At 33.6% G+C, this 72,089-nt stretch overlaps 4 protein-coding genes and 1 non-coding gene across 7 annotated transcripts; 3 read left to right on the forward strand and 2 right to left on the reverse strand.

The window, feature by feature from the left end:
* The first annotated feature begins 9,154 nt into the window (after positions 1-9,154).
* On the forward strand, positions 9,155-10,375 carry LOC115717479 (uncharacterized). Its single transcript, XM_030646465.1, has one exon. The coding sequence runs from the start codon at positions 9,155-9,157 to the stop codon at positions 10,373-10,375; it is 1,221 nt and encodes a 406-aa protein (XP_030502325.1).
* A 12,990-nt stretch (positions 10,376-23,365) lies between these two features.
* On the reverse strand, positions 23,366-25,113 carry LOC115717345 (GDSL esterase/lipase At4g10955). The gene is made up of 2 exons (XM_030646315.2): positions 24,720-25,113; positions 23,366-24,619 (listed from the first exon to the last, which is right to left on the reverse strand). Exons 1-2 carry the CDS (start codon positions 24,788-24,790, stop codon positions 23,641-23,643), a joined length of 1,050 nt encoding a protein of 349 aa, XP_030502175.1. The 5' UTR covers positions 24,791-25,113; the 3' UTR covers positions 23,366-23,640.
* Positions 25,114-34,987: 9,874 nt separating this feature from the next.
* On the reverse strand, positions 34,988-35,060 carry TRNAA-CGC (transfer RNA alanine (anticodon CGC)). The gene has a single exon. It is a non-coding gene; the product is annotated as a tRNA-Ala (tRNA).
* Positions 35,061-35,390: 330 nt separating this feature from the next.
* LOC115717092 (wax ester synthase/diacylglycerol acyltransferase 5) lies at positions 35,391-40,882 on the forward strand. Of its 3 annotated transcripts, XM_030646030.2 has the most exons (7): positions 35,391-35,734; positions 38,517-39,116; positions 39,211-39,277; positions 39,618-39,727; positions 39,820-40,029; positions 40,286-40,423; positions 40,563-40,882. In XM_030646030.2, exons 1-7 carry the CDS (start codon positions 35,537-35,539, stop codon positions 40,728-40,730), a joined length of 1,491 nt encoding a protein of 496 aa, XP_030501890.2. In that variant the 5' UTR covers positions 35,391-35,536; the 3' UTR covers positions 40,731-40,882. The 3 variants fall into 3 exon arrangements, with proteins under 3 accessions (XP_030501890.2, XP_060971281.1, XP_030501891.2); XM_061115298.1 differs by lacking the exon at positions 40,563-40,882 and having other exon boundaries at positions 35,395-35,734; positions 40,296-40,422; XM_030646031.2 differs by lacking the exons at positions 40,286-40,423; positions 40,563-40,882 and adding an exon at positions 40,118-40,272 and having other exon boundaries at positions 35,396-35,734.
* Positions 40,883-46,417: 5,535 nt separating this feature from the next.
* On the forward strand, positions 46,418-49,458 carry LOC115716844 (protein BOBBER 1). Its single transcript, XM_030645750.2, has 6 exons — positions 46,418-46,967; positions 48,058-48,230; positions 48,333-48,381; positions 48,748-48,914; positions 49,081-49,164; positions 49,258-49,458. The coding sequence occupies exons 1-6, from the start codon at positions 46,583-46,585 to the stop codon at positions 49,294-49,296; spliced, it is 897 nt and encodes a 298-aa protein (XP_030501610.1). The 5' UTR covers positions 46,418-46,582; the 3' UTR covers positions 49,297-49,458.
* Positions 49,459-72,089: the final 22,631 nt, after the last annotated feature.

Consider the following 72,089-nt stretch of genomic DNA (forward strand, 5'->3'; position numbering starts at 1 on the left):
ACTACCCTTGGTTACCATTAACCTTTGAATTTTTTTTAATTAAAGGCAAATTGGTAATTTATTGAAAATTTAGTTTGTCCTTTTATGGGCATTATGAGCTTATTTTTCTTAGTTTAATTGATAAGGGTTAAATTATATATTTTAGCAAGTAAGTAATAAACTAGAACTTTCTCTACCTAGGGCCAGCAAGATTTGAGAGCTTTTGTTGGTTTAATTCAAGGATTTCAGCAGGGATTTAGAATCTCAAACACAAGGTATAATTTTCTAGTACTCTTTTGTTGTTTCTTTGGTCTTAAAGTGAATTGTGGTTGTATATTTGTGGATTTGGTTGTTGTGGTAATTGGGGTTGTTAGATTTTGTATTCTGGAGCTAGGTTGAAGTTAGTTGTGTTGATTTTAAGCTGGTTTGGTTGAGTGGAATGGATTTTGTGCAAGAGTGGTATTTGGGAACTCAACTTAGGGCTTTAATGGTGTTTTTAAATTTTGAGTTAATTTATGAGTTATGTTACTTGAATTGGGTTTATTGTAGTATATACAGGTGTTATTGAAAGTATTGAGAAGTTTGGGCTTGAATTGAGTTGCAGGGAACATTTTTGACGTTTTCGGTGTGTTGAACTGGTCGACCGGTTCAGGGGAACCTGTAACAACCAGTCAACCGGTTGGTCCTTAAGGAACCGGACTTCCGGTTGGGAACTGGTCTACCAATTGGGCCATTTTTTTCAAAACCTTAGTTTTCCCCATTTTTGTGTTATTTAGGGTATTGCCATGTTATTCATTGATAGGAATATCTCTAGTTTTGATTTTTAGTCTCCGAAAAGTGTTTTAGCGTGTCTCTCACCTGAGTTACAAATGTTGTGATTTAGAGCTCTGTGAAATCTCGAGTTGCAATTCCACTCAGGCTAACCGGCACACCTGAGCACAAAAATGAGGTAAGATAGCATAAAGTACATATATGTGAATGAAGGTATGTTATTATCTGTGCACACTACTAGCACTGCTAAATGTTTAGTTAAGGGTGTTAGTACAGTGTAGGATTTTAGGGTAGTTACAACATTACCAACATGAGTACCAAGGAGTACGTCATGCATGTGGTACAACACTCAGTAACTCTCGAAAGTACAGTAATGGTCCTACAAACACAAGTACGGAGTCGGTACTCTAGTGCATATGGTACAGTGGTCGTACTTTCATTAAGAACGTTCTTAACCATTTGATGAGCTCAGTTGTTGGGCTCAGGACGGCTTAAGCATAAAGCCTGTATAGCATTGCTTATATATATGTTATGTATATCTTACTGAGTCTGTCGACTCATCAGTTTGCTACCTTGTGTAAGCTGGAGGAGTAGTGAGTTGGAGCTTGGCAATGATTGTACATATCGTGGCAGTGCAACCTAGAGGGTTTCAGTCTTATAACATTTTGAGCTGTCTTTTGTAGCTGCCTTGTATTTTATATGAAAAAAAAATTATTACGAGACTTTATATTAGTAAATGTACTTTCAACTGTGTTTTACGTTCGGGATCCCAACCTATAAAACTATTTAAATATAACATAATAAGATTCATTTCGGTTTAGCAAGTTTTTCGAATACGGGCGTTATATTTAGATATAAAATTAAAATTCTAAAAAAAATAAGTCGGGTCGGATCAGATCCGATTAGAATAAGTCGGGTCGAGTTAGATCTGATCCGATTTGGGTATGTGATCTAGCGGGGCGAGACGGGAGCAGGGGAGGACAGATCATTACATAGTCTAAATTAGGTCGGATCATAATCAAATCAGTTTCAACCTGATTCCTTTACACTCCTAAAACATTCCTTATATGTTTATTTGTTTTAGTTATATTACCTGACCAAAACACTAAATAATTATGTTAAAACACATATTGTGTGCCATAAATGTCACTAAAACTTTAATTCAAATTAAAATTTTATATAGAATAATTAGTATTTTTGTTTATTTAATTTTTTACACTACTAAGTTGTACCCCTTTCATGATATTTTATTCAATTTTATCGTGAAATGAGTGACACGATAGATGGTAGTTAATAAATAAATACAAATTAAATATGTTTCACTATTTTTACTTTAATAATTAAAAAACTAAAAATATAAATATAAATTGTTATAAAAATGTAAAAATTGTTTATTCTATTATTCATTAATGTATAGATGTAAAAGTTACTGTAATTGATGGAAGGATCATGTTACTATAAAATTTATATTTCGAATCGTATTATTAATGAGTTGCATACTATAAAAGCACAAATTGGTAGTGTAAAAAATTTAGATGGAAAAAATGTTAATTATTCTTGTATATATACAGTAAATCTCCATATAAAAATAGCTTTAGAAACTACATAGCGGTATTGAAAAAAAAATTAAAAATGTTAACAATAATAAGAACTTAAAAAAAATCAAAATTTTTGGGTTGTTGATAAGAAAGGGGGTGTGAGTTGGTATCGGTGTAAATTCCTCACCGTAGACACGGTTTTACACGAGAATCAATCCTAGATGCTGAAAAAGGAAGTAAATTTTGGGTAAGCAAGCTTTATAATTATTTTCTAGTTCCTTAGGCTAAGATTGATAATTGTAAAATAATTTGGTGTCTCTTATTCATACTAAAATATAGATTTATTCTTTGACAAACCTCCCATAGTAACTTGTTAACATAAGATCATCTGATGACACGAAGTACTTCTACACTCTACCCAACGTGTGATATTAGAGATGACCTTCATACTCTTTTTTTCTTTGAGTGCCCTTTCTCAAAGCAACTCCTGAATGTTATTCAGTTTTGGCTTGATGATGCCATTTGGCCAGAGTCTTTCTCGTATTAGTTGCTGTAGTTGAATACAAAACGAGCTCGTAGCTTGCTTCATAGTCTTATTGTGACTGCCGTTTCATTTGGTGGAACCAGAATACTTGTATTTTTGAGCAAGAAGTGTTTATGATCTCTTATGTGGATAATTTAATTAGAGCAGCGTTAAAAGCTAGATTATTACTTGTTGACATGAGGGAATTCTCTAAGAGGGATCAATAAGTTTTTTATTTTGTTTGTAATATGTAAGTGAGTCTATTTGTTATTGACTTGTGGATGTTGGTTTATATAGCGGCCTAAATTTTGAGTAATCATGAACTCATGTTCATGTTATTAATTTCCTTGATTCACTCGTTAAAGTTTCTTAGAGAAGATGATTCTTACAATTTTTTTTTAGAATCTAATAATGTGTATGGCTGGGAAAACGATCTACAATTATGGAATCATAATTTTCCTAACAGATCGAATGCTGGTTCCGTTTAAGTGTTAATTCTGTGACTAAAAAGTTATGCACAAAATTAGATTGGATCTAAATTATACTTTCACTAGTAAATTAACGGTACTAAAGGATAAAGAAGTAATTAGAAGGGTAAAATGGTATTTTGATCAAGACTAATTACGAACTGACACAAGGAGGGCTAATCTCTGGAATCGGTTATATCAATGGACACTATAGTAGATTTCAGTTTATATAATTCTATAATTACTAAGAGTTCAATTCTATATTTGTAGTGGACTAATCATGAAATTAATGAACATGATTATTTGGTTGATAAGACTCAATAAATAATCTGGTTTATTGGAGCTTAGAATTATAAGTCCATGGTCTCCGAATCGCCACCTTAAAATACTGTCAAGGAAAGAGATAAAGAATTGTATAATGTCGTTAAAAAAATATACTTTGAATTGGTAAAATAGTAATTATTTATTTTTGATAATAAATAAATAATTTTTCAAATGAATTAAACAGAGAAAAGACAAAAGTTTAAGACAAAACTTGTCAAGACAAAAATTATTGAGATAAAAATTATCAAGACAAAAGACATCATCATTGTCTTAATTGAGACAAGGTAGGCGCCTATTATAGGGTGTCCCTATTAGTTTTGTCTTTTGGAGTTAATTAATTCAGTTAGATGAATATTTGAATTTAAAAATTTGTTAAAGGTATTTTTTCAAGTTCAAAGTTAGGTGAGATATTCTCTCAAGTGGTTAAAAGATTCCCTCATCTGAAATATCAGTAACTAAATTCAGTTATAGATATTTGTTTAAATAATTAAATATGATTTAATTAATATAAATTGAACTACTATAAATAGAAGCATGTTTTGAAAAATCAGATGAAGCTTTTCACATTGTAATTATCAAAATTCACTGGGAGAAAAGGAAACTATTTTTCTCTCTCAAATAGTTCTTGCTCATGTGTTGAGAATTTATCAAGAATAAATTATATACTTTATAATAACTCACATTATTTCTTGTGTATGGTGGATCAATTTGGAAGACTACAGTTTGAGCTTATAATCAACCAAAAGGATTCAACTTACGATAAGTTTAGAGGATACCATGATAGTCATCAAGAGGTATATATTCCTTTCATGTAATTTATGTTTTGATTAATATTTATATATATGGAGATCCATTGGGGCTATGGTACAATGATAATCAGATATACAAATCTTTCACTGCGTACCTAAGTTAGTACCGTAAAACCAACACCTGGTGCACCAGCATGCACTAAGCCCATATATGTCTCATCAAATCTGTTGTTACAGTGAGTAGTAGAGTGATCATACTTGCCACAAACTTGGCAAGTTGATCTAGGGCCACCAAATCTTCCTCCTCTGCCTCTATTGTTGTGCCTTTCTCAATTGTTGTTGTTATGGCCTCCTCTTCTTCTATTACTACCACTATATCCTAAGTGATTGTTCCCACCTGAGTAGCCAGATTTCCACGAGTGTGGGGTTTGTTTGCATTTGGTGAGAAGGGAGTGTTTTGACATTTTTTTGGTGCCTGAGATGACACTCAGTCATTCTATCTTATTGTCAAAGCTCAATAAGATGTCCTGCAATATTGGTCCAGTAGTGGAGGGCATGGCCTCTATTTAAAGCACAATGAGAATGTAATCTAAATCTAAACCAGATAACACATTAGTAATAACCAAAGACTCAGGATATGGATCATCTGCTAAGTCCAAGACATCAGCCCATTGTCTTTTCTATTTCATGTAATCAACCATGCTGAGAGAACCTTTCTTGGTCATTTGAATTTTCGCTCTATACTCATCCATTTTTCCCTTGGATTGAGCTCCATCCAGGGCTTCAAGTGCTTGCCAAAATGATACTGAAGAATCACACCCAATGACTTCAGTTGTTATCCCTTCTGTCATAGACCCATAGATACATCCCATGAGTAGTTGTTCGTAGACAATCCACTGCTCAAACTCTGGATTCACCTAAAGACCAGATCTAGTTTTCCATCATCACCTAGAGGAGTTGGAATGAACTCATTTGGTCTTTTTTTTTTTTGTTCCTTAAGGTATCCATCAAGACAATGGCCTCTAACAATAGCAGACACCATTATTTTCCAAAGAGAAAAGTCATTCCTATCTAACTTGAGGGCAAAGGGTTGGTTATTGTGCTTCCAAATTGTAGGAAAACCACCCTAGAGGCTTAGTTTTCTAAAATTATTGAAGACTCGTTAGCACCATTTGCTACCAACTAGAACTAAAAAAAATTGGGGTGTTTTTGTTATTGATTGATTGCCAATTGACATCTTGCCAGAACTAGCTCTACCAAATTAAAAAAATGCAGAGAAGGCTTTTGCAAAAATATTCAACTCAATGAGCATTAATTCTTCCATTCCTTTATATAACCTAAATATACAATACAATATAGAACAATAAATGAGAATATTTTGCAAAACACAAAATTAAGAAAATTGATACACAATGATGAGTATTTTGACTTTTACTACTACGATTAGTCTTATCTCTGTCATATGATTTTGAGTATTTTGGTCATGTCTCTATGACATGGTTTTAAGTATTTTATTCTTGTCTGTGTGACATAATTTTATTTTGATTCGTGGTTGGTTTTTATTTGTTCTTCGATTGCTCGCCATCAAATTGTTGTAAATAATAAGTTCTCTGTGATTGAAGGAGTTGTTAGTAGTAGTACAGTTACATGCTCAAGCTACGAGGTTGAATGAACTTGTTGGAATAATTTCTATTTTTGTATCTTCTGAGCGGTAGATGAAACTGAATATAAGTGTTCTTAAAGTTAACAATAATACTATAATATTTTTAATATAATTTTTTTTTTTTAATTTCTTTGTCAAACGATATGAGAATTAGACAGCATTATTTGATTCATTTTTCTAATACTAATCTTAATTATGTCTCTAATAAACAGATGTCTCAATTAAATTACATATTATTATTTTAATTGATTGCTATTATGATTTATTAAAAAAAAATCTCTAAAGATAAAACATATAATATGATTTATAAAAATCTATTATATTGTTTTATATAGGACAGGGTTAGGCCCATTTCAAGAGGCAAGGACTTGATATTTTAGTGTACCCGTTGAACTCATATACATATACATGTAGGATGAATTTGACTATTTTTGTTTCTGTCAATAATGCATGGATCTGAGTTTGCATAATTATATATACACATATATGATAGTGATGATGGGCCTCACTCAGATTTAGATTAGATGAATTCATTTGTTCTTTTTTTTTAATATATGTGATGAATTTATTTGTGGTGGCATGTCATGTTCATGTTTGATGTTTCATAAAATTCACAACACAGAATCCAAAGCTAACAAAGTTGTATTATTTTGTTTATGCAATTACATTATTAAATTTTATTCTCTGGGGGGTTTTTCTCTCTCACTCCCCCACCTTTTGAACACCCTATATGGCTATATACATATAATATTTACCATTAATTGATGCTAAATTTGAGTGGTAATAAAGAATGACATAGTTTATTGATTATGGTTATTAATCTCTATCCCTATATGTAATGTAGTCACTATAACTTTCTATAAAAGAAATTTGATGTAACATGCATATATTAGAGTAAAAATAAGTTTGTCAAAATTGGTAGGATGAGCCTATTTTTGGGTATATCCGAAATCACCCTTCTGATTCAAAAAAACTGTTCCACTTGCTCGGTCTCTCTCTTTCCCTCTCGCTCGTTCTCTCTTTCCCGTTTGCGACTCCCCACCAAACGGCACCACGTCGAGCCACCAAGCACCGAGCTCAGACCTTACTCACCTAAATGGAGAGCCACCGTGGAGATCTCCGAGACCCACAACATTTGACGAAGGAGATTCACAACATTTGACGAATCATGCACCGACCTTCACTATCTCCACCACCGTCAGCAAAACAGAGACCCAAAATCAACCCTTAGAATCAGACAACCCGAGGTGTACAAAAAAATGTCGAAAGTAATCTCAATTGAAAAATATATTGTGTATTGTGGTATGTTAGGGGGGAGGGAGTTATGTTAAGTCCGATGGGGTATGATAGATGGACAATATATGTCTGATGGTTGTAATGTTGAATATGTAATTTGAAGATGAGTACCCGATAATGGGACGATGAGGGGTCTGATAGTCTGTAATTTTTTTAGCTTTTGATTTATAATTGGTGGACAATATGGGTACGATAGTTTGACGATGGGGGGTCCTCAATGTCTTCTCTAGTAAATATTTTTTCTTTGAATTTACCGTAGCTTGTCGAAAAAAATAATGGATCGCTAAATCTTCCAACATCACTGGTTCCTCTAGCATCACTGGTACCGTCTGGATGACTAGTACTAGTACCAGGCGTTTGAAAATCTTCTCTACAGGGTCTTCTTCTAAGTGTTGTTTGCTTGGGTATTTGGTACGATAGTGGAGCCAGGTTCAAAGCTATATCAGGGACGTATGTCTCTTGGTTTTCTCTTACATCATCATTGCCATCAAAATAAGCTTCAGGGTTAGGACCATCACCAAACTCATCATGCAAGGGTATTTGTGCTACATGGTTAATTATCGGCATGATAGTGTTTGATTCAGGTAACACATCAGTTAGCAACAACTTCAGATTTGTTTTCGAAACATAAGTCTTAACCTCTCTACAAATATCCTTAACAATACTTGATGGAGGACTAAGATCGATACAAACAATCTTCTTCACCAAATGCACAAAAAGGGGAACAAATTTATCTAGCTTCTTTGAAAGCATTGATAAATATAAACTTAGACGCATATCATTATTTATAATTTCAAGATGATATATTAATCATTTCATGTACTTGTAATTAACTTCTAATTTCAAGTCATATTGCACTTTGTCAATCTCCAGCTCTAAGTAGAAAAGTTCAACCCATTGTGAGTAACTTATGTTCTTATTAATCTTGACTATCAAATTTTTTGTTCCATTAAAAATACAATTTCTACTCTGACACTCCAAATACCATTATACATCAAGACCGCAAACACAGTTAACCTTATCATACGAAAGGAAAAAAATAGGAAAAAACTCAAAAAGAACTATCTAAATAAATATTAAATTTACAGAAATAATGAAAACTATCGGTCATATATCGGCCCACCATCAATCACTGTTGTGCACGAGGCTCAGATGAGTAAAAATAGTACATATTAGACTACTATCAAGCAACATTGTACTCATAGGACTTGTAAGTTTTATGAAACAACTATTGGCGGTTATCGGAGCACTATCAGGCTATATCGTCCAACTAACTATGCTCCATCATATCGAGATGATATCCCGCCACTATCAAAATTTTATCCTAACCTTCAAACCATACAAACAATACCCAAAAAAATTCAGAAAATGTAAATTTCTACCTGAACTCAATTTCCAGCAAAAAATATTAACAAACCACATATCGAACATCTAAACAACATTCTTAATCATCAAAATAAGAAAAATAACAACAAAAATCAAAGAAAAACACTAACCCATTATTTTCTTGAAAATAGACCTTGGCTCCCTTCAATTATGTACAATGTCAACCGATTTGTTTTCTTCAGTCAAATAAATGTCTTTGTTACAAGATTTTAGTGTTAAAGTCTTGTACAATTGATAATTTTTTTAGAGAAAAAGAAAAAAAAAATTAGTTTCGGACATGAGAATAAGTAAAAGAAAAGAAAAGAGAAAGAGAAGGGAAAATGGACGTGATAATTTTTTTCTGTTTTGTTTATTCTCCTCTTGGATTGGATGAGTCTTGACATCTGTCATGGTTTGTTTGTTTTCTCTCTGTTTCATTGGTATTTTCTAAAAAGTGTTTTCTTGTCGTTTTGAAACTGATGGCTTCATCGAGTAATCCTTCTCATATTATGGAAGAATTAGTTATCGAAGAAGAGTTAGAGGAAGGGCTTGTGCTACAGGATCTTGGTGAAGGGGGAGAGGATGAGTTCGTGTATGACTGGAGACTGTGTCTGGTGGGCCGTTTCATCTCAACTGGTGCAATTGATTTCCCATCTATGCAGCAAACACTGGCGGCATTATGGAAACCAGGAAAGGGAGTTTACATTAAGGAGCTTGATGTTAATCGATTCCTATTTCAATTTTACCACGAAATAGACATCAAACGTGTTGTGGCTGGTAGTCCTTGGTATTTCAATAGGAAGGCTTTGATCATCTCTCGTATGAAAGAAGAGTCGAATCCACGATGTTTAACTCTAAACACTCTGGATGTATGGGTCCAATTACATGATCTAAAGACTGGTTTTATGACTTCAACAGTGCTAAAGGCTGTTGGCAATTATGTGGGAGTGTTTGTGGAAGCTTGTCCTAAGAATTTTTTGGGTGTATGGCGTGATTACATGAGGATTAGGGTCACCATTGATCTTGCTAAGCCTCTGAAAAGGCGTATGCGTATTCGTAAAACTGGGGAAGAGTGGATATGGATCACTTTCAAGTATGAAAATATACCCACCTTTTGTTTTATCTGTGGTATATTGGGTCATTCGGAACGATTTTGCCCCAAACTGTTCGAGACACCGAAGCATGAGATTACAAAGCCTTATGGAGATTGGATGAAGGCTCCTTTTCGGAGATCGACTAAACTAATCGGGGAGCAGTGGCTGAGAAACAGTGGTCACGGTGATACGGCAAGGAGGACTGGTGGAGGAGAGAATCATGGTGGATTTCATGGAATTGAAGGCGCATCAATCACCACTGATTTCCAGGGTGCTAATGATTTCTCCACAAATCATGGCAAAGGTATCTTAATTTCTGATTCAGTTGACCCACATTTTGCTCATTCTAATCCTATAGCTGGTACAATAATGACTGATATGGTAAATAAGGCTCCAGTAATAAAAAAAGGGCCTATTTTGGTGGAGAATAAGAAGCGTAGGACTATAGATGAAATGGATCAGGTTAATGGTTTGGGCTCTAATACTGAGTTGGGCCCAGAAACTGATGATGATAATGATCAAGTTAGTATGGAACAAGATAATATCAGTAGCCCAAAAAACTTGAATGGGGCGGGTCTCGGTGCACGGGCCCGCCAAGGATTATGAGCATTTTGAGCTGGAATTGCCGTGGGCTTGGGACCCCATGGACTGTTCAATTCCTTAAGGATATTGTTATCCAGAAGAGACCCAATTTTATTTTTCTTTGTGAAACGTTGTGCAAAAAAGCAAAAGTGGAACGGTTTAAACATGCCATAGGCTTTGAAGGAATGATTACTGCAGAAGTTCAAGGTCGAAGCGGTGGTATTGCTTTTCTTTGGAGATTTCAGGAAGAGGCGTTTCTTCAATCTTATGATCATAATCATATTGATATGGTCATAAAGGTTCAAGGTTGGCCTGAATTCCGTCTCACTGGTATATATGGTGAACCTGATCGCACTAGAAGACATTTAACTTGGTAGCTGATAAATGATCTCTCTCTTCGTTCTTCATTACTATGGTGCCTCATTGGGGATATGAACAATGTTCTCAGTCAAACAGATAAAAAAGGGGGTCGTCCTTATCCTAATTGGTTGTTACAAGGTTTTCAAGATGTCCTATCAAGTTGTAATTTGATTGATATGGATATGGAGGGGTATCCGTATACATGGGAGCGTGGTAAGGGGACTGCCAATTGTATTGAAATACGGCTAGATCGTGCACTAGTCTCTCCTACTTGGATGGACAATTTTCAAGATGCTAAACTTGTAAACTATGAGATTTCCACATCTGATCATTCTCCATTGTTTCTAGACCCGATTATGCGAACTGTTGCTGCTACAAGAAGGAAGTTCAAGTTCGAAAATGCTTGGCTCCGTGAACCTATGTGTCGTACGATCGTGGAAGCTGCTTGGTCTTCTACTAATGATCAACCGTTGACTTCGAAAATTACTCATTGCTCTACTGTTTTGGCTGAATGGGGTAAGGACATCACTGGCAACTTTCAGCAGCGTATAGCAGCCAGTAAAAAGAAGTTAAAAAGCTTGAAAAGAAGAAGGGATGAATGCTCTATTCAAATGTATCAAGAAGAAAAGAAGCACTTGTTTGAAACTTTTACTCAGAAGGAGGTTTTTTGGCGTCAAAGGTCAAAACAACTATGGCTAAAAGAAGGGGATCAGAATTCAAAATACTTTCATGCTGTAGCAAAAACCAGGCGGCGCAACAACCATATCCGTTCTATTCAGAATGAATTCGGCCAAGTAATTGATTGGGAGAGTGGAATTCAAGAGGTTATGATTTCTTACTTTCAAAATCTTTTTACTCCTTCTATCACACAATGGGATGATGTTGTTGATTGTATTCCAAGAACTATATCTCAGTTGCAGAATGAACAAATGCTTGCTCCAATTGACGACGAGGAGGTGAAAGATGCACTCTTCCAGATGCACCCTGACAAATCTCCGGGGCCAGATGGAATGAGTCCTGGTTTTTACCAAAAATTCTGGGGCATTGTTGGTAAGGACGTTGTGAAATTGGTGATTGATTTTTTTGCTACTGGTGATTTCGAAGCAAACCTTCCCAATACAAATATTGTTCTTGTACCGAAGAAGAAGAACCCAAAATCCATGCTCGATCTTCGTCCTATATCGTTGTGTAATGTGCTTTACAAAATTGTCTCCAAAGTATTGGCTAATAGGTTGAAAAAAGTTCTGTATTGTGTAATATCGGAGAACCAAAGTGCTTTTATTCCTGGCCGATTGATTACTGATAACATTATGGTCTCTTTTGAGATTATGCACTACATGAAGCGCAAAAGTTCGGGTAAGAATGGAGTTATGGCCATGAAGCTTGATATGAGTAAGGCTTATGACAGAGTTGAGTGGGGTTATTTACAAGCTATACTTCAAAGGATGGGATTTGATGATCATATGGTTAAGTTATTCATGGCATGTGTTTCTACTGCTAAATACCAAGTCAGCCATGCGGGTAAAGAGTTTGGGAACATCACTCCAGGTCGTGGCCTACGCCAAGGCGATCCGTTATCCTCCTACTTGTTTATAATCTGTACCGAAGGCCTTTCTGCTCTTATCAGACATTACGAACAGAGACATCTCATTCGTGGCATTAAAGTGGCTCGTAGCGCACCGATTGTTTCCCACATTTTCTTCGCTGATGATAGTTATATTTTCTGTAGAGCTAATGAAGAGGAGTCCTACAATGTTTTGCAATTGTTGAACACTTTTGAAAGAGCTTCGGGCCAGAAAATAAATTACGACAAGTCTTCTATATTCTTTAGTCGTAATACTGAGGTGGGTATTAGAGATGCTATATGTGGCGATTTGGGGATTCATGAGGCTGATGATAACACAACTTACTTGGGTCTTCCGAATATCATTGGGCGTAAGAAAACTGCTATCCTTGGATACTTGAAAGATCGTGTTCAGAAACGGGTGCAAAGTTGGGAAGGAAAACTATTATCCAAAGCTGGTAAGGAGGTGCTATTGAAGACGGTTGCACAAGCTCTACCGAACTATGCAATGAGTGTTTTTTTGCTACCAGCCGAAACAAGCAAGGAAATGAAGCGTATCATGTGCAAGTTCTGGTGGCAGTCCAACACTAAAAAAGATAAGAGTATTCATTGGATGAGTTGGGAGAGAATGTGTAAGCCCAAATCTCATGGAGGACTTGGGTTTCGTAGCCTTTATGACTTCAATGTGGCTCTTTTGGGAAAACAAGCTTGGCGGTTATTATCGTATCCTAATTCTCTTGTGAGTCAAATATACAAGGCTAGGTACTTCCCTAATTGCTCTTTCTTGGCTGCTGAGATAGGAGGGAATCCAAGTTTTATTTGGCGGAGTATGATGGAAGCTCTTCCTTTGATTAAAAAGGGTGCTGCTCTAAGGGTGGGGTCTGGATCTACAATTGATATTCTGCAAGATCCTTGGCTGCCTGATGAAGAGGACCCGTTTGTGCATACTGTCAGTGAATCGTTGAAGGGGAAATTTGTTTCCCAACTGATGCAAGTGGGTAATAGGCAGTGGGATTTGGAGATTTTGCAAGACATCTTCATTGATAGGGACATTAATTTAATTGTTACTATTCCCCTTCATATTGAAGATACAGATGCTTGGTATTGGAGGAATGAAAAGCTTGGCCATTACTCGGTCATGAGTGCTTACAAAGTGCTGCAGGATATCCAAGGTCAAACGGGTACAACAGCCAACTCTGGTTTTTGGAGGAAATTGTGGAATTTGAAAGTCCCTCCGAAGGTGAAAAACTTCTTATGGCAAGCCTCCACAGATTGCTTACCCACTAAAACCCAGTTGAGAATAAAACATGTCCCCATTGATGATAAATGTCCTTTTTGTCTAGCTGATCGTGAAACCATAAACCATGTCTTGGTGTTATGTCCATTTTCACAAGCATGTTGGGCAGGCTTAAATGTTGGGGATCCGGGGTCTATGCAAGGCTCTTTTGCCGATTGGCTTCTTCAAATGTTTGAAAAATGGAGTGGCCATGACAGGTATTTGATTAGTATGCTTTGTTGGTCGCTTTGGAAAAGTCGAAATAGCTTGGTTTGGAATCAAAAAAGTGTAGAAGTTGCAGATGTTTTAGTGTTAACTAGGACTACTCTTAATCAATGGAACTATGCTCAAGATAGACAATTTGATCCTTCTTTTGGGTTGATGAACTCTGAAGATGGCAATGAGCATTGGCAAGTACCTAAGGAAAACATGATTAAGATTAACACAGACGCTGCGATCTTTGAATCAACTACTCGCTACAGCTACTCATGTGTAGCTCGAAATCATGCTGGTCGAATGGTGGAGGCTCGGGCATCTTGTCGCCAGGGTGCTGTCAAGCCTGAAATTGCAGAAGCAGTGGGTATTCTTGAAGCCCTGAGTTGGATAAAGCAGCAGGGCTGGAGGGATGTTGAAGTCGAATCCGATTGCCTAGTTGCTATACAGTCCATTCGTAGCTCTTCCACCATGAATTCTTACTTTGGTAGAGTTGTTTCTAAGTGCAAGGATTTGTTAATTGAGTTGAAGCATAAGTTTATTTCTAAAAAAGTTTGTTAAACGGTCTGCAAACAATGGAGCTCACTTTCTAGCGAGATCTACTTGTTTTATAGCTGATCGTATTTTACGCGAGAGTAATGCTCCCGCGGAGTTCATTTCTGTATTGATGAACGATTTGAATTAATGAAATTTTTTCTCATTTTGTCAAAAAAAAAAACCTACCTTTTAGATGTTTGTCCAACTTTAATTTAGGTTATTATTTTAACTAAATGTGTGTATATAAAAAAAATCAAATTTCCCTTTTATAATTGTTTTGAAAATAATTAGAGTAGTTTGACAAATTTATTTGTTTTAAATTTAGTGTAGCAATAATTTAAAATATATTAATAATACTATATATGGTAGCAATATTTAGGTTTGCTTAGTCTACTTTTAGAAATAAAGTTACTAGTATAATGCAACTTTATTTCTAAAAGTAGACTAAATTAAAAATATAATAATAATAAAAAGAATAGAACATGACAATGCCAATATATTTTATGGCAAACACCAAACTCATCAGCATTGCATTGTGATGCTCTTACAAAGATACACATATAACATATTTCTTTGGGAATTTTACAAAAATACTGCTTTTGGACCAAAACTTTACATTTATACTGGGACACGGCAAAAACAACATTTATACTGCCCCAGCCCAATTTCATTACTTTTGTACTGCCCAAGCCCAACATCATTTCATTTCTACTGTGAACAGTAAAACACACGGGAAACAACCTTGTTCGTGTGTGGGGAGACGCCGGAGACGGAAATCACCAAGAAAAAACTATTAAATCCGGCAAGAATAAACAAAAGCAGTAAAATCGACGTCAATAAATAATCATGGCAAAACAACAGTAAAACAACACTAAAACAATCAAACAAAACAAAAGAAAAAAATGATTAAAAAAACAAACAATCTGCTGCATAACCTCAACACCAGATGCAAAATCAACTATATTTGCAAGTCTATACCTAGAAAATTATAAAAAAAAAACTACTAAAACAACACTGAAACAACACAAAAACAAACGAAGCAAATATAACTACTTAGAAAAATATAAAAGAAACACACACCTCAAAACTCTCTTGTGAGTGAGCTCGTCAAATATATTTATAGGAGAACCAAAAGAAAAAAACCACAAAAATAGCCAAAGAGAACGAAGAAGAAATGTATTTATAGCCTACATCTTCCACACTCACAGACATAACCATCACAACAACACGAGAACACCCAGAAAATACCTATTAATTCCAGCGAGATGGAGCAATGGCAGTGAAATCGGCATCAAATAAATAAATCATGAAAAACAATACTAAAACAAATAAAACAATAAAAGAAAAAAATGATAAAAAAATTAACTATGTTGTGCACATCCCCAATACTAAATGCACTATATTTGCAAGAAAGTTCTAGAAAATTAGAACAAAAAAAAACCCACACTAACTCTTATATTTTAAAAAAAAACGTAACTAAGAACTTCAAAAATTAAAAAAAAAAAAAAAAAAAAAAAAAAAAAAGAAGAAGAAGAAAAGAAAAGAAGATGAAGAAGAAGAACCGAACATGAAAAAAATAAAAATCATGAAAAACAACAAGAAACAATACTAAAACAATACTAAAACAAATAAAACAATAAAAGAAAAAAATGATCAAAAATTAACTATGTTGTGCACATCCTCAATACTAAATGCACTATATTTGCAAGAAAGATCTGGAAAATTAGAACAAAAAAAAACCACACTAACTCTTATATTTTAAAAAAAAAACGTAACTAAGAACTTCAAAAAATAAAAAAAAAAAGAAAAAAAAAAAGAAGAAGAAAAGAAAAGAAGATGAAGAAGAAGAACTGAACATGAAAAAAAAATAAAAAAGTTATATGTTGATGGAGAGAAATAGAGAGAACTTGAGGAAGTAGAGAGTGAAAAAAATGAAGAAGATGATGAATAGTAAGAGAGAATAATGGAGAAGAGAGATTAGAGTGAAAGAAATAAGTTTGAAATATTTTAGGTGACATATTTTTATCATCAATTTCAATTAAAAAAATAATAAAAAAAAATATATGTCACTAAAGTGACAACACAAGTCACATAACACCTTTACACCTTTAAAATATAATATAATTTTAATTAAAAGAAAATTAAAAAAAAAATAAAAAAACCCCAACACGTTTTTTAAGATTATAATATATATATATATTTGATGTAAAAAGTTTGCAACTGTCAAAAAAAAAAAATTTGTTTTAAAAAAAAAACGTTTAATGTTGTTTAAAAGGCGGAACTGCCAAAAAAAAAAAAAAAAAAAACCATTATAAATGTTGTTTTTGCCGTAGAACAGTATAAATGTAATAAAATGGGAAAAATTAGTAGTGGGTGTAAATTTCCCTATTTCTTTTTAGTTTATTGGTTACACATAAAAATTCTAGAAAATGATTGAAAAGTTGTCCTAAAATAATGTGGTGCTATTTACTACGGACTAATTATAAAGAGTCACAAAAACATGATCATTTGTGTTGTAATTAAGAGTTTTACAATTTTAATGTTTTGGTGGGACGAAATAATAATATTCATATTTTCAATTTCTTACATAACTATGAATTGAATAAGTTAAAAGGTAGAAGTTATACTAAATAAAAGTCTTTATTGAATTCTTGTTTTTTTTATTCTCATATACATATTTTTTTTTTACTCGGTGGTGTTGAAAAAACTAGTAGAAACAGCTTATCAAAGTTAAAGAATCGATTCCTCCATTTCTCTATGATGTACTAAACTCTAATTATATTCAATGAAAGTTCATTGTCAAAAAAAAAAGTTAAAGAATCGATGTGGTTCATGCAACACCACAATATTTAAAACTTGTGATTCACAATATAATCTTGGTCAATTCCATATATGCATCAAAGACAAAATTTACTGCAACTATAGTATTATATAAGCTTTTAATATGATAGCAGTATTAATGTTTTAAGTTGTGAAAATTAAGAATTATGAATAAAGAACTCGATGGATTGAGTACTGCAAGTTAAGAAAAAAAAAAGAAAGAAAAAAATCATACTCATTATTGCTTTCCTTTGATCTTTCTTAGTAACATCTTATGAACTAACCCCATTATGTTAGTTTGAATTTCCTCATATATTAATTGGCTGAGAAAGTACATTTTGACCTCTTGAAATCACATATGAAGCTAGAATAATTAAAGAATTGATCTGCAGCATATCACTAAGCAGTACTTCAATTCACTCTTTGATAAAATTCAACTCTGAAATTAGCTTTGTTGCTAGATCCCAACCTCTGCCCGCCCCGAATCAAGATCAAGAATCGTTAAATCTTCGTGTACATTCTCTTCGTCGGATCAAATCATAGTTGAATGTGTTTAAGCTCTGAATTGAAATTCCCTAAACCAGCTGCAGTCCTTAATGTTGGTACTGCCATTTGCATGAGTACAGTTGAACAAAGAACAGAGTACTAAACAGAGAGAAAGCAAGAGAGAAAGTGAATCTTTATTTCTGTATGTAAAGAGAGTACATGTACAGGTATTTATACACAGCTAGATACACCAGCTGACTAACCACCTTAACAGAATACTGACACCTAACTAACTTCCTAACCGTTTTCAGTAACGGTCTCAACATCCCCCCTCAAACTGAGCTGGGAGGTTCCCAGAGACAGTTTGTTACACAGGAAGTTAAACTTAGGGAAGGTTAAAGCTTTTGTAAAAATGTCAGCTGGTTGTTCTTCAGTTGGAATATAACAGACAGTAAGTTTGTTTTGAGTGACCAGTTCTCGAACATAGTGAACATCGACCTCAATATGTTTTGTCCGAGAGTGAAATACAGGATTGGAGGCAAGTTGTTGTGCTCCTTGGTTGTCACACCAGATAACTGGTTTGCCAACTGGTTTAATGCCTATTTCATCCAAGACAGAGAGAATCCACACAACTTCAGTAGCAGTGGTTGAAAGGGATCTATATTCGGACTCAGTGCTCGACCGAGCCACTGACTTTTGTTTTCGAGAGCCCCATGAGATTAAGTTCCCACCAAGTTTGACACAGAAGCCCGTAGTGGATTTGCGGTCATCAATGTTGCAGGCCCAATCTGCATCAGAAAAGGCTTCCAGGTTGAGTCTAGGGGCAGCTTTGAATACCAATCCCATGTCAAGAGTCCCTTTGATATATCGAAGAAGTCTCTTACACGCATTCCAGTGAGCAGTGGTCGGTTGCTGCATGAATTGGCTCAGTTTATTTACTGAGAATGCAATGTCAGGACGTGTCATAGTTAAGTACTGAAGAGAGCCAAGTGTACTTCGATACAATGTGGGATCATGAAAGGGTTCACTGTCAGCAGTAAAGAGCTTGTATCCTGGGGAAGATGGGGTAATACAAGGCTTGGAGGTATCCATGTTTGTTTTGTGCAAAATGTCCATTGCATATTGAGTCTGAGAGAGAAATAGGGAGTCACCTGATCTTGCTGCTTGAAACCCGAGAAAGTAACTGACTGAACCAAGGGTTTTGAGAGCAAAAGATGCTTGTAAATCATGAATGATTTTGTTGACAGCTTGAGGATTGGCACCAGTAATAAGTATGTCATCGACATAAACCAAAAGGAGAAGAAGATGACCATTTTTAGTTGTGAAGAAGAGACTGCTGTCTGAAATGGAATTGGTGAAACCCCAAGAGAGTAAGGCATTTTTGAGCTTATCATACCAAGCTCGAGGTGCTTGCTTCAAGCCATATAAAGCTTTCTTTAATTGACATACATGAGTAGGATAATTAGGATCCTCAAAGCCTTGTGGTTGCTGCATGTAGACCACTTCTTCTAAGTCCCCATTTAAAAAGGCATTATTAATGTCAAGTTGTTGTATGTCCCAACCATATGTAACTGCAAGTGTAAACATAATCCGAATGGTGCTTGCTTTAACAACAGGGCTGAAAGTGTCAAAATAATCTATGCCTGCAGTTTGTTGAAAGCCCTTGGCTACCAACCGAGCCTTTAATCTTTCTACAGTACCATCTGCCCTTAGTTTAATCTTGTAAACCCACTTGTTGTCTATGACATGCATGCCATGATGATATGGTACTAGGATCCACGTATTATTTTTCTTGAGAGCATAGTATTCTTCTCCCATTGCTTTGTTCCAAAGAGGATTATTTAGAGCCATTTTGAGAGAGGTAGGTTCTTTAATATAACATTCATACTTTTGTAACTCTGCTGCAAGTATCTTGGGTTTGAAAATGCCTGATTTGGATCTTGTGTGCATGGGATGAGTGGAAATGGCATTGGTTTCTGCTGGTATAGTGGGATTAGTAGGTTGAGTAGAGTTTGTTGTTGTGGGAATGGACAGGATAGGTTGTGTAAGAGATCTTGTGGGATCGGGTGTGGGATCTGGATGAGGCTCCTGGTGTGAAACAGATTGTGCAGATGGTGGTAATTGTTGTGTACGTGGCTGTAGTGAGGTATTTTGTGGGACAGGTGAGACATCAGTAGGTAGAGTGATATATTGGAGAGTAGTAGTTGGGGAGGATGAATCAGTTTTGGGAGAAAACAGATCAGTATATGGAAAACATAATTCATCAAAAGTAACACTACGTGCAATATAAATTCTACCTGATGGATGTAGGCACCTATAGCCTTTGTGACATGGGCTGTAGCCTAGGAATATGCACATAGAGGTTCGAAAATCAAACTTGTGTTTGTTATAAGGTCTGAGTAATGGAAAACAAGCACACCCGAAAGTCTTTAAAAGACTATAATCTGGTTTGGAGTGAAAGATATTCTCATAGGGTGATATGTATTGATTTTTCTGTATGGGGAGTCGATTTATGAGATAGGTGGAGGAGACAAAGGCATCCCACCAAAATGACAGAGGCAATTTTGCTTGAGCTAGCAAAGTAAGGCCCATATCTGTGATGTGCCTATGTTTCCTCTCAACCCTTCCTTGTTGTTGATGGGTGTGAGGACAAGGATGTCGAAAAACAATTCCTAACTCATAGAGAATAGGTTTGAGGGGTCTATACTCCCCTCCCCAATCAGCCTGTATTGACTTGATTTTGGTGCCAAATTGTCTCTCAACATAACTGTTGAAATGTTTAAAAATAGTAGAGGTTTCAGCTTTGGAAGTGAGGGGAAAAATCCAAGAAAACTTTGTAAAATCATCAATAAAGCAAATGTAATACTTGAATCCTTCAGGAGATGGATAGGGAGATGGTCCCCAAAGATCTGTGTGCACTAAATCAAATGGTGCATTTGTGCTATTTTGAGAAGAATGAAAGGAAAATTGATGAAGTTTTCCATATTGACATGCATGACAAATGGACAGTGGAGAGGGACTAATGTGAAGAAAAGTGAGAACTTTATTAAGTACTTGTTGGTTTGGGTGGCCAAGTCTATTGTGCCATAGAGATACAAGCTTTGAATTCTTACAAGAATTGAAATTGGAACTAGCATTATTGCTATTACAGTGGGAAGAACTACTGCTATTGCAGGAAGAATTTGACACAGCATGTGCTTGATACAAAGAGCTGTTCTTTGTTGCAGCAGGGACTTATTTGTTGTGTGAGTGAGGTGAGGAGCTAGCTGGTAGAGCCCATCTTTAAGAGCACCCTGAAGAAGAGGGGTCTTCGAGTGATTGTCCTTGACAAAACACAAATCAGGGGTAAATTCCACAGTGACATTATTGTCACGAGTAAATTTAGATATGCTAATTAGATTTTTCGTTATGGCTGGAACATGAAGGATATGTTTAAGAAAAAGAGATTTTCTTGCAGCAAGTGTACTAGTACCAATGTTATGTATAGAAAGGGGAGAACCATTACCTACAACAATTTTTTCTTTGCCTTTGTAAGGGTGTTGTTGCTGCAGATTGTTGTTGTCTTGAGTGACATGATGAGAAGCCCCACTGTCAAGATACCATGCTTCATCTGTGCTGTGACCAGTGGAGGTAACTAAGGCTTGTGGTGGGTTATTTCCAGTCATATTCTCATTATCATCTGGGCCATTATATGAAATGTCGAACCTCCTGTAACATTTCTGGACTGTATGGCCGGTTCGACCACAGAGTTGGCAAATAGGTCGATTGCCATTCGAGTATCCACGACCTCCACCATTGTTTGATCGACCACCATAAGATCCTCTTCCACGGGCTCTGGAGTTGTTGTGATTGCCACGGCTATTGGTAGAGGGAGGGGCAGACTGGTTTTTCTTGTATTGGGCATAATTAGCCGTGGCTCCATTTAGATCAATGGTGGCATGAGCTTGATTGGCTTCAATTCGAATTTCATGGCTTTGTAGCATGAACTGCACCTCAGCAAGAGTCAAGTTGTCTTTTGAAGTCAAGTTCACAACTACGGCTTCATACTCTGTGCCTAGGCCAGCAAGAACGTATAGGATTAATTGTTCATCTGAGATTGGATTTCCTGCAGCACGAAGACCATCAGCAAGGTTCTTCATCTTTAAGAGATACTCATCAATGGCTAAAGACCCTTTCTTGGTAGATTGAAGCTGGTTCATCAAGTGGATTTGTCTCGCTCGAGAGGCTGTTCCAAACAATTGCTCCAAGGTATTCCAGATCTCAGAAGATGTAGCACAGTTCACAACATGCCCAATCATTGATTCAGAGATAGTCGACATTAACCAAGAAAGGAGAAATTGATCAAGACGCATCCATCTATTGAATTCAGGATTACTTACCATGGTTGTGGATTCTGGAGCTTGACGAATTCTTGCCTGTGGTGGATTCTGATTACGAAGGATTCCCTCAAGGTCATGTGCTCTGATTGCAGGAAGAACTTGAGATCTCCAGAAAAAATAATTGCTTCGGTTTAGCTTCAATGGTGGAACGAACATTGTGGTAGGGACAATGTTCTGGTTTGATGTAGTATTGACAGAGGACGCCATGGAAGAATACCTTCGGCTCTGATACCAAGTTGAACAAAGAACAGAGTACTAAACAGAGAGAAAGAAAGAGAGAAAGTGAATCTTTATTTCTATATGTAAAGAGAGTACAAGTACAGGTATTTATACACAGCTAGATACACCAGCTGACTAACCACCTTAACAGAATACTGACACCTAACTAACTTCCTAACCGTTTTCAGTAACGGTCTCAACAAGTACAATTCCATGAAACAGATCAAGACTATTTAGCTGCAAAAGTATGAAAGCAAACTCTAAAAATCAATCCAAAATTACAATACTTAGGCAAAGAATAGGAGAAAGAATAGACAGAAATCGCCTTGAATTTAAGTCTTCTACCTACTCCATTAATATGAGTCATTCTAGGAAGGTATCCGAAAATAAATTCTTACAAACTAGGCCCAGACAATATCATACTAATGTAGGAGTTAATGTAAGTTTACGGCACAACAAGTTGGATGAACGGGCCCAACAGAGAACTTGTTGTCTCCTCTAGCATGACATAACTCACGAGGAGAGTGTTAGAATTTAGGATAAAGTAAATGAGGTTCTATCTCAAAACTAATTAGCAATGGGAGGAGTAGCTCATTCATCTTATATATGACTATTTATTTCCACACATTAACAATGTGAGACTAACAAGTAATTAGGATCAAGAAGGCCGCCGTTAGGTACGTAGTTTTTGCCTATTCTAAAGTCTGTTGCTGTACCGAAATCTATGAGCTTGATCTGTCCTTGCTTTGTTACCACTAAGTTAGCTGACTTTACAATGCCCATGTCATGGATTTTCTTTAGAGAAGTTCAAGTAATAGTTTGCTTGATTTTCAAGGCACTACGTTTTACTGAGTCCACTCTTTGCAAAACTTGTCCAAACACAACAGACTCTAAGATGAATGTAAAGTTTCTCTCCCCCATTTAATCTTCAATAGTCAAGACTTTGATCACCCTGTTAGGTAAATGGTTTAGGTTTTCATTTACCCTATATAGGAATGGAGCACTACCTAGGCCTAGCTAGACTCTCCACAAAGGCATACATATACTTGTTTGTTCCCATATTGGTATATAAAAGGAACAAACAAGCCATTTCCAAACAAAACTGGGAATTGATTTTGTCAGAAACAAAACTGCCAAAAAGTCACCACATTCCCACTAAATAGAACTTAACTTATCATACATTGATCAAAAACGATTCACTAAAAAAAATATAATAATTGTTTTATCAATCATTTTTATGCATATTATAATTCAACATGTTCCTTTTTGCTCCATTTTAGTGTGATTGTGCTCAAATTTACAATTATAACATAAATTATTGTTTTAAAACTCAACATGCCCAAATTGTAAGAGCATAAACATTAGGCCCATATTAATTTGGGCCCAAGTCCAGCAATAATCACTGGGCCAGCGTGTTCAATCTGTTCAAATCGGCTCAGTGAGAGAATTGGTACGTTAAAGAACGATAATGGAAATTAGGGTTCCACCATTGTTCAACCCCATGAGCACGTCGAAAATCCGATGCCGGAGTCAGATTAACATTCACAATCGCCGAAGGGAGTAGATCATAAGGTTCAGAATCCTTCCCGATAGCACCAGACAAAATACTCTCCACAGAACTCTTGGTCGCCAATTTCCCGATCCGACTAGCTCCGATCTCCTCCATCTTCTTCCGGTGCTCAAAATACCCAATATACCCAGAGCATATGTGATCCGCCGGATTCACAAACAGATTCGGGAACCAAGCCGCGATCGACGAAAACAAATCCCGATCCTGCTGTTCGCTCTCGCCGTGATTGTTATTCCGTCCTTTAACGACGGCGTTTAAACCCGCCTTCATCACGCTCCCGGCGATTCGTATCCCGTGTCGGACTCGCTCCTCTTTGATTCGCTCAATCGGAGCTGATATAAATGGCGGATTAAAGAGATAAGTCTCGATGGGTAAACCCATCTTGGCCATATTCTTTCCAGCGAGTAATCCAATCGCCGATCCCAACGAGTGGCCGACGATCCAGACGTTTCCCGCCCCGGCAACGGAAACCAGATTTTGAATCGCGGTCGTGGCTTCCTGGACTCGAGAACTCTGGTGGATTCGGTTGAAGATGCATTGGAAATCGAGCTTGAGGTCTCTGGTTCTGGTGTCGGGTTGGGTTAAGGTTCCGCGTAAAGCGACGACGTATTTGGGGGCATTTTGGGGATTTAATTGAAATGGGTATTTGTATTCGTAAATGGCACCAAAAATGGAGTGGTCAACATTATCGATGAGAACATGGTTTAAGCTGAAATGGAAGAATTCCCAGTATGGTGGAGCTTCAGCTTGAGGCCCTTGTCGATTCTCTTGTCTGTCTCTTTCGATTTTGTAAGCTCCTTCTACTAAGCTCGCTGCTATGGCTCTTCTGTGATGTGGGTTTTGCCTATATATATATAGAAACTCTTATCATCATTTTCATAATATGTATATATATATATATGTGTGTATGTATAGTTGTGTATATGATGAATGAATTTACTTACCAGTCAACAGTAGTAAGGTGTGAAGGTCCTGAAACTCTGAAATTTTCAATTGGAGAAGACATGGATCTCATTCTCAAGTATCTTAATGTGAAGAACTGTTATAGATGTTATATATAATAATCTAAATTTTGACCTTTTCTAAATGAGATTATAAGTTTAAGAAGAACTTTTTGGGAACATAAAAAGAAGGATAAAATAAGAACACAAGTTGCCAAATGGGTTGGTGGAATGAAGGTCAAGGAAACAGTTTTTGTTCATATTATAAAAAGGTCACGACTTAGTAGTTTAAAGTCAATGGAATCCGTACAACTAAGATAGAAGAAAGTGTCTGCTGTTCTCTCTTATTGTTTATGTTTTTTTTTTTTTTTTTTGCTTTTGAAATAAAGTCTTGTGTATTACAAAGGAACCAAAACAAAACACACCTAAAGATTAGTAAAGAACCATTCCACAAAAACTCGTTATCAGTTATCAAGCCCAAGACCCCACTTAGCTATCCTATGAGCTAGAGAGTTAGACTCTCTTTTTACATGGACCAAGCTTAGATTTGGGGAGATAGATAACAAATCCTGAATACAAGAGAGATAATCATCCACAATACTAGGGCCCCTATTACATGAATTTAACAATAATTACATAAGGCACTATTTTTTGTGAAATATTTACATTTTTACGTTCAAAGAATGTTTTTTTACATTTTTACGGTTTTCTAAAAAATAACACGAAAACAACATAAAATCAACAAGAAAACAACAAAAAGTAACATCAAACTAACAATAAAAAATAACATACATATAACAAAAAATTAACAACAAATGAACAAAATTTCAACATAAAAATATCGTATTTTATGTAAATAAAATAAAAAAAAAATCGTAAAAATATTTAAAATTCCGTGAAACCGTATTTTTGTTATTTTTGTGCATTTGTGAAATTAACCCTTTAACTTATCTACAAAAGTTTTACAATTTGTTTTTAGTACATCAACAGGGAGATGAATACAAGAGGCCCATTGCAGTGCTTGTAAAATTGCCTTAGCCTCAGCTACCACCGGAGGAACACATCTAACAAAAGGCTTTGCAAAACCAGCTATAACCTAGTTCAAATGATTTAACACAACAGCCCCAATTCTATACTTCCGGCAATTAGAATCAATGGTTGCATCAGTAAAAATTTGGAAGGATGTCTCAGTAGGCAACTCTTGCAAGGCTGGCAGATCCACATTCGGAGCATTAGATGGAAAAGAGACTTGCTGGACATCCAAATACTTAAAGTAGAAGTTAACACTCCAATCATAAATATCATACGGTTGTAGAGAATATTTATTGTGGAAAATATTATTCATTTGATTCCAAAGAGCCCATAAAAAGCAGCAGAAAATACAAATATAATCCTTATCCAATTCTTGTGTAATACTAATAAAAAAATCATATAAACTAAGATGCTTAAATTGATAGTAATAAGTAGCAAACCTTGATGACTTCTAAGCTTTCCTCGATCTGGAGCAATCTAATAAGGCATGCTTGGCAATTGCAGGTTGAATCTTACATAAAGGACACAAAGGAGAATCAATAACACATTTTTTATGGAGAAAGGAATGGCACTAGACAGCAATCTCCAAACAAAAGCTTTCACTTCTGAAGGAATTTTTTAGGTCCAGATTTTTGACTAAAATTTCTTAGAGTTGGTAAGAGATGAAGAAGAGGGGATATCCTGATGAGAGAAGGCTAAATGATAAGCAGATTTGACACTAAAAACTCCAAAACTGTCATGCCTCCAAATAATTTCATCATTATCATGCAAACCTGAAACAGGGACATTCAGAATTTCATTAACCAAAGTTTCATTAAAGCAATAGGTAAGTTTAGAAACATCCCAATCCCCAGAGGTGTTAATGAAATATGAAAGAAAGGGGGAAGGAGGCGTATTATCTGAGTTAAAAGTTTTAACCTTATTGTGAGGAAGCCAATGATCCTCCAAAATTCTTATATTACCCCCATCACCTACCTTCCAAATCAGACCCGAAGTTAACAAGTCCTTACCCCATAATATACTTCTCCAAGTGAAAGATTATGACCAGGTTTAGCTTGGAAGTATGAGGGAAATACCTAGCCTTGAGAATTGAGGCTAGAAGAGAGGTGGAATTTTTGAAAATTCTCCAAGCCTACTTGGCAAGCATGGTTTGGTTAAAATGAACCAAAGAACGAAAACCCATCCCACCCAAAAATTTAGACTGACACAGGTGTTTCCAAGATTTCCAATGAATTTTCTTAGAATTCTCCGCAGAACCCCACCAAAATCTGGCCATCACAGCTTCAATACCCTTACACAATTTAACCGGCAAACGAAAGCATACCATAGCATAGGTAGGAATAGCCTGGATGACAACCTTTAATAAAACCTCCTTACCAGCCCTAGAAAAACACTTAACAGACCAACCTCTAAGCACCGAATTAACTTTATCTTTTAAGAAAGCAAAAGAATGATACTTAGATCTAGAAAGACATTGAGGAAGACTTAAATATTTACATATAAAAGGTCTATCTTCAAGATTGAAAGTATTGAAAAAAAGAGTGTGAATATCTTGTTGGGTGTTAGAAGAAAAGAGAATAGAAGACTTAGAAAAGTTAATAACCTGACTCGAGGCTCTAGAGTAAATATTAAAGACTTCCTGAAGGGCAGAACAGGATGTACGATTAGCCGCACAAAAGACAAGACTATCATCCGCAAAAAACAAGTGGGAAATAGGAGGAGCAGACCTAGAGATAGCAATTCCATTAAACAAACCTGCATCCTGTTTGGCCCTAAGAAGAGAGGATAAATCTTCCGCACAAAGGATAAAGAGATAAGGAGAGAGAGGATCCCCTTGCCTAAGACCCCTAGAAGGCTTAAGAGACCCACCAACAGAACCATTGATTAAAAAAGAGAGTGTAGTAGTAGTAATGCACTTCATTACAAGAGAAACAAACCGAGGTGGAAAATTGAAGTGGAACATAACATTCACTAAATAATGCCAATTGGCACGATCAAAAGCTTTGGCCATGTCAAGTTTAAGAGCAGCCCAACCAGTGTTACCACTTTTTCTAGAATTAATGGCATGCACAATTTCTTGGGCAATAAGGATATTATCAAAGATGACTCGACCAGACACAAAATCACTTTGAAAAGGAGAAATAATTTTATCCAAAACAATTTTTAAACAATTAGCCAAGACTTTAGAAATTACCTTGTAAAAAGTTGAACAAAGGCTTATAGGCATCTTTCAGAGTGTGAGCATGTTGCTTCTTAGGAATCAGAGAAATGAGAGTGGTATTAATAGGAGAAAAATCAGTACCCGGTATCGCATGCCTGGTAAGGGTGGACGAAAACTGCCATTGATGGGACCAAGAGTGAACAGGGAATACGGTATCGCATGCCTACTAGAAAACTCTAGAGAGAGAAAAGCGAGCTGATAAATGCGAGAACTCTAAATGGCTTTTTCCTCTTATTGTTTATGTTTTCTTGCATTGAATTGAATAATTAATATATGTGAAAAGTATAATTTAAAAATAAATTAAAAAAAAAGAGTGAAAAGTAAAATTCAGCCAAGTGAATTGAATCAAATTATCTCTATTAATATGCAAAATAGGTTCCTTCCATTTAAACTAACTAACTATCTCCCTTCCTCCCGTCTCTCTCTCTCTCTCGAACCCATCCTTTTGAGCACGAAGACCCATTGTCACGTGTCCCTTGTTGTCACACCACGAAGACGACCAGACCAACTCGACCCAACAACGTCGACCCACCACTACCCAATGTCGACCAAGGTAAGATTTCGTCTTTATTGTATCAAGCTTATAGTTTCCAGCAACGTGTTCTCATTAATAGAAACTCACTAGTCATATAAAATGAATCTTTTAGGTCCCTATTTATAGTGTTTAGGAAAACAAAACTTTAAAAATTCAAATCTCACTGACTAAAAGATGTTAACAATTGTGTATGAGAGTATTAAGGATCAGAAGAACATTGGAGTAAAAGGTCAAAATGTTTTTCATTGAATACTTTCGGTTACACAACTTTTATCGCAAAATATGCAAAAACATTTGAACTATCGGAATACAATGAAATATGACAAAACGTTCTCCATGCATCCAATAGGCGACATGTCGCCTAGTAAGAGGCAACATGCCGCTTGGACTGTTTTTTAAGCTTCAATTTGGAGCTTTGAATCTTCTCTCTGAAATAATCTCAAAACCAACGTTCACATATGAAATTAATGATGATTTTGTTCGTTTCTAACAAGCAAAAACTCTTTTCACATGCTTTCATAACCTCCAAATATAATTATATACTTTTAGTTACATATTATCAAAACTTGATTCATATGTACAATTCTATTTTAAAATATAACTCCTCTAATGTTACAGTTTTTGTGCATGATTATACTATAATATATAGTTTAATTACCACACATACACTAATTTAATTTTGAAATATAACTCCTCTAATGTCACATACACTATTTTAATCTATATTATATTTTATTAAAAAATATAACATTCGTACACTAAATTAAAATTTATTGTTATACACCAATGTAACATTACATAATCAAGAAATATTGGCGGCTAAACTACCTGAACTTTACGGTTTGTAACACTTAACCACAAAAACTGAATTTTTGGCGACTAAACTACCTAAACCCTGGTTTCGTTTTGCTCTGCACACCTCCGTCCAAAAATCACAGTTAAGTTGTAAATATTAGTTTTAAAAAATAATTATAAATATTTAAAAAAATTGAAAAATCAGAAAAAAAAAATTCTTTTTTACTTTTTTTTTTAATTTAAAAAAATTATAAAAAATTAATTACTTTTCTTTTTTTTAAATTTAAACATCTTCTTCTCAATCTGATCCCCAAATGCATCACTAAACATCACCGCTTGACTCTGCCGACCCTCAGCTCCCCACCATCAAAATCCACCACCCACCCTCTCCTCGTCACCACTCCTCCGGAGGTCCGGCAGCCACCCCAACTTCCACTGCTGGCGCCCGCCGTCGAATCGGTGTTGCTGTTGATCTCTTCGACGAGAGCGCTTACGCCGTTCAGTGGGCTGTCAGCCACTACATCCGCCTTGGAGACGCTGTAATTCTCCTCCACGTTAGCCCTACCTCCGTCCTCTTCAGCGCCGATTAGGGTTCCATCAACATCCACCCAAGGGTTTTGGGGTTGTGCGACGTGGTAACGATGGAAGGCTTGGGAGTGTCAGGGCTGGGAGGGTTCGGGATCCGTAGGTGAGACGAGAGAGAGAAAGAGAGTGATACAAGAGAGAGAAAGAGGGTGGGAGGGTTTCTGCAGAAAAAGAAGAAGAAAGAAGAAAGAAGAAGAAGAAGAAGAAGAAAAAGAAAAAGTAAAAAAAAAAATTAATTTTTTAATTTTAAATTAAAAAAAGTAAAAAAAATTCTGATTTTTTAATTTTTTAAATATTTATAATTATTTTTTAAAACTAATATTACACGGACTACTAAAAATTTGCCACGTGTACAAGTGTGTACACGTGGACAGTCCACCGTGGCACTTAACTATGATTTTTGGACGGAGGTGTGCAGAACAAAACGGAACCAGATTTTAGGTAGTTTAGCTGCCAAAAATTCGGTTTTTGTGGTTAAGTGTTACAAACCGTAAAGTTCAAGTGGTTTAGCCGTCAATATCCCTTTAATCAATCAAATGTCTCATGTATCCCCCACTTTGATTGAGTAAATGAAACACTTCATAGAGACCTCGCTTAGATGCATAAAGTAAAATGTCTTTCGAGTTGAATTTTATTTTAGTGTAATTACCACAAAGTTTGTTGAAATTTTGATTGTCGTAGCTTTGAACCATTATTTCTTTCATACAAAATAGGTGATAACACACACATCTTTGTTAGAGTTCACTGGAGACCTCATTTTATCTTGCTTGTACCCCGTTAATGGCCATGTGCAATATCTACATAGACTCTCTATAGAATAACTTCCAATTCTCATAAGAGGCAGCACTACCACTAGTCCATATAGGTAGAATTTAGTGTCTCACAACTCTATTTAGACACATCTTTCCATAAACAATCTTTCAGTTTTAGCCCTCCGAATTTTATTGTTAGTACTCGTTCATAGATGGGACAAGTTGAGTACTACTCTTTCATTCTATTGACTTGTTATTAACTATTGAACTCAAGACTAAATTTTTAGTAGTGTTAAAGATAGGTTACCATTAATGAGTAAAGCTCTAAGGGAGTTTAGAACACATCCCTCAAATTTTTTTGCTTCTATCTTGTACGGAAATTAAGCGAATTGTTATAACTACATATGTTTCGATTCTAAGTGAATCTTGCTATCCAAAATTTGTGTCAACTTTTGGAGTGACACAAGTTTTCTCCTTAAGTATACTTAAGCTTTGAAAATTGCATCATCGAAGATTAATTTTTACACTTTCTTAACTTCTCACAAATTTTGATACCAAGCATATCAAAATTATGCACTAACTTTAGACACCAAACATGTCTAAGTTATACTCAAGTTTAAGGCACTAAGCATGCCTAAATTTCACATATCATCCATTCTTTTATCAAATGAGCTTGATAAATATTGGATATTACCCCCCCCCCCCTTCCACACTTTCACACATCTATGAATATAGATATAACTTTGTCTCTAACTTTCATGTTTTATTTTCTTCTTGAAATAATTTTACACTAACTTTGACACCAAGCATGTCAAAGTTTATCATCTTTTGCACTCATAATTAATCACACTATTCAAGGAGATATTCAGGCCTTTGTGGAAGATTGTGATGAACACAATCAGAGGAGGAGGAGATTCAAGTTTAGATCTTGATCATACTCTGTGAGAGAAATGATCGAGGGTTAGAGATTTGAACTGAAAGAAACATAATATTCCACTGCAACTAATGTTAGGTTTTCTACAACTCTTATATATTTAATTTATTTTTTAAAAAAAAGTCATATTTAGGATGTTAGATTAGTCATAATCCAACATACATGAGTAGTAAATTAAGATCTTGGTAAAAAAATTTCCAACAAAAGCAACATAAATACTATGTCATAATCACATCCTCATCTTCTATGGCATTAATCTTATTTTTCATTGGATGACTACAATCTCTTGCGTAGTGCCCAGATTTTCCACACACAAAACAATAGCCTCTCACTTCTTTGAATTGGCTACTATGTTTTCTTAGACCCAAATATTTTACACCGCCTTTATTATGATTGTTTCTTTTGGAATGCTTGTTTGAGACTGCATTGACCTAAGAAACCTCCTCTCCAGGCTCCTTCACATTTCTCTTATCTCTCAGTCTCGATTCATCTTCGATTTAGATATGATTTGGGATCTCTATCAAAGAATAATCCTCATTTTTATGGATGATTCTTTTCCTAAAGCCCTTTCAAGTTGGTGGCAACTTTGCCGCAATTGCACCAAATTGAAATACTTCAGAAAGCTCAATTTTGAAAACCTTTAACTTGTTCACAATGATTTATAACTCATGAATTTGTGAATATCTTTAGCATCACTGAAAGAAGATTCAAAATATTGAGAAATTATTTTTTTTTTCTTGTAATTTCCTTCTCTGCCTTGTATTTTGCTTTTAATGCATTCCAAATCTCCTTCGTAGATTTGGTATTAGTGTAGAAATCATATAGCCTATCGGACAAAGTATTGAGAATGTGACCTCTACATAAGAGATTGTCATCATCTTTCTTCCTTCTCTTCCTTCTCTTCCCCACCATCTCAGAAGTGTCCTTCTCAGTTGGAGCAGGTAGAGGCTCCAAGGTAGACTTAAGTATATAGACTATCTTTAGTGTAGTCAAGAGAAATTTTACCTTGTCTTGCCACCTAGTAAAGTTGGATCCATCAAATCTATCCAACCTCACTAGGTCTTGATTTATCATTTTGATAGTCTCCCCTTCCATTGAAGAAATGTAAGAAGGGTAAACTTTTGATTGTTGGAAATACTAGTGTTTCAATAGAATAACAAACCAAAGAAGGCAAAGTCAATTGGTACTGTTTTATTTATGAATAAATATAATTTATCCCCCAAACTATGATCCTTGTGTACCCTCTAAAAATTTTTCTGCTGTGAAAATTTTTCTTGAACTATAAAAATTATTGTAAATATCTCCTATAGTTGCATATTGCTCATTTTTTTTAACATGTTATTTATATAACACTAATGTCACGTTATCTAACATAGTTCATAGTTCAATAGTTTAATGATGAATTAGAAAAATATGTATGTACATTCTTAGAGCTAATATTTATATATTTAATATTAATAAATTAAATTTTAAATAATTTAAAATTGTTAAATAGGCTCTTGTAACTGGTAACCATATAAATAAATTGTTTTAAAAGCAAAGGGGTAGAATAAAAAAAGAGGAAATTACACTTAGTATGGAATTTTAAAAGTTCTTATGATAAATATGACACATTTAAGTTTGGCCAATTTATATGGTATTTTTTTTGTTTTTAGGTTTTTTTATGGTATTTGATATGTCATATATACGCAATTAGGTTTCTAAATCTCATATTTAATGTTTTTATTTGTTTAGGAAGTTTTATTTGTCATTGATGCCGGAAAAGTCACCGGAGTAGTGGTCGGTGCCGGAAAAGTCGTCGAAGTTGCTGTCGGCGCCGAAAAATTCGTTGGAATTGGCATTATCGCCGGAAAAATCACTGAATAATCACCAAGAAACCAGTTTCTTGAAGTCTAAGAAACCGGTTTCTTGGTGATTTTTCCGTTGACAATGCCAATTCTGACGACTTTTCTGACGCTAGCAGCTACTCCGGTAACTTTTCCCAAGATCGACAAGAACTTCGTAAAAGTCATCAGAATTGGCATAGTCGCCGGAAAAATTACCAAGAAACTGGTTTCTGGTTTCTTGATGAAGAAACCAGTTTTTTGGTAATTTTTCCGATAATTTTTCTGACGACAATGGCAATTCTGACGAATTTTCTGGCGCTGGTAGCAACTCTGACGACTAATACACCGGCAGCTACTCCGGTGACTTTTTCAGTACCGACAATAAACTCTGGGAAATTCGTCAGAATTGGTATTGTCGCCGGAAAAATTATCAGAAAAATCACCAAGAAACTGGTTTTTTTTCTTCATCAAGAAACCAATTTCTTGATGAAGAAACCAGTTTCTTGGTAATTTTTTTTTGTATTTTTTTCTCTATTTGGTTGATTGATGAAACTGGTTTCAATTATTTTCAGTGTATATCATTTTTGTTTTGTTTTCATAATCTTTATTATTGTTGTGTAACAAAATAAGTTCCTTGATGAAGAAACCACTTTCTTGGTGAAGAAACCAGTTTCTTGATGAAAAAACCACTTTCTTGGTAATTTTTCTAATGATTTTGCTGGCGACAATGCCAATTCTGACGACTTTTTTTACGCGGCAATAACTCCGACGATTTTTCCAACACCAGGAACCTCCAGAAACTTTTTCGGCACCGACATCAAACTCCAGAATAGTCGTCGGACTTGGCATTGTCACCGGTAAAATTACCTGAAAAATTACCAAGAAATCGGTTTCTTCATCAGTTTCTTGGTAATTTTTCCAGCGACAATGCTAATTCTGACGACTTTTTCAGCGCCGGCAGCAACTCCGGTGACTTTTCCGGCACCAGCGGCTACTCCGACGACTTTTCCGGTGCCGACAGTAAACTCCGGTAACTTTTCCGGCACGAGTGACAACTTCGGCAATCACTATAGTTTTATTTGTTTTATTTTTTTAAAAAAATAAATACGAAGGGAATTTTAATATTTTTTATGGTAATTTAATTAAGTTTTTATTTTTTATAAGTTTTAAATTCAGATTTCTTTTTAATGTTTTATATAGTTTTTTTTAGAAAAAAAATAATATATTTAGTTTGATTGGTTAGATAATGTCATATTTAATAGCATTTACTTTTTATGCCATATTTATCATAACCTTAATAATTTTTCCCTTATTTTTGAAAATAGCGCATAAAAAAATATTTGTATAGTTCAGCAAAATTTGCTGAGAACAACAATTATATTTGTTGTTTATTTATGATCTTTTTTTCTACGATTGAGTACTATAGTCGTTTTTCACCTAATTTGGATTTGCACCTTTATTGTTTGTTTATAAATTAATGTCGTTTTCACTGCTCAAAACTCATTTTTGATCTTTCAAAATTGTCGTAACTATTGCAACATCTCGTCGTTCCAAATTCTAGCTCAAATGGCAAAAAACATAGCTGACTTATTGGAGGTGCGGGGAATCGAACCCCGTGCCTCTCGCATGCGAAGCGAGCGCTCTACCATATGAGCTACACCCCCAAACTTGAATTCTAAGCTAATCAAAATGTACTTATCACTATTATCTTTAACTTATAAATTCAAGTTAGTCAATTTTCAAGTAATATTTTTTAAATAAAAGTTGTCAAAATTAAAATTCCATTTTTTTTTTTGTCATCAATTTAAAAAAGCTTTCAATATTTGGAACTTAAAGACTTACCTTTGATAAGTCAAAAGAAGGAAAGAAAAAAAATTAATGAGAAAAATATGATGTCCACAAAAAATACATATAGTAATTAGCTAAATGAATAATATAATAAAAAAATTTCCAACTACCTAAAGCACCCATCATTTGATTTGACGAATCGATGTGTACAAGTACAATACATTAAAACATGTATACAATATAATAATATAACTAGTTTATATATAAATATGTAATGAACAACAAGAAAAGCTTTTTATTATATGTATTAATTCAAAAAGAAGAAGAAGAAGAAGAAGATTGAAGAGAAAATATGAGTGGGGGCGGCGATGAAGATTGGGGGTCGGCGGAGGAGACGAAGCTTAGTCCGGCAGCACAGTTGTTTCAATCATCAAAATTCAATTGTTATATTGTCACAATCATAGGTTGCAAGACCACCATGGATTCTCAGGTCATCAAAGCTGGTTTAGCTCAAACTTTGCTTAAACACCCTCGTCTCTCCTCCAAACTGGTAAGATTTAATTTACTATTAACAATCCCAATTTTATTGTTTATATTTTATTTTATATATATAAAAAAAAAAGAGTAAAATGATTCTTTCTTTCCCTTTCTTTTACTTTTACATAGTTCTGTTCTTTTAAATTGCTTTGGGTGCTTAAACAATTCACCTCAAAAAAAAAAATTTAGTTTACTTTTGTAGTTATAGTTATTTAATATATTTATTATTTAGTAAAATTTTAAAAAATTCGAAATAATTTACAATATAAAATAATTTTTTTAAATAATTTTTTTATACTTATAAAAAAAAATTACGTGTATAATTAGCTTGTTAAATTTTTCCTAATATATTAAATAATTACAACATAAATAATTATAAAAAAAATTAAGTTAATTTTTTTTTTAAAATACAAAGACATATAGAAATACATCAATGATCAATATATATTAAATTTATATATTAAAAAGTACTTTTACACTATACCACAAAAATTAGTAGATGATGTTTCCTTATTGTTTTAGCATTTAGAAATTTTTTTTTAGTTAATTTTATTTGTAGTGATGTATGTTGTAATTATTTAAGACTGTAAAATTTTAAAATTTTTAAAATAATTTACAATCTAAAAATCAATATTCAACTAATCTATTTTACTAAAGTATAAAATGAAATAATTATGTATACAACAAACTCTTTAAATTTTATTTTCATAATTAAAAAAAATGATAAATATTATTTTAGATTCTGTGTTTTGCAAAAATACCAATTGGATTCTCTATTTTGTTAAATGTTAAAATGAACCCTCTGTTTTGTTAAATGGTAAAAATAAGACCTTATGCTCAATTTTTAACAATTTAATTTTTAATATAATCAAATTTAAGATAATTTCTAACAAGAACAAATACAGAAAATGTAACTAGTTTTATCATAACAACTCTAGATCAAATTATTATTAAGTTTTATTTTGACATAAAATCAGTTCAGGATCTTATTTGTATAATTTTGAAAAATACAGAGTTCAATTTGTCATTTAACAAAAGAGAGAGTTCAATTAATAATTTTTACAAAAACACATATTTCAAAATGATATTTACCAAAAAAAAAAAAAATAGATGCCTAAACATATAAGATATACATCCTTGCACCCCATTTATTGAGAGTATTATGGGCAAGTGTTGAAGACACTACATATATAATACCTACATTGATACTTGTAGGGAAATGAAATGGCTGAGGATGGCAATAAGACACGTTTCTCCATATCACAACACAATCTCTCAATCAATGCATCTTCAATCTCTATACCTACTTAGTACTAAATAGTAAAAAAAAGGCATTTTTTATTAGCATACAAATACAATAATTTTAAAAAAATTACATAAATTAGACACAAAATATTATTTGTATTAGTATTAAAATTTAAATGAATTAAATACTTTCCTTTTACAAAGCAAAATTTGTTAAAATATACCTAAAATTTTAAATTATTCTTTCAATATACCACATTTAAACAAATACTCTAAATATTCTCCAAATACCCTAAAATCTAAAATTACACTTACAATTCAAAAACTCTCTTCTCCCACTCTCTCTATCTAACTTCTCCCCCCCCCCCCCCCCCCTCTCTGTTATTCCTAACCCCAAACCTTTAAAGTCTCGGCTGTTCACAAGTTCCGACTGACCAAGACAACCCACGACCAAGACGACCCACAACTGAGAAGACCCATAACGACTCGCGACGACCTACGAGAAGCACCCAAGACAACCCACGACCACCACACCACTTCTAGCAAAATCCACTCGCTTATTTTCTGTATTTTTTTTTTTATTTTTGACGATGTCACAGAACATCGCGAAATCATGAAACATCTCTAAATGTCTCAAATTCACAACAACGCTTGTTTTTCTGTATTTTTTTTTTTTGGTTTTTGACGATGTCGCGAAACATCGTAAAATCGTGAAAAAATATCTCTTAATGTCTCCAATTCACAACATCACGAAACACATCGCAAATATAATCGCTAAATATCACAGATCATCACTAAACTTCATCCCTGACCTCAAATTTGTTCTATCATTACAAATACATCGCTAAATATCGCAAAAAAAAAAAAGTAGTAAACCAGAAGAAAAAAACGCAAAAAATAAGAGGCCGTGAGAGAAGATTACAGCGAGGCCTTGCGAGCGAGGTTATGGGTCTGTGTGTTCGACGGTAGGTGTTTTGGGTCGGGATTAATGCCGTTGAGATAGAGAGAGAGAGAGAGAGAGAGAGAGAGAGAGAGAGAGAGATGTTTAGGGGTAAAATTGGATGAGAGCAATAGTGTAAGTATATTTTGCATGCAAAATATACTAACATATTTTTAGTTAATAAATTAATTTTAAACATATATTATCAAATTTCCTTTTACAAATTTAAATCATTTTTTTTTTGTTTGAAAGGTAAATGGAAATAATACTATATTAAAAGTAAAGGAGTAAACTAATACTAGTGACAAATCAAACAATTGCTCTATTTTGTTTAAATATATATAAATGCAATTGGTTAGATAATGAAAAATATAATTTTATAAGAATACTCAATCAAACATATTTAAACTAAATTTTAATTATGATAATCTACATTTGTAAGCAACATTGTTTATTAATTTATTGATAGTGGCAACATTGCTTATTGTTTGATTAGATTAATACTTTAATAAACATTGACTGACTAATATTAATATTATTCTAATTATTTATTTAAAAAAATAATAATAAATTTAATAATCTAAATTTGGATCAAAACGACGAAGAAAAGGTAGTAAACGACAGCATATTTGGAAGAAGAAGAAGATGGGTTCCAACTCCGGTGAAGCTAGAAGAACACGTCTTCGTTCCGACCTTCGATTCCAAACCAGAAAATCCAAATCAATTTCTTCAAGACTACGTTTCCCATCTCACAACCAACCCTCTCGATATCTCCAAACCCTTATGGGAGCTTCACCTTCTAAACCTCCCTACTTCCGATGCAGAATCCGTCGGAATTTTCAGAATCCACCACTCCGTCGGCGACGGAGCTTCCCTCATGTCCCTACTCCTCGCCTGTACCCGCCAAACCTCCGACCCTGAAAAGTTACCCACTCTTCCAGCGCCGTTGAAACGGTCGGCGGAGACTGAAGATTCTGAGGGTCACTGCGGTGGCCGGTTTTTGTGGATCTTGACGGCGATTTGGTCGGCGATTACCTTGATATGGAACACGTTGGTGGATATAATGGTGTTTGTATCGACGATTTTGTTCTTGAAAGATACCAAAACTCCGATTAAAGGGTTAAAAGGGGTTGAGAAGAATACTAAGAGATTCGTACATCGGACCATTAGTCTTGACCACATCAAATTGATCAAGAACACAACCAATACGGTATGTTTATTACAATTAATCAGAGAAAGCTTATGAAGATTTTTGATTTGATCTTATATTTGATTTGGGATATGTTTGGATGATTTTGGAGCAGACTATTAATGATGTTTTATTGGGAATAACACAAGCTGGTCTATCGAAGTATTTGAATCGCAGATATGGTAAATTTTTCTGTTAAGAATTGATTCATTTTGTTGCATTGTATGCATTGCTACTGTTTTTTTTATTGGTTTATTATGGTTTTTTTTTCTTGAACTTTCATATATATCAAATTGTACCGGTTGAAATTTCTTTTCGAAATATTGAGATTGTTAGACTTTCAATTTTACTAACAGACACATTTCGTACACGTCAGATGCCCGTTAGTAAACTTGAATGAAAGTCCTTGAATCTAACAATCTCAATAGTAAGAATAACCAAAATTCGAGAGAAAAAAAATCGTAATTAGTCCTGTTTTTTTTAAGCTCTAATCTGAAGTTAGAGTCTTTTGTGTGATACAAGGTCTAATTGCAAAAGATGAAGGAACAAAGGAGAAGAAGAATTATCTTCCTAAACATATTCGGCTAAGTGCAACTGTACTTGTTAATCTAAGACCAACTCTGGGGATTGAGGTGAATAATACTGTAAAACATCATTGTTGATGAATGCCCTTTTGTTTTTTTGGTTGATAATTTGATTTACTGTGTATTCACTTTTGGAACAGGCTTTAGCAGATATGATGGCCAAGAATTCAAAGACCAAATGGGGTAATTGGATAGGATACCTATTGCTCCCTTTCAACATTGCTCTACAAGATGATCCATTGGACTATGTTCGGCAAGCTAAAGCCGTTATCGATCGAAAAAAGCACTCGTTTGAAGCTATCTGCACATACTTCTGTGCTCAACTTCTTCTCAAAATTTTAGGAGCTGAGGTACATATATGCCACCTTTTTTTAACAATCTCATTATACACTTTAATCAGTGTCAAAGTCAATGGCAACATGGATTTTGTTTCTGTAGTGGTTTTGAATGAAAATTAGGAGTTGGACTACAAGGTTCTTTCAAGTTTCGACTAGGGTGATAGATTCAGTGAATGCAAACTAAGTTGAATGTTTAGTATATTTTGCTTGAAAGATCAAATTTTGTATGTGTGTGTGTATATGTTGTGAAACTGAACTGGTCAAACAGTTAACTGCAGCTACTGCACTTAGAGCTATTTCTAGCACTACTCTGGCCTTTTCTAACTTGATGGGACCACTGGAAGAAGTAAGCTTCTACGGCCATCGAATCGCGTACCTTGCCCCGAGCGTTTATGGTCATCCACATGTAAGTACTCATCTACTCAAATATGTGCAAAAGATTCAAACCTCGAACCACCTATTTAAACGGCGGAAGATGTTCAAATTTAAACATCTTTTTCTTCTGATTATTGAGCCTGAGTGAGTGTCCCAATTGGGGTTTGCAGGCATTAACGATACATTTTCAGAGCTATGTTGACAATATGACTATTGCTCTGGCGGTTGACCCAAATGTGATTCCTGATCCACAACAGTTGCTTGATGATGTAGAGCAATCTCTTCAACTCATTAGGGGGACTATTCTTGAGCAGAGGATGAACAAGGAAATTGTCTAACTTGATGATTTTTTTTTTGTCACATCAGTAATTAATTAATTATTTTTTAAAATGTACATTAATATGCACACATGTTGATTAATATCATTTCAAGATCATGTTGTCTAAAATTTTCAAAAGCTCCTAATTCAAACATGGAATTATTACAACCATTGTTAATTGTTTGAAGGCCTCCTATGTCATTGTTGCTGAGAAAGCTATATGAATAAATATCTAACATATTAACACAGCATGGTACTAACCCTTTGTTTGGTAGAGTGAATTGAAGGAGAGATGGATTGAGGGGTGTGGAATGAGACAATCCATCCTTGGGTTGATTTTGTTTGGTAAGAAGGAAAAGGAGCAAAGGATGGAAATTCTTATGGATTGTCAATTACTTGGGTCCATAAAAAATGATCCTCCCACATATGGGTGAGTGGATTGACAATTTATTTTTCAAAATAATTATATGGCTAATTTTTATAATATTGTAAATAATAGAAAATACCAATTCTTTCTTTCTTTCTTTCCTATGATAGCAAACAAAACTAAAGAAAGATGAATCTATCACCATTTCATATTTTCTATACTTTCTACGTAATCAATTTTTTCTTATTTTATCTTTCTTACTAAACAAATGATAAAAACTAATAAAATTATGTGAGGCACACATAAACAATTTATCTTTACAATCAACAAAATTTAATGCATGAACACGTTAACATATTAAGAGAGTAGTGGTTTGTCAGTTTTTGCCATAAAGGAAATAGAGGATTAGTTGTTATAATTGGTAAAGTTTAATGAGTTTAGCCGCAAATTACTCACAATAATATAATTTCATTAGCTTTGGTACACCGTGCCCATTTGGCTAGATTATACGTCATGAAATCATAATTTCGATCGACCCAAACTAGTTTTTAATTCTGCAGTCTATTTAAAGACTAATTAAAATCTATCTAAGCCACATTTAAGTTTATCGTCACTAGGAATTGAGGTTGAAAGTAATTGTGAGAGGGTGAAAGTGTAAAAAAAATAATTAAGAGAGGTGTTAATATTTTTTTTTTTTAGTAAAAAAACATGAGAAAATAAATATTTGGAGGAAGGTGGGCATGACCCCCATAAGATCAATATACATCCATCCCTACCAACCTCGGGCCTAACATGTTGAAGTCTCGAAACAAACACAGTGACATTATTATACTAGAAAATAATATTATCCTCATGGTCGATTTTGAAAATATGGGAGGCTAAGATAATTTAAATTTTTAGACTCTTAAAATATAAATATATATTATGCACAAATATAAGAAAATAAAACTATATGTATAATTTAATTATTTTCTATAATATTCTAATAGTCTAAAAAAAAAAACACAAGTAAAAAAACACAAAGTTGAAACTTGAAATAAGCAAAAGAGAAAATAATATATTTGTATATTTAACTAAACTTGAAAAATAAAAAACTCATCTTGAACTTTTCTCCCACATAGTCAATCCAAATAGCTTGGTTGCCTACAAGTTCTATACTTATGGCGCGTTTACTAAACTGTAATTGGAATTAGAATAATCAATGGGAGAAATGTATCAGTTTAAAATAGAAAATAATCGGAAACAATATTTTATTATGATGTTTACTAAACTGTCCGGAAAGAAAACCAGAATCATATTATTTTGTTTACATAACTAAGAAAGGTAATCGGAATGCTTTAATTTGACAAAATTGTCATTATTAGAACCTGTAATTATTTTCTATTTATAGATTTTTAAGGGATATATTTGTCTTTTTAATTTTTAATTAATAAAATTAAAATTAAAATAAATTAAGTAAGGAAAGGGAAAAGCATTCCCTATAAAAATGGGGGGAGAACTTTTTCCTTTGTTTTCTCCCTAATTTGTGAGGGTCCCACTAGTTTCTCTCTTTCCAAAATTTAGTAAACAATTGTATGGGAATCATAACCATACCATTCATTCTCATTCCTTTTAAGTAAACATGTCATTATATCTACTATAAATATTTTCTAAACTCAAAGAAAGAACAATATTTTTCCACGCTCTTAAAATAATAAATGTAATATTTAACTAACTATTTTGAAAATATAAATTTGAGAAATTCACGTGAAAATTCACTCATAATGGGAAGAAATCACAACCACATATTTTTTTTCTCAGAATCTAATACCAAGTGTAGCTATTATTTCACATAGAAAAAATAAAGGTGAAGAATTAATATATAGGGACACGATTTTATCCCGTTAATGTATTTAAGGGAATTTATTCTGTGATGTACCCTGACCATTAGATGGATTAGTTATTTGATCTTAGGACTGAGGTTAATATATGAGTATTTAGGATGAAAAAAATTGGTAATCGGTGAAGTTTTTGTAATAAAAAATTAATAAATTTTAAAAAATGAAAACTGACATGACCACCATTAGTCATATCAACCTCAACTGTCCTCCTCTCTTCTTCTTCCTTCTTCACTCATCGCCCTCTTCTACTTCTAACTTCTTCTTCTTTTTTTTACATTAGGGCAAAACTTCATTTTCTATTTTCGTTTCAGATTATCCAAAACTCCCATTTTCTATTTTCTTCACTTCGTTTCATATAAGATGGTCCCACTGCCTCTGTTGTTTTTACACAATCGATGAGGATAATACCACTTATGTTCTTAGATAGAAAGTCACGGTACCTTGTCGTAGTGGGAGGGTTTCAAGGAACTCACCCTGTTATGACTTGGAAGACACTTGTGATTAAAATCTATTGTTACTTTAAACAAGTAATGGATAGTCAAATAAAGAACTAAGAAGCAAAGCCAAGAGAACTATGGTTAAAATCATTCATATTCTTATTTGTCCAAGTAAAGTAAGCTCCCGCACTCTTAACCTCCTCAACTTGACCCAACAAAAGTCATTGTTGAGCATCTTCAATATCCTTAGCTAAGATTGGCTTACCCCCATTCTTATCTTGGAACCCAAACATGGCATTAAAATCTCCTAGAATAAGCCAAGGAGAATTGACATGGCCTAATCTAGCAAGATCCTCAAACATCTCTTTTCTTTCTGCAAGATTGTTGCTGCCATAAACTGGAGTACAGAAAAAATCTCCTGAGTTCCCTACCACTTTGACCCTGCTGTGCACAAACTGATTAGTCTCATACAACACATCAACATGAACAAACTTAGCTTGCCAAAAAAGGATGATTCAATTAGTGATAGTGATGCTAGAATAGAAATCCCAATTAGGAAAGCTACTAGCCATCATCTCACTAACTTTCTCATTTTTTATTTTGGTTTCAAGGAAGGCTCCAAGGCCAACCTTATTCAATCTACAAACTTCTAAAGCAGAATTCTGCTTCTCTTTTTTATTTAAACCCCTCACATTCCACCCTAAAATGTTACACACTTCCATCAAATCACATATTATTGTTAGTAACCAATCCTCCCTCATCAGATTCCAAAAGAATCTCATAACCATTCCTAGTAACAACTTTTGAACCAGCATTAACCACCACTTTTGAACCTTTCTTCCTGGGAGTGATCCAGTTAGTATCCTCAGGTTTATTCTCTTGCTCCTTTCCCTTCAAATCCTGAGTTGGAGCAACTTCTTTTTCCTCACATTTATCCCCTGGAACCGAACCAATATCCTGCTGTTTCGAATTCTCTGTTGGACCCTGCTCTTTATTGTGCTATTTTTCCAGTTCTTCCTTCTTCTTTTTTTCTGCTCCTTCTTCCTCCACACATGACTCTTTTCTTTATTGCAATTAGCTACCGTATGGCCAAGTGAATCACATGCCTTGCATTTAGAAGGAAGCCATTCATACTTAACTTGCTGTTCAGCCAACTGTTTTCTCTCATTAATATAAGCAATCGTCTTTGGCGAATTTTCAGAAATCTCCATGTCCACCAAGACTCTTGCATACTTCACCATTGTCCTATTCGCAGTGACTTTATCCACCATGATTGGTTTACCAATTGTGCTAACAAGAGCACTAAGATTGTTTTCCCCCCAATACTGTAAACCCAATCCATTCAATCTCACCCAAACTGGAACAGACTTTACCATTCTAGCAGAGTCCATATCTGTAGTCCAGGGCCTAAGGATCACGGGCTTCTTATCAAAATATATAACACCTGTTTCAAGAATGAGATCTCTAGTTTCTTCATCCCTAAAACTAACCAGTGTAAATTCCGAGTGCATCCTTACAATTTTTTCCACTCCTAGGTTTCCCCATACTCGTTTGATAAACCCTTCAAAGACTCTAAATGGTGGATTAGCACCCAAAACAATACAAACAACAGAATTTTTCTAGAACTCAACTTCACATTCAATTTCATCAACATCCAACTTTACAACCGATTGGTCTCCAACCTTAATTGGTTCAGTAAATTCAAGTTTGGTCGAGGTTGTACGTACTTGATTTGTCTTAAATTTACTCCAGACTTTCTTTGCCGACGTCTGAAAATCCATTTGCTCCAATTGCTTAACCTCCTTTGCCCATGATTTAGGGTTTGTTCTGATCGAGCTCTGCGTGTTCTCCTTCCAGAATCTCACACGAATCATGGAATATCTCAGTTCCAGTTGGGTCTTCTTCTTCCTTTTGGATTGAAGGGAGATCAGTATCAGAAGTTCCTTCATCGATTACAACCTTGGCTGGCTTCGAAGCAATCTGTTTCTTCTTCGCCATGAGAGAAAACTGAGAGCATCACACGCCCTTAACGCTATATTCGTTCACATAAAAAATTTAGACCATTTCTCAATTTGTGCGTGTCATCCTTGAAATTATTTTAACATTATTAGAGTAAATTTCTACATACATATAAGTAGAGTAAAAAACGTGTCCAATTGCCAAAATGTATTTATTGAAGAGAAGAAGAATATGAGTTTGCAAATAAAAATAAAGTACAATGGCACAAAATTTCTATTATTATATTGCCTTTACCTTTTGGTTAACATTATGGGTGTTCGCGGTGCGGGTGGTGCGGTTTTTGACTATTTTTTCAAACCAACCCGCACATGTGGTTTTTTCAATATTCCAAACTGCACCCGCACCGCGAAACTAAAAAACCGCAAAAATCGCACCGCATAAAATGGTGCGGTGCGGTTTATGCGGTTTGGACTATCACTAAATAATTAAATTATCACAAATACAACAAATTTTGAGCAACACTTGTCAAAAATACCACAAGTCTTGAAAATAAATATGAAAAAAAAGTTTCAAGTTTTAACAATACAATAATTAGTGGGCTTAGGTTGGGTCTTCACATATTGAACCTAAATAAATATAAAAATTGGTATTTTTATTATATGCGGTGCGGTACGGTTTGAACCGTATATACACAATTCAAAATCGCAAACCGCACCGCACCGCACCGCGCGGTTTATGAAAAATTCAAACCGCGACCGCACTGTAAAGAATTTTAAACCGTATTTTTTTTGCGGTGTGGTACAGTGCGAGCGGTTTGAGCAGTTTGATGAACACCCCTAGTTAACATCACATATCCCTTAGATCATAGCAAAGTTCATTTTTTTCGGAATCCAACGGCTAAGATAGGTAGTAGTATGCAATTCTTCAAAAAGTATATGAGGTTTTACATAATTTGCCTTAATATAATTATTGGAAGAACAAAAAATCAAAATATGAAAAAATTAGAAAAATCAGACAACACGTGTCTTAGTTGAAAATGGACAATTTCCTTTTATTTTGTAAGAATGTAATTCTAGAACACTCTAAACTTAGATAACTCAGAGACTATATAAATATGTATGTACTTGATTGGTGGTCAAATCTAAGTCTAAACCCTACTCAGACTCACTACTCTCAAATCACCATTCTCAGCTCACATTCATTTCTCTGATCCGATTCACACCCAGCTATGGCGATAATCTCCGAGTTCGAGGAAGAGCACAAAGAGACCAAACCTAAGCCCAACCCCAATCTCAAGCCCTCCGCATCCCCTTCTTCATCATCATCAGCCACGGCGTCCTTTACTGCCACTTTGAATCCCTCCAATCCGCTAGGGTTCTTGGACAAAGTTTTCGAATTTGTCGCTCAACATAGTGATTTTCTCGACAAAGTTACCGCGGAGAAGGAGATTTTGTCTGTTGCTCGCGTCGCTAAGGAGAAGGAGAAGGAGAGTAAGAGGAGAAAGGTGGAAGAGGTCGAGGAGAAGAAGGTGAGTGTGGTGCCTAAGAAAGAAGAAGAAGAGGAGGAAAAGTCTCCTGTGAAAGTAGAAAACAAGGAGGAAAGCGGTCTCAGAGGTACGGAACATTTCTCCATATAGTTCTCCACATTTGGTTACTAACACTGTTGCAAAGATTTGAATTTCTTTTAGTTCTTGCTTAATTTTTTCTTATCATTTTTCGCAAAGATTTTAGCTCTTGCGTAATTATTAGGACTATTAGATAGTATGTAGGGTGTGGTAGTATAAGAGGATTTTTCTTTGGGTTAATATCTTTGAAGAAAATTCAAGACTGAAAACCAATGTTCAAGATCCAATAACAGAATTAAACTATCTCAGTTTAAGAACATAAAATAAACAATTAGGGAACAAGAATTAAATCAAAGAAAAGCATATAAAACAACAAAGAATTATGCTTGTTCGGACACAACATCAATGCGATGTTGTTCCTACATCCAGTGCTAGAGTCACTATCCCTTTCCTTTACCCAATCAGAACAACTTTAGTACAAGAGTCACAGTCGAGCTATACAGAGAAACACCCAGTCAGATGTGTGTGCGTATATATTTTTATATATATATATATTATATAAATCTCTCTAAATCCGAGTAAGCCCTTTCAAACAGTTAAGCTAGTCCATGCAAAACTCCCCAAGAAACCAGCTCTTTCTTTCTCTGTACTCACTAGCCTCATTCTTGAATATATAAGGCTTCAAGATACAACTTAACTAAGTGACAGCTAAGTTAGTTGGGACCAAGATCAATTAAAAACGGATAACTGATTTCTGTTGGGATTTGAAGTGCTATACCGCAGTCTTTTTATTTTTGATTTGGATGCTGATGAAAATAAAGTGTGAATTATGCAATATAGATAGAGATCCTTTTATGTGGGGTTAGACAATAAGTTAATTTCACATAATTATAGTTAGGTAGCTGTCGAAAATTTGAATTTTAGTTAGCTGCAAATCTTAGGTGTAGACATTATCAAGTGTTTACGTGAGTTGTCATATTGGTTAAACTTTGACTCCGTTTTGCCTTTAGGGTTTAAGAAATTCATAATAGTATTGGCATTCTTATGCGAACTTAAAGCATTATATCTTATTTTGTTCTACATTGCCTAGTATTTGTTTTCTTGTACCCTTTCACTTAACATTATGAACTTTTGGACAGCTCCCAATCTTGGGAATGGGCTTGATCTTGAAAAATACTCATGGACGCAGAGCCTGCAAGAAGTTACTGCAGTTATCCCAGTGCCCGCTGGAACCAAGTCAAGGTCGGTTGTCTGTGATATAAAGAAGAACCATCTAAAGGTTGGACTCAAGGGTCAGCCACCTATCATTGATGTAAGTATGAGTCTGTAATGTAATAGCTGTTTGGTGGAGTTTCTTTTGTTAATTTTGTTTGTTGCTACCGCCGACTATAATATAAAAATCAATTTCATGTAGGGGGAGCTCTTTCGGCCCGTCAAGCCTGATGATTGTTACTGGAGCATAGGTATGGTACTGCAAACACATATAAAATCATTTTTCCAAAGACTATTCTGTATATCAAAACAACTCACAACGTAAATGTTTGGGCTTACCAATCGACTGTTAAAATTTTTACTTTGATTCTTTCTGTGCTCAACATTTTGGAGTTTGTGCTTTATGTGCTTTTGCTGGGTTATTTTATTCATGACCAAGTTTCTGGTTCTATTCATGAGTAACGGGTAATATCAGATTGCCAAATCTTCTGCTATGCCTGAGAATGCATATGTGATTGTGGGATCACTGTGTGTGTGCCATGTCTGAGAATGTGATAGTCTTTGATATTTGAAAGTTGTATTCATATGAGTTTTTGAATGTGCCATCCTTAATGCAGAGGATCAAAGTTCTATCTCTATTCTTTTGACCAAGCATGATCAAATGGATTGGTGGAAATCTTTGGTGAAAGGTGATCCTGAGATTGACACCCAAAAAGTTGAACCTGAATCAAGCAAGTTATCTGACCTGGACCCAGAAACTCGACAGACAGTTGAAAAGATGATGGTAAGCTTTATGTTTTCATTATTCACATCAAAAAGGGACTTTAAATTTTTTTCATCAGGTTCATACTCAGCTGAGTTCTTTAGTTTATGCTTTACATATTCAGACAGATGCTTTGGCTACATAGACCACTGAAACTATAATCCAACCATTTTGTTCTTGTTTACAGTTTGATCAGAGACAGAAGTCTATGGGACTCCCAAGCAGTGAAGAAATGCAGAAAGAGAACCTTCTGAAGAAATTCATGGCTGAGGTGAAACCCTAAGACACAAAAATTAACCATCTTTTTTAAAATCAACTCCTCACATATATTTACTAATAAAGATTTGTGTGTTTTGTTTGACAGCACCCGGAGATGGATTTTTCAAGGGCTAAGATTTCATAAGTTGCTTGCCATTCAAAAATGTGTGTTTCATCCCAACTTTACCATATGGATACAAGTTACCTATTAGGGTTTACCTCAATTTTTCTTGTCATTTTTTGATGCTAGACTGTTTCTGAACTCTTATCATATAATGATATAATAATAGCAAAGTTTATATTTTAATCGTTTTGTTTGATTCATCTTCCTCGCGGAAATTAGTTGAGAAAACCCAAATACTCTCTATGTTAGTTTCGATTTTATGTGTCGTTTTTTGTATTCTTCTAACCAAAAGCAAAGATTTTTATCTCATTTTTGTTATGATTACAACGACCCAAACATTTCATAAGGGTTTCAAAAGTGAAATAATAATGGAGAACAAAAATTATTCTCCTCATGATTTTCATCAACTTATTCTTGAACTAACACTATAAAATGTTAGTGGTTTGGTCAAAAAGAAAGCTTTAGTGCATAAATTAATATACATATTGAAACCATGTAAACAGCATTGTGAAACTTTTATGTACTTGGGCATTTCTTTAATATTTTTCTCTCAACAATTCTAATGCCTTGACCATTTTTCTTCTTTCTGTTTTGTATTAATAATTACTCATTAATCAAACATGGGTTGTTATTGTATGTATATATATTTTAATTTTTATATATAAAAAATTTGAGGGCGGTGGATGATTATGATTTCAAGACAAGCAAATTAATTTTAGTTACAAATATAATGTAAAGATATTAATCATTATAAACAACAAAGATAGGTTTTGTCCTAAGGTAAGGAAAATATTATATGGAGCTAAATGTCACTCAGTTAAATATATAAAAATTGAACGAAAAAAGAAAAAAAGAAATATAATCACTAAAGACTAGTGCCAAACAAACTTACAAATCGATTATAAAAAATGTGGTTATTTGTTAACTATACTCGAGTATTATAATTATATAAAATACACAAATAATTTATTATTTATTTTTATTTGTTTGAACCAAAGTTCAGAGATAAAATTTATTTTACAAGGTAATATCATCTCTTTAAACCCAGTAGAACTTTGTTTCGAAAAAAAAAAAAGCCCCAGTAGAACTGAGATGCATAATGTGGGCTTAGGTCACAGTGACTCGGGTATTCAAGTTTTAAGAAAGGATTGTTTTACAAATACGCAAAAATAATAAAAAAAAATTATAAAAATACGGTTATACGAATTTTAAATATTTTTATGATTTTATTTATAGAAAATATAGTCTTTTGATGTATTTTTATGTTGTATTCTTGTTAATTTATTATTATTTTTTGTCAGTTGTATATTATTATTATTTTCTTATTATTTTATGTAATTTTCTTATTGCTTTCGTGTTGTTTTAATAGAAAACCGTAAAAATATATATAAAAAATTTAGAACGTAAAAATGTAAATCTTTTATAAAAAATAGTGCTTTATGTAATTATCGAAATTTAAAAGCATTAGTAGAATTGTAATTTGTGGGTTTTCTAATTTTAGGGAAATTTACACATACTACTAATTTTGGTAAAAAAAATTACACTTTTACATTTAAGAAATATTTTTATATTTTTACAGTATTCATAAAAATAACACAAAAAATAACAAATAAACTACTAAAAAACAACATCTAAACAATATAAAAAAAATGATATATAAATAATAAAAAAACCAATAATAAATAACAAAAGTACACCGTGAAAATACATAAAAAATACTGTATTTATGTCAATTAAATTTTAAAAATTTTAAAAATATTTAAAATTTCATACAACCTTATTTTTATATTTATTTTTTATTATTTTTATATATTTTTGAAGTATTCTTGAATTTTATCATTTTAAATCTAATTTAGGGACCTTGGGCTTGGCGGTCCCAAACTTGGGTCTGATCCACATTCACCTTATCAAGGCTCAAGCCTTTTGGGGTAGTCATAGTGTACAATTTTTTTTTTTTTGATAAAACATAGTGTACAATCTGATAATGGAGACATGGTTACTGTTTGTTTTTTTTTTTTTTAAATGCGTTTATAAATAAAATTGAAGTTAGACTTTATGGTCAATACAAAAGATATTAACAGGTATAGTAGATATCTCTACTATGCCCGTAACATTATTGGCAAACGCCTATTTGGCCACATTATAGGCCGCGTAGTTACAGTTTTTAGTTATATAAGAAAAATTACAATTAGTCATAAAAGTAGAGAGGAGCTTGCAATGACACACATAGTTCTCAATCCTCCAAATAGAGTCATCCCCTTTTAGGTTCTTGATGATAATCTCTGAATCACTCTCCACCAAAACAAAAGGATGATGCAATGAGACCGCCGTCTCCATGGCTAAAAGACAGGTCGCAGCTTCTCCAGTGAGTGGGTCAGAGAAGTGTAGCCTTTTCGCCGCCACCCACAAAACTGATTTGTTATGGTCTCTCGTAATCGCCACAGTACACATAGTTTCACCTCCGACTTTGACATCACAGTTGATTTTAACCCAATCTTCTGGCGGCGAAGACCAAGCCCGAGTCCCAACAGACCGTGAAAGGGAAAGAAGGCAGGAGCCATAGTCTGTGTAACAAGAAGAGATAGAGTCAATATAGTGTTTTAATGTTACCCATTGATTTATTGTGTACCTTGTTGTTGTGGGCCCTCCAAATCGTATCTACTACAATCGAGGCATAGAGGAACAACTCATCAGTATCAATTCATCTGGATTTAAGATTCCATAGAAAAGTATCCCAGTCCCACATTCGGGCTTCTGAATCCAGAACAGGCATAACCCCCCAGGAGAAGATCGCCAAAGGTGGAAGGCAAAGTTGCAATACAGGAACAAGTGTTCTGTGGTCTCCTCAGCCTCCCCACAAATAGGGCAGGAAACCTCCTCAAAACCCATTCTCTTAGCAAGAGGGGCTCTTAAGGGTAAAACATTGGAAAGGATACTCCACCAATGGACCTTGTGTTGCTCCAAAATCTTTGAGTTCCAAAGTTTGTTCCATAGTATGCCAGAGCAATGTTACACAAAGGAGCCCGATCAAGGGCTTGAATAAGGTAGGCAGACTTGGTTGAAAACAGACCATTAGATTCTTTTGTCCAGATCCATTATCCCTTCCCTAGCCACTCGGATTACCGCCTCTTAAGATGTTACTAACAGTTTCCTGGTCAAAAAGATTGTGTAGCGTGGGTGTGTCCTAATTTCTGTCAGGTAGAAGTAAATCCGACACTTTCTCCAAGCCCTGCTGTTGACAAAAATTAGACTTAGGGTAAAAATCCGTACCATGGATAACCTAAGGGTCATCCTTAATACTTGTCTATCTCCCATCGGATATTAGCTTGCACGCCCCTTTTCTTAAAATCTCTTTTAAGAAAAGGGGTGTGCAAGCTAATATCCGATGGATTCATATGGATAATACACTAAGAACTCGTTTAATAGGATGTATAAGCGTTGTATTGTATTAAATAATAAATAATATTATATTTAGATAAAGCAATGTATTGTATTAGTTATTACGACTGAAATTTTTAATACATTGCAAGTTGTATTATTTAATACATAATAAATAGTTTTATTAGCTTGTATTATAATATTTACAAAGGATTCAACTCAACTCCAATCTTCGACCCAAATCTGGACCTGACTCGGGACTGAACCCAGGACCGAATCTCGGACCTGGCCCCAGACTCGAACCACGATCTGGGACTCGAACCCGGACCCTGACCTAAGATTCAAGACCCGAACTCGGACCCAGACCTAGGACCCAACCTTGGGATCCAGACCCCCAGGATCCTGAACCAAGAACCGAACTCGAGCTTGAACCTAGACTCAGACCTCGGACCTGGACCTGGACTCGAACTTGAATCCAGACCCGGGACCTAGGACCCAAACCCAGACCTGGGACCCGAACTTGAACCCGAACACGAGATCCAAACCCGAACTCGGACCTAGGACCCGGGACCCGAATCCAGACCTGGACCTAGGATTTGGGACCTGGACCTGAACCCAAACCCAGAATTTAGATCCAGACTTGGACCTGGATCGAATTCGAAACGGACACGGACCAGACTAGACCATATCGGATCCAGACCTGGACCCAGAGCTCAAACTTGGACTTAGCACCCGAGACTTGGGACCCGGACTCGAACTTAGGACTCAAACCCAGAACTGGGACCTAAACTCGGGGCCCAAACCTAGACCTAGAACTGGGGCATAGACCCAGATTTGGACTTGAACCCAAACTCGAGATGGGAAGGGACCTAGGCCCGGATCGAGACCCGAAACTTGGGACCCGAACCTGAGACTCAAGATCTGAACCTAGAACCCAGACCTGGACCTGAGACTTGGACCCAAACTTGAACCTGGACCGATTCGTAGTCAGTGTTGGGGACCTTGGGGTCGAGTTTATTGAAAATATATTACAACTATACACAATTTATTGATACAAGTCAACACCAAACATAGTATTGTATTAAATAATACTAATGTAATACAATACAATATTACACAATACAATATATCGTACCACAGAAACTCTAAATAAAAATATATAAAATTTGAAATAAACAAAAATGATGAATTAAATAATGATCCCAAAATATTAATACAATGAACAAAATTCCTAAGTTATTCTCAAGCTATGCAATTTCTTTTTTCTATTTTAGATTTTTTTTTTTCTTCATGAGATTCAAATTATAATTTAACTCAAATAATAATTTTAATGATATAGTAAGTATAAATAAATTAATTTTAATTGATCGTAATCTAATCGGAAAAATTTTATAATTCATTCAACCAAATTTTATAGGTATCTATGCTTCATGATACCCAAGTTCTTCACATTTTTTTTTATAGAAATAATTACATAACATATTAAGTTTTATATTTTTACGTTCAAAGATTTTTTTTATATATATATATATTTACGGTATTCTATAAAAACACAAGAAGACAATAAAAAAAATTACATGAAAGTAAAAAAAAATAACATTAAAACAACTAGGACCACATCCAATGTTTTTAAATCTAATAAGATCCGATCCAATTATATATTGGATATTACATTAAACCATCCAATCTGATCCAATTAATTTAACTATCTAATCGATCCAACTTCTAATGGATATTGGATTGGATCGGTTCTATCTGCTGGATGTATTTCATGTATATCTATTGATTTAATTCAGGTTTATCTAATATTTTAGACCTAGTAGTATCTATTGGATTGAAGTGGATCCATTCAATCTAAAAAAATAGTAAAATTTTAATATTAATTTTTATACATACATATTTATTTTACGTATAGCAAAATAAAATCTAATTATTTATTCAAACTAAATGAAATATTAATTAATTTGATAGAATGTTGGATGTATTAGATTTTTGAACAACACATCCAACATCCAATCCAATCTAATTGGATATTTAAAAATAACATCCAATCTGATCCAATTGGATATTCAAAAATAACATCCAATCTGATCTGATCACAATTAGATATATAAAATTTTTCGGTCAATTGTAATTGGATCGGTCGGTTATCATTAGATGGAATCAACTTATGCACACCCTTAAAAACAACAACAAATCAACATAAAAAATAATATACAAATAACAAAAAATTAACAACAAAATAACAAAAGTATAACATAAAAATACATAAAAAATATCATATTTTATGTAGAAAAAATCTAAAAATTATAAAAATATTAAAAATTCCGTATAGGCCGTATTTTTATAATTTTTTTGTTGTTGTTGTTTTTATGTGTGTGTGTTTTTTGAAATTGTCCATTTTTTATAAGCTCAATATAATACAAGAGTAATTTGTGACGCAAGTATTTAAGTTTTAACTCTCAATTGTTGATAAATACTTAAATTTAATTTTTTAGTTAATAATAACCAAGTTATATTTCTAGAACTCCATAAGTATTTGACCGTTAAGTGTGAAGTTATAATCCATTTGTCATTTTCTTATTAGTACATTTAATTAATTTTTAAATAAAAAATAAAAAATGAATGACCTAGACTAATCAGGGACTGTTATGTGGCCATTGACTTAACACTTAACGACCATGTACCTACAAAAATTCTGAAAATATAACTTTAATATTATTACCGTAAAAAAATAAACTTAAATATTTATACCAATGTAATACAACTTCTGTAACGTCCCCGCTTCAAGCCTCCATTGGACCCTTACACCCACAGAATAATGACTCTTATACACGGGTACGTCACTCTGGACGCTTCATGGACTGATGACTGACCCTACAGACCAACACGAGTGTTTCCAGCATGCTTTGTCCTCACTCGCATGCTTCTTGGGAAAACTTCCCAGGGGGTCACCCATCCTGAAATTACTCCCAAGTCAAGCTCGCTTAACTGTGGAGTTCTTTCGTGATGGGCTACCGAAAAACAAGATGCACCTTGTTGATATAAGTAGTACCAATCAATCCATTTAAGCCCTCTTCAACTATGTAGTCCCATACCTACACAGTCTCTGAATCACCCCACTTGACCTTCCCCAGGCGGTGTTGGATTGTACAGCTTACTCGGTCTTTCCCCTTACAGATCACGGGACTACTGACTGTCACAACTTCTGTCTTCCAAGACTTGATACCCATGATCTCATAAGTGAACAACTCTAGGGTGCATGGGTTAGAACTATAAGCACCCTATGGACCCAATACCAATTAATTTGGTCAAATCAAATTTTATCTTGTTTCCAACAACTAACATTTATTTGTGAAGTGAACAATTCATCATATATTTGTAACTTAACTTAGCTCACATTTAGTATTATGATTATCATCTTTAAGTCCTATATTAAGCAATTTTGTGTTTTTGGGTCACAAATCTTCACACTAATTCATTCTTGGAAAGTGAAATCAACATATAAAGGGCACAAAATGATTTCCCCAAAAAAGAAAAGTAGAGTGAGCCGAAAGAAATTGTAAGAATAATTTATAATATAATCAACTATAAGCATTATAGTTTGGAGGTTGTCGACCAATTGTTATCTTAGTCTTCTTTGGTCATCATATTAATTAGACATAATTTTCCCATTATAGAGTTCAATTGTTGTAAGAAACCTCAAGTATCAACTACCAACGACCATGGTTCGTTTCTCACTAAATTCCTAATAAACTTTTGGGTTTTGGGGGAGTGTGGGTTCCCATGGCCAATAATTGGGGACAAAAGGTGTTCCCTTGAGGGAGGGGGGGTCTTATATATTAGTGTTTTTTATTACTAAAATGTGTAAGGGATAATAATTTGTATTAGACATGATAATGTGACTTGAAAATGACTTGCACGCTAGCTTCACAATTGATACAATTAGTTATAAAATTTAGTAAATATGATAAAAATTTATTAAAAAGAAACTTTAGTGTGTGTGAGTTTGTCTCACATTGCTATGTGTAAGTAAGATTTATGTTACATTTTTTTTTTTATTTAACCGTTTATATATTATAATCATGTTTTACCTGGGACTCGAACCGAGGACCTCCAACACACACCCACCCACCTATGGCCACTTGAGCTAGCCTCAAGTGATTAGATTTATGTTACATTCATTAGCTTAATTTTAAGATAAAAATTATAATTAGCGTGTGATTAAATTTATTAATAAAAAGATAAATGAAACCAACACGGGGATAGATATATTTGAGTAAAAACAAATGATATAAGTTCACTTCTAAACTATAAAATATTATTATTAAGGTTAATTAGAATATTTGTTCTCTCAACTTTGACATGTACTAAAATTATGTTTCCTGAATTTTTTTGGTCGTTAAAAATTTCTTTATGAATTATTAAGATTGTTGGATTTAAGGACTTTTATCCAATTTCATTCAATTTTACTAATTCGTGATTGTCTATGTACTAAATTATGCTCTTTGATATTTACCAAATCATATCCTTCAAACTTTAACACATGTACTAAATCATGCCTCTAAACTTTTATTCTTATTAGATTTTTCTTACTAAAATTAGACAAAAGTTCTTAAATCCAACAATTTTAATAATTCAAGAAAAAATTTAATAGTCAAAAAAATTTAAAGTACATGATTTAATATATGTCAAAGTTCAAAAAACAAAAATCTTCATTAACCTATTATTAAACACTAATAGTATTTAGTACGAGAAGACGTCTTACAAATAATATTAGCTATAATTTGATTAGATTAAAATATACAAAATTGGATATTTTAGTATTTCTCCAAATGAAATAATGGCCCAAGAGACAAGATTAGTAGGGAAGTAGTGTGCTCATCACCAAGGTCACACAATCCAAACTCATGTCGACACGTGCCTAAGATATTCCAAGTCAGTCACTCTCAAATGCCCTTTTCCATAAAAAGGTATTGGGGTCCTTTGAAGGGCACTAGTTGGATTTGTCCTATTATATATATTATGAAGATGAACCATAACTCACATGGGGTCCTATAGAAAATGACCCTTTTATTTGTTCTTCTCTTCTCTCTAATTTCTGATCATCAATTTCATTCTTCACCCTTGAGTTTATTTGGACACCATTGTACTATCTTCTTCACCATCATTTGTGTAATGGTCCCCTTTATCTCAACCCTAATTTCTTCATAATTATATATCATCTAAACCGTCTATTTCATTAAAAAGCAAATGTATGTGACAACAATTACACTATTTGATGATGTTTTTCAATAGTGAAAAAAAAATGAAGTCTTTCTCTTAATTTTGTAATGTACTATTTTAATTTTCAATGACTCAACGGTTCCTAATTCCTTAAGGAAAATGACCTTTATATCTTCACCTACTACAAATATGTACGTCTAAATCTCCTTAACATTGTTTTGGAACTCAGTAATATATATATATTTATATATAGCTTTCTAAGTTGGTTACGCAAGTGTATATCTATATCTATATATATAATATATATGTATATAACTATATAAGCTTTACACATGTATGTTTTCATTAATCTGCAAAAGTAGGTATGATTTTTTTTTTATTCCATATATTTTAATTAAATAAATAATATGAAAAACCTTTAACTACTTACAAAGTTTCATGAAAATACAATATTAAATACCTTAAATATCTAATTATATGAATGTTTAAAGAATTAAGAAATGAAAACCCTTTAAAAGTCCATAACCAATTTCTGTCTTTTTTGTATATGTATAAGTAAACATACTATGATAATGACAAGTATTATTCTTAACTATAAGTGCTTATTTGGTAATGCATTATTATTATTTGTAGTAAATCTCAAAGAAGAAAAGATATCCCACAAAAAGGAGTAGCATAAAAATCGGTTGCTTCCCAACAAATTAACTTTTAGAAAGAAAGAAAAAGAAAATTGTTAAGTGCTAACCCATTTATGATAAGTTACCAATAATAGTTGTGGTTTAATGTAGTCCTTCCATTATTATTGGTAAAAAAACTTTTCCTATCAACAAAGAAAGATCGATGGTTGACATATATACAATACAGACGATCCTATACTCAGAATTAAGTCCTTTTCAGTAACTTATAATTAAGTAAAATACATTATAATATATATGGAATTTACTTTATTTATTTGTTTTGTTTTGGTTGAATTATTTCAACTTCTGTTTTCTTGGAGTGTTATGGTATTGAGCATCTTAGCTTGAATGTGGGGTCGATGGTGTTGGGCTATTTTTTAGTATGGACTCATCATATCATATGAGTCATATAGGTGTTTGTATTTTTTCAATTTTTTTTTTGTAATTTCTTAAACTGTAGCGAAATTTTAAACACTGCAAAAATACAGTGTTGTGCAATGTGGTTTGAGCGATTTATAATATCATCATTATCAAATATTATAATTAAAATTTTAAAATCAATCTAATAAAATTTTAATAATATAAAAATCTTATTAAAATTTTAATATCATAACATATATACTAATCATCAAAGTATTATATTAACTTGTCTCTGAAAAAAATAATGCAATAACACATATATTATATATATTTGTCAATAAAAATCATATTTTAAAAATTTGTAACTTTCTAATATATAGTGTGGTGCGGTTTGAACTGTAATTATTATATTCAAAACCACAAATCGTACATCGTGCAATTTGGCAAAAATAAAAATTACAATCGCACTGTAAAGAATTTTAAACCGCATTTTGTTTTATGAGATGTGGGCGGTTTGATGAACACCCCTTGAGTAACATACATACATATATATATTATATTAAAAATATAGAAAATTATGTTGTAGGAACTATTAGTTTGCATGCACCATTTATTTTTACGCCTTCAAAAGTTATACTTTCAGTTCTTTTATATAATATTATATATTATAGTTATATAACAAATCTTTTACATGTTTTCAATTTTTTTTTTTTTTGAATAAATTATTATCTAAAAGTAGTGTTTAAACGTGTATCATTCACTATAATATATTTAAATTCTGATTTTGACATAATGTATATATACCGTCTTCTATATAATTAACTATAATACATAATGGAAAGCGTTATGATCAATTCAATCATGACAATCAAGATTATTAGTTTAGCTCAAGAAAGCTTCAATCACAGTAACTATGGAATGTGTTTTATTGATGATGTTCTTAATCGGATTAAAAATGAATTATTTACAAATATTGTTGGAGAGAATAAAACTCAAAATCTAGGCTAGAAAAATTGTGTTTTATAGTTATGACTAAAGCATAGTATTTAGATATGGCTAAAACATAATTTTTATATATAAATTGTTACTAATTTAGTTTTATAGTCACAACATTATGTATTGAGACTAAAAATATATAACTGTGATTTTTATAACGAATACATTTAGCTACAGATCTTTTAATCACGAATGATAATTTATACTAAGCAACAGTTTTTTTTAATCATAAATTTTATTGTGACTAAAAGTAAATTCGTTATAATAAATGTATACTATCGTATTATAAAATATATATAATTTATTTACATATTAAAAATACATTAACTACATCAATAATGCAAAGCCGCAGTTACCTACCACAAAACTCTCTATAAAAACTATATGGGTCTGTTTGACATAGCTTTTGAAAAAGTTAAAAGTTATTTTTTGAAAAAGCCGTGATAAAAATATGTTTGGTAAACAGTTCAAAAACAGCTTATTGAACAATTTATGGAGAAGCTACAACTATAAAAGCTAAAACTGGTACAATTCAATTTTTTTAAAAAAGCTATTTTGATTAAAAACTCTATAATAAATTTATTTGTAATAAAATATATCTATTTAATACTTATTATTATATCTTAAAAAATAGTTAAAATAAATAAATATCTTATTTTTTTTTTATTTTTCTTAAAAATATTTTATATTTTATATTTTTAATATTAACATTCCACATCAACTTAGCGTTTTTTATAAATTTGAGTTTTTGATATTTTTTTACATGTGATAAAAATACTATAATTTATTTTTATGGAGTATATATAAATTTATACTTGATGGAAGAAAATAATTAAAAATATATAAAAAAAATGAAAATTTCATATAACAAATTTTTTTTTATATATATATTTATGATTATAATGAACTAGATTATAATAATATTATTATTATAATAAAATCTAAACTACTCACAATATTTTAAAATTTATAATTTATCAATCACTCTGCTCAGTTTTTTTACAGTTTAGCTACAGCTGCTTTTTCTAATATCATAGCTACAACTGTTTTTTTACAAACTATGCCAAACTGGCCCTATATATGTTTGAAATACTATATTTATAAAAAATATATAAAAAGTATAATAATATGTGGATAGGTTAAATATATATTTATGTAGTAATTATTTTCAACTATATTTATCTTTGGATCTCATTGATTAAAAGTAAACTTGCAGCCAATCAATAAATAGGTGTTGTTAAAATTAAAGTATTATTAGTATTTAGTATTTTATTTGGTGTTATAATATTATTAGTGTAATAAGTATTGAGTCAATATTATTAATTAATAGTGAGATAGTACCTATAAAAAAATAATATCACTAATACTCAATGCTTTTAATTTTACGCTTATTTTGGTTAGATTTATAACTATAGGGTAGGGGTAGTAATATAGTAGTACTAGTACTAGCAGAGTAATATTATAGAGTAGTACAAGTACTAGCTAGTAGTATCACTAGAATCAAGCCAATAATTTTATGGAATATTCTTTTTTTCAATTCCATATATAATAATGATAAATATAGTATTTATAATTTAACTACGAATATATATGATCTCATCTGTTGATTATTGTACTTTTGCTTGTGTCTTGTGAGTATTTAATTAAAGAAAGAGATATATGAAAGAAAAGAAGGTATGAATGTAGGCTTGAATTGGCTACACATTATTAATATCATTACATTACTTGGAAAAGAAAAAGAGAGGAAAATAATGAAATGACACATATGTAATGGAAATGTGTGAGAGCTTTCATTTTCTTGTTTTATATTTTCAGCCAAAAGTTATGAATGAATTGGAATTTTTGAATAGTTAGTTGTGTTGTGATCATAGATGACAAGTGGCAACAAACGACACTTGTCGATATTCATAAACCTCCAAAATGGATCAAATAATGCAAATCTGACATCTTATCGTCCGACACATATGACAACATCTCACCAAGTGGAATGCCCACAAATGAGTAAATAAGCCATCTATAAGAACAAAAGATCATTCTAGTTTGGAGTGAACATCATTTGGTATTTGTGTTGTTTACAAAATTTTTTAAAAACTGATTAGGAAATAAATGAAGTTTCAAAAAAATATTGAAGATTAATAAGATAAACTTTTTTTATGTGGTAGGAAGTTATTAAGATTTAGTTCGCGAGTTAATCTTATTGAATTATAGAATATTTTACACAAGAGTGTCCTTACTTAATATCTAACCAGTGTTTATAGCTAAAAATTATAACTTTTTGCATAAAGGGTTAGTGTCCTATTTATAGGCTAGAGTTGGGTTTTAGGTGAACCTGAACTTGCTAGGGACGAGTTCGCATATTGAAATAAGTCTATCGACGGGGTAAAATATATTATAATATTAACTTTGGGCCGAGTAGGTGAGGCCTAATTTGAGGGACAATCGTCGTATGTATGGGACTGTACCACGTGATGGTGACAGGCGGGCGGGCGCTGTCGATCGTGCTTAGTCAATGTCAGAGTAGTGGACGTTTGTCAAAAGGTAGTTTGCTATTTTGTTGTGAGCCTTTCTAAGGCCTGACACAGGAGACAAACCCCCGATTTTGTGGGATTTGGCATCAAAAGTGCGTCACGTCGGATTAGTCCTGGGTGGTCGAAGTTTTGCGATATCCCTTCGAGTACTACTCTTTCGGGATACCCCTGCATGTATCCGTTTATCCCTCTTCAGATGCACGGTAATCTGGTTAAGTGTTAATCTTCTAGATTCATCTTTTCGACTTTACCCGTAACGAAATTTTGGTTGAATCCGGATCCCATTCCAATTCTATTCTTGGACCAGGTCATTGGCTTATTTGGGCTTTGTGAATGTGCCCGCAAGCGGATTTAGAATATAGGACCTTACACATGTCACATTCCCGAAAATGCAGATAACATGTGTAAATTACTATTGTTTACTGATTTTTTTGAAAACTAATCAAAATTAAATATTTAGAGTTTTGAATAAATAAATAGTAAGAAAAAAATTACAAGATATTTTATGTGGTTGGAGCGTTCACGAGTTAATATTATTAAATATTAAGGTTTGTTTTTTTTTTTGTTTAGCGTAATGACAAAACCTATTCACTAATAACTTAGGAGTCTTGGGTTCGAATCCATGCCCTCTCACTTTTGCCATCCTTGCCTCACCACTGAACTAGCCTTAGTGGCTTATTAAGTTTTTAGCTTTGTCACAATGTCCTCTCACAATTTTCACAGAGTTTCTTTTCTCTCGAAATTCAAATCCCTTTGAGGGAGGTTGAAGGCCCTATTTATAGGAAGCCATGCATCTTAGGCCGACTTAATACAGGCCTGAAAGGGAGCCTAATTATGATTACTCTCTAAAAGAGTGGTTTACAAAGCACTAATATTGATGAGAAGTTGTATCCAACCCGTTGGGCCGACCCAATTAGTGATCCACGTAGCTAACCTTATGTCATGTATGATGTGACGGGTGCAATAGGTAGCCATCGATTAGGCGCATGAGCAAGGAATGTGTCAGAGTACTGGGTGTGCAAAGCCCAATGTTTGTACCCTGAGCCCAAAGGTGTAAGGGTCGTTGGTACGAAGTGTTGGATTATGTTTTACCAAGATCTAGATTTACTACCATGTATGTTATTTAACATCCTAAATATGAATTTTTAAAACAATATAATTTAAACACATATAAAATTTGAGAAACCTTACAGTGGTTGCAGCGGAATTAAATGATTCCTTCCGCTCCGATCTCTAACCCTTGTATCCTTTCTGTAGCAGAGTATCACCAAGATTTGAGCCCGAAACTGCTTCCTTGTGTTTGGATTCTTCACAGTCTTACACACTATGATTGAGGACCAACTTGTTATGTGTGGGCATGTACTCAATCACTAATGGCTAAATTTTGGTTTGTGAAGAAGAGGCTATGGTGTTTAGAATTGAAGAAGAAGAAGAAGGAAGAGGTCTCATCAAACCTAGAGAGAAAACTAGGTTTTTAGCTTTGGAGGCATTAGTTGGATAATGAGACCATAGTCTTCCTTTTATACTATTCTCAAATAGGGTTAGGATTGAATTAATAGGAATAAAAAAATTGATAAAATAAGGTAAATTTAACACTTGATGGCCGGCCACTTAATGGGCCCCACACAAGTTTGAGTTTTGTCATTTTTTTCAACTATTTTACCTATTTTCATAAATACCACGTTTTACAACTTCAACCCTATAAATGTCAAAACTATTTATTTAATAATTAAAATAACTATAAAATAAAATTGTCATTTATAATATTTATTAATTACACTCCATAAAGTCTCTTAATTAACAAATAAACCCTAAAACACTATTTCTTCACAATCAAGCCATATCTTAGTGAAAAATTCATAAACTAGACATAGTCTAATTTCAAAATTATAATTGATTAACTAAAATTAATTAACTGAGTCTTACAAGCAGTTTGTCTCAACTAGTATGGGGACCATGGGCCTATATAACCGAGCTTCCAATAAGCAGATCTAGAACTTACTAAGTAAATTCACTAACTTATTAATTTCTCATTGCATCCACCATAGAACTTGAAATTGCACTCTCAGTTACATAGAACGCTCTATATGTTCCACGATATAAATATGATATTAATTATCCATTGTTATAATCCCAATAATCAATGATCCTCTATAGATGATCTACATTGCATAGGGACAAAATTACCGTTACACCCTTTCAATGTATTTTATCCTTAAAACACTTGGCCACCTATAAATGATATTTTAGTGAACTAATATAATCACTAAAATGAGCGATCTATCATTTATTTCTATTTAGCCTAGCTCGAAGAAAATCATCGTTTCACTTCTATGTCCAGATAGAAGCTATAGATTCTATATCTATGATTAGCGCTCCCACTCAATTGTACTATTGTGTTCCCAAAATGTACGTATCACCCTGACCAAAAAGTAGGCTTAACTAACAAATCAAAAAACACAAATAACACTCTTGAGATCGAACCTAATCATGTCAGGATTAAGATCATTTGATCTAGGATCAACTAGATGATATTGAATTGAATAGATATTACGGTAAATTTATCATATCTAATCCAAGTTCAATATAAATCCCTTCTAATGTATACTCCATAAATCCGATACTGGTAAACTTTGCCAATGCCCTGGAAAGGACATAACAGTTATCCAAGGTGTAAGTATACCTATCGCTGATCATCATGCCAGTCTAAATCCAGTGAACTAACAAATCATGGAATTAAACTTTTGAACATATAATCATGATTATATTCCACTGTGCTGACAATACTATAATCATGAACAAACACATGTTCTAGACTTAATAGAATTTATACATTAAATATAAATATGAAATAAATCATGTGAACCATGCAACATAAAATCATTTATGATCTTTATTAATTAGTAAATCTGATTATATGGAAATTGGTGTTATTTAGAGCACAAAATCCAACACGAAGGGGACAGGCTAATGTCCCACTTTTTCTTTGACAACTTATATCCACCACATTCAAGAATCCTTGGAACCACTTGGATGACCTTTTACACATAAGGTACGCATTGATGAGAAATACTAAGATATCTAACATTTTATATCACGTAAAAATAATTTATAAATTGTACTAATAATAATATGTTAAATACTACAATACCTTATAGCAATGCCATAAGATTTTTCAATTTTTCAATTTTTTGCTTTTATTCTTTATATTTTTTTAAGGAAAAATCATAAATAGACATCTCAACCACCAAGACATAGATAATAAGAGGACTAAGAATGGTCCTAGTCTCTTAATTTTACATAATAATAAAAAAAATTAATTTTTTTTTCTTATTTTTTATTTAACATGTCAATTCAGAGTCACTAACTGTTAATATTTATAATTCATAAAATGAGATATATTAGAATGATTGGTGGTAACAAAATATGAAACCAAAGCAAGTTTAGTATCACTAAAGGAGAGACAATGAAGTGAAAAGGAGAAGATAAATTAATTAGGTTTAGTTTGAACTGCAGAAATGGAAAGGACCAAAAAAGAAAAGCAAGAAATGATGTTTAATTTCTTATCTTATCTTTAGTTTTAGCTTTAACTTTAATTAATTTGGTGTATATCATGAGATTTGAGATAAGTCTAGAGTTAATAACCCAATTATCTCTTGCAATTTTTTTTCATTCTTTATTGCAAGTTGGGTTTTCCTTTTTACTCATGTGTAGTTAAGAACAAGCCAAATAGAAACCATTAAACGACAAAGCATAAATGATGTCCCAACCCAACATCATGGCCACACTCTCCCATACCTAACTTTTCCACTTATTAGCTTTGCCACTAGTGGTACTTGTGTTTTTAACTATGTTTCCATTAGTTGATAAATTTTCAAATAATCTTAATATTTACAAAACAAATAATCACTTGTTGCAAATTTTGTTTGTAGAGGAATAGTGTTATTTTTGGAATTTTATATCTCATTACTTCATGAAATGTATCTAAAATTACTCATATTTGGTGAGGTATACATTTCATTTCAATTTGTTCATTCGAGTGTAAGACTTTAATTTTAGGTTTATATTAACGGTTTAATTGCTCTATTAAAATATGAGTTGATTGATACTTCTTAACTTATATAGTTAGTGATTTATAGTTAATGAGTTTAATATCTGTGATAAATTTAGTTAAAGTAAAAGTATAATTTTTTTTTTAATTAATTGAAACTCTTCATGAGGAGGGTCTGTCAACTAAGTTTTTTTGTTAGGTCCATTTCCTAATTCTATATATATTTTCTTATTACAATTATATATTTCGATTATTCATTTGATATGCTTCATCTTTGTTATCGCTATAAATAACTCAAATAAGTTTTTTTTTTATAGTTTTCTCAATAATATGTGATTTAGTATCTCTGGTATTTTATTGATTTTTTGAATATATACGGAGAAAATTATATTGTATACCCACTTTACTTTATTTATTTTAATTTTTACTTTTATTTTTATATTCTTTAAGATATATCCACTTTTGTAGATAATGTCTCCATTATACCCCTTAAGTTAATATAAATTATGTTCTAGACTTAAGTAAAAGTGTATATTAGGCAATCTTCTAAAAAAAGTGGGTACATTTTAATGAAATATAATATGAAAGTGTTCTTGATTAATGGATACAAAAAATAAATATTTCTCAACTTATCCCATATAAAAAGCGTTTGGTATAAACTACAAAGCTTTTTATTTGAGAGCAAACATATGAGTAGTACATGTAAAATATTCATTTTTTTTTTCTTAAAAAAAGATATGAATGAAATTTCATTAAGGCATCATCACATACAGTTTTTGAATAGTCAAATTTTCTTATATATTATATAACTTTATTAATGTTTAGTCTTAAGTAACTAATATGTTTTTGTTCAGGTAACTCATTTGAGTGTGATGTGTTAAGGGTACTTAATTTAGCTTTAGTTTAGTTAGTTAGACAGTCTCAAGTTGTTAGCTTTTTTTTATTTTGTTTTTCTATTAGTGTCAACTAACTTTTTGTTAGTAGTTGTTGAGTCTCTTCACCTCATTCAAAATGTATATATAGCCTTGTATTTCTTTTCTTGAACAATAATAAAAAATAGAGCATTCTTTCAATTGTTCTATTACTTTCGACATTAACATGGTATCAAAGCTTATATCGTCTTCTTAAAGGAGCAAACCTTAGCGATCAACAATGGAGGTTCGTCGATTCCTTTAAGTTCGTCTCAACAAACTGGTTTACCTCACAACACTACTAATCTTCCCAAAACTATTCTTGTCTCTTTCTCTCACTCACTCTCTGTTCGACTTGATGAATTCAATTACTTGACATGGAAGCATTAAGTTCTTGCAGCCATTAAGGGAAGTTGACTGCAAAAATTCCTTGATCCCAAACTTACTCCACCGCAGTATCTCACAGAAGAATATCGACGAGCAAACAGATTGAGCCTGAAATTTGAAGATTGGGAGAACCAGGACAACATTCTTGTGTCATGGCTTCTCTCATCCATGTCCAAGAAGGGGCTCAAAAGAATGGTGGATCTGATTATGTTGTTCCGATTTGGATCAATCTTCGAGAATATTATACCTCTCTCAATCGTGCGAAGATCAGTCAATACAAAACTCTGCTTTGCAACACTAAAATGCTTCTTCTCAAGATCAAGAGTATCATTGATGCTCTTGCATCTATAGGTCACCCAACTACATCTCAAGATCACATTGAAGCAATCTTCAATGGTTTACCAGCTGAATATAATATTTTCATTACCTCTATCAATACTAGAACAGATGCATACAATGTTGCTAAGATTGAGGTACTTTAATAGCTCAAGAAGTTTAATTGGACAAAGTTGCAAAAGAACTTGACATTGCCAAAGCTGAAGCAAACCTTGCCCTTACCAAGAATCAAACAGGTCGAGGTCAACATCCTCAATCATTTTCTCTATTTTCTTATGGATTTGGTACTATGTCCAAAGGCAATGCTGAAACCTTTCCAATGTTGCAATCTGCCCAACTAGGTCACTTTCTTCCTGTTTCCAAAGGTTCTGCACCACCATCAAGAGGCCTATTTGGAAATTTCAGAGGAGGTTTATCTCGTGGTTGTGGTCTTACTACAATTGGGGGCCAAAAACTACAATGTAGTCTGTGTCACAAGCTTGGACACATTGTGCAACAATGTTTCCATTGTTTTAATAAGACATTAATTTTCAGGACCTAAATCATTTCAAAATTTTGCAGGAAATGCCAGTGCCAACATAGCTGAGATGCAGGCCTACTATGCTACCCCAAAAGTGGTCAATGATCCCAACTGGTACCCCGATTCAGGTGCTACTCATCTCCTTACTCCTAATGAACATAATTTGGCCTCTAGTAGTACCTATAATGGTGATCAGCATGTCCACGTGGGCAATGGTACATGTTTGTGTATTCAAAACATTTGTATTCTTCCTTTACTTATCTTTATCACTCTCACAATCTTGTTTTCAACAATTTATTGCATGTTCTAGATTACACCAAAAATCTTCTTAGTGTGTCTTAGTTTGCCCAAGATAATGGGATTTTCTTTGAGTTTCACACCTTTCATTGTCTTGTCAAGGGTCTGGTTACATTAGAGACTTTTCTTGTTAGGAAGCTTAACAAAGGTCTCTATTAATTTGATTCAAATCAGCTTAATATTCTCAACACTCACAAGCAGACTCCTCTGCCTCACTCCACCAACACCAAGTCTTCTCTTGTTAACACTCAATGTAATTCGAGTACCTTGTATTAACAAAATAACATTTTTTCATTGTGGCATAAAAGACTTGGCCACCCTCATTATAGTAATGTTCAGCAAGTACTCTCCTCTTGTAATAGCAAACTCAGCAATAAAAATAATGAATCTTTTACTCATATATGCACTGCCTATTGTCTTGAGAAGCTTCACAAACTTCCTTTTCCCACATCCACCACTGTCTATACTCAGCCATTACAACTTTTGCACTCTAATTTATGGGGTCTTGCCCCTATTAACTCTTCATCTGGGTATAGGTACTACATTAGTTTTGTTGATGCTTTAGGTAGGCACACATGAATATACATGTTGAGAACCAAAAATGAGGTCTTGTCTACATTCATTAATTTTAAATCAAGTTGAGCTTCAACTAGGCTTACCTATTAAGCAAATACAATCTTATTGAGGAGGCAAATACTAATCTTTTACACAGTTTTTACAACAATCTGGTATTGTACACAAAGTTTCTTGTCATCACACACATGAACAAAATAGAGTTGTGGAAAGAAAACATAGGCACATTGTTGAGAGTGGAATAACTCTTCTAGCACAGGCTAGTATGCCCCTTGAATTCTGGGATGAGGCTTACAAGTCTACTGTCTTTCTCATCAATAGAATGCCCTCTCCACTTCTCAACAACTTCTCTCCTCTTGAAGTTCTATTCAATGTCAAACTATATTATTCTTCCCTTAAGGTGTTTTGTTGCTTATGTTATCTAAATCTTAGACCCTATACAAAAGTTTAACTTCAATATAAGTTTCAACCATGCACCTTTCTTAGGTATAGCTTAGCTCACAAAGGCTATAAATGTCTCTCCAAAGATGGAAGAGTGTACATTTTTAGAGATGTCCTATTTGATGAACTTGTTTTGCCCTTTGCTTCACAAATCACACAAAACTCTACTTCCAATTCAAGTTCTCAGTCAGCTACACCAGTTGCCTCAAGCATGATACCTCTTTCATTTCCTCCCCTAGTTTTAATCAACCAGTGCAACCTAGTTCTCAGGCTCCTACTCAGCCTCTTAATGTTTTGAATACCAGTCTCACTATTATTAGACCACAAACTCATATTAACAATGCAGATTCTCAAATGTAAGTGGCACCAATAGGTGGCTCTTCAAATCATGAAGTTGATGCTTCTCTACCTGCTCAGCCTCAGTCTTCTGCAACAAATTCTATTACTGAGTCTGCAGCCACTTCCATTGCTAGAGCTACTGTCATTGTTCCTGCGCTAGAACTTGTTGTTGCTCTTGCTAATCAACATATTGTTAAACAACCTTCTCAGATTGCTAGTGATCCTATTGTCAATGATCATCCCATGAAAATAAGAGGCAAATCAAGAATTTGAAAGCCAGAGGTTCTAATGGTTTCTCTCACTCCTGCTTCAGTCAAAAGTGTTTTGAAGGATGCAAAATGGTTTTCTGCAATGGTTGATGAAAATAATGCATTGAAGAAAAATAACACCTATACTCTTATTAATCTACCCCTAGTAGAGAACCTATAAATTGCAAATGAGTGTTTAGAGTCCAAGAAAATGCTGATGATTCTGTTGATAGTATCAAGGCTAGACTTGTAGCCAAAGGGTATTATGACCAACTAGGGTTTGATTTTCATGAAACATTCAACCCTGTGGTAAAACCAATTACCATAAGGGTGGTTCTCACCATTGCTCTATCAAAAGGCTAGACTATAAGGTAATTTGATGTTGATAATGCCTTCCTTAACATGGATTTTAATGAAGACATTTACATGGTTCAAATCCCAGGGTTTGTTGATCCTAGACATCCAAACAAAGTGTGCAAATTACACAAGGCAATATATGGTCTCAAACAAGCCCCTAGATCTTGGTTTGAGAAGCTTTCTACTGCTCTCATTCAGTTTGGATTTACACCAACCAAAATAGATCACACACTTTTTACCTTTATCACAGAAGCCATCACCATTTATATTCTCATCTATGTTGATTACATCCTCATCACATGAAGTCACCCTCAAAAAGTTTCATCTTTGATTTCTGCTCTATGCTCCAAGTTTACATTAAAAGATCTTGGTGTCATGAACTTTTTCCTTGGTATTCAAGTTGTCTATACATCAAATGGCATGGTTCTTTCTCAACAAAAGTATATTAAATATATACTATGCAAAGCTGAAATGCAAGGAGTAAAAACTCAAAGTTCTCTAATGAACAATGGGTTAATTGTCTAACTATGAGAGTGATCTAGTGGAGGATGCTACAGCTTATATATCCATAGTTAGTGCATTGAAATATGCAACCATAACCTGACCTGACATAGCTTTCAATGTTAATAAAGTATGTCAGTTTATGTATCGACCATTATAATCTCATCTAGTAGATGTCAAAAGGATCCTAAGGTAAGTAATCTTGATTATGGTCTACATCTCAAATGTCATTCCTCTTTGGAACTTGAAGCCTTTTGTGATGATGACTGGGCTGCAGACCCAGATGACCATTGATTCACAATTGGTCTTTGTATCTTCTTAAGTGGGAATATTGTTGGATGGAAATCAAAGAAGTAACCTACTATATCTAGGTCCTCCACTGAAGTTGAATGTTGTAGCATTGTTGTTGTTGTTACTGAAATAAGCTGGATCAACTCCTTGCTTTTTGAGCTGCATCAAACACCTTTTGCTACCCCCTAGTCTGGTGTGACAATTTACATGCTCGCACCAAACATATTAAAATAGATATTCATTATGTTCGGGACAAGGTGATGCAAAAGGAAATATGGGTTCATCATGTTCCTGCTAAAGGTCAACGTGCAGACTTACTTCTAAACCAATTTCTAGTTCTAGGTTCCCTATTTTAAGAGACAAACTTAGTGTGGTCTTTCTACCACCCTAAGTTTAA

The sequence above is a fragment of the Cannabis sativa genome, chromosome 5 (assembly GCF_029168945.1).
Source record: "Cannabis sativa cultivar Pink pepper isolate KNU-18-1 chromosome 5, ASM2916894v1, whole genome shotgun sequence".
In the NCBI taxonomy this organism is placed as follows: domain Eukaryota; kingdom Viridiplantae; phylum Streptophyta; class Magnoliopsida; order Rosales; family Cannabaceae; genus Cannabis; species Cannabis sativa.

What these genes read in the sequence shown, in the direction of transcription:
- LOC115717479 (XM_030646465.1), top strand. Translation starts at nt 9,155, where the DNA reads ATGGCTTCATCGAGTAATCCTTCTCATATTATGGAAGAATTAGTTATC.
- LOC115717092 (XM_030646030.2), top strand. Translation starts at nt 35,537, where the DNA reads ATGAGTGGGGGCGGCGATGAAGATTGGGGGTCGGCGGAGGAGACGAAG. An exon ending in TCAAGAACACAACCAATACG is followed by an intron (nt 39,117 to 39,210) that starts GTATGTTTATTA and finishes ATTTTGGAGCAG; the next exon opens with ACTATTAATGATGTTTTATT. An exon ending in TCAAAATTTTAGGAGCTGAG is followed by an intron (nt 40,030 to 40,285) that starts GTACATATATGC and finishes CTGGTCAAACAG; the next exon opens with TTAACTGCAGCTACTGCACT.
- LOC115716844 (XM_030645750.2), top strand. Translation starts at nt 46,583, where the DNA reads ATGGCGATAATCTCCGAGTTCGAGGAAGAGCACAAAGAGACCAAACCT. An exon ending in GTCAGCCACCTATCATTGAT is followed by an intron (nt 48,231 to 48,332) that starts GTAAGTATGAGT and finishes AATTTCATGTAG; the next exon opens with GGGGAGCTCTTTCGGCCCGT. An exon ending in TGATTGTTACTGGAGCATAG is followed by an intron (nt 48,382 to 48,747) that starts GTATGGTACTGC and finishes TCCTTAATGCAG; the next exon opens with AGGATCAAAGTTCTATCTCT.
- LOC115717345 (XM_030646315.2), bottom strand. Translation starts at nt 24,790, where the DNA reads ATGAGATCCATGTCTTCTCCAATTGAAAATTTCAGAGTTTCAGGACCT. An exon ending in CACCTTACTACTGTTGACTG is followed by an intron (nt 24,620 to 24,719) that starts GTAAGTAAATTC and finishes ATATATATATAG; the next exon opens with GCAAAACCCACATCACAGAA.